At 40.7% G+C, this 72,089-nt stretch overlaps 1 protein-coding gene and 1 pseudogene across 5 annotated transcripts; one reads left to right on the top strand and one right to left on the bottom strand.

Annotated features, from left to right (window-relative positions):
* Positions 1 to 1,456: 1,456 nt before the first annotated feature.
* On the top strand, positions 1,457 to 26,446 carry CDC7 (cell division cycle 7). 5 transcript variants are annotated; one of them, XM_050776111.1, is made up of 12 exons: positions 1,457 to 1,514; positions 2,290 to 2,467; positions 8,018 to 8,101; positions 8,426 to 8,561; positions 11,743 to 11,836; positions 11,927 to 12,069; positions 13,216 to 13,465; positions 14,099 to 14,194; positions 14,956 to 15,134; positions 16,252 to 16,334; positions 20,821 to 20,970; positions 24,721 to 26,446. In XM_050776111.1, the coding sequence occupies exons 2-12, from the start codon at positions 2,353 to 2,355 to the stop codon at positions 25,113 to 25,115; spliced, it is 1,725 nt and encodes a 574-aa protein (XP_050632068.1). In that variant the 5' UTR covers positions 1,457 to 1,514; positions 2,290 to 2,352; the 3' UTR covers positions 25,116 to 26,446. The 5 variants fall into 5 exon arrangements, with proteins under 5 accessions (XP_050632068.1, XP_050632007.1, XP_050631930.1 ...); XM_050776050.1 differs by having other exon boundaries at positions 1,465 to 1,585; XM_050775973.1 differs by having other exon boundaries at positions 1,465 to 1,585; positions 2,324 to 2,467.
* Positions 26,447 to 36,448: 10,002 nt separating this feature from the next.
* Positions 36,449 to 37,580, bottom strand: LOC126949821 (WD repeat-containing protein 82-like; annotated as a pseudogene).
* Between the last annotated feature and the right edge of the window lie 34,509 nt (positions 37,581 to 72,089).

Consider the following 72,089-nt stretch of genomic DNA (forward strand, 5'->3'; position numbering starts at 1 on the left):
TGTTTTGTCTATGTTCAGGTATGATTACAGAGTGATCTTATTTTTGTCTTGATCTATCATGGTCAAACTCTGTCTTGTCTTGATGTTCTGTGAAATTGTTTATGTTCAACAGAAGAATAAAAATGCTTAGCTTTGATTGCCAGGCCAGCTCAAAGCAACGGCAAGCCAAGCTGGTAGTACCAGGCCATCTCCTGGATGTCACGGTCTGCTTTTCTCTTTCTCAGTATCCACACTAGAATTCTTGATTTACTCTCTTCCACCTCACTCAATCAAAACCCATTACCTCACAGACTTCCCTTCTATGTGGCACTACCACCCACACATATGCTAGCCCCAAAACCTAAGATTCACTCTTGATGATGCCCTTTTCTTAATTTTCCACAGCCAATCACCAAATCCCATTGTCTTCTTTCTTTTATTTCTTCCGCCATTGTTCTGGTCCAAACTACCATTATCTTTCTCCTAAACATGGAGTGCATCCTATTTCCTCTGCTTCCACATTTGCCCCTCTATAATCCATTCTCTTCATAACACATAGATCGTATCACTCCCTTGCTTTAAAACTTTCAAATAGCTTCCTATTGTACTCGAAATAAAAGCCAAACTTCTTACCCTGGCTTTCAAGGACCACGGTCTGGCTTCTGCCTAACTCTCCACCCTCATCTATCTGGGACTATCTTGCCGCTCACTCACTATGCTTCCCCCACACTGGCCTTTCCTGCCCTGCCCCTGCAACATACCAAATTCCTTTCTCTCTGCATTTGCCCTGTCCTTTCTTTGCCAGAACAATAGTCTCCCTGCCAGCTCTTTCTCATCCAGGTCTCTTTGAGAGGGCTTCCCTGACCATCTAGATGCCACCTTTCTAGGCACTATCACATCTTTTCATTTTATTTCCTTCAAGTAGTAATCAATACCGGAAAGAATACTGTTCATGTATTCATCCGTTATTGTCATCGCTTCATTGGAATTTAGCTTCCTACAGGGATGGTGTTTGTCTTGCTCACTATGATTTCAGCCCCTAGAAATCCGCCTACCTCAGAGCCAAGGTCTCAGTAAACAGTACACACTGCCTTCCTGCCACTGTGCTAATTTCTACTAACACAGTCACAAATAATCAGCATTTTCTGCTTGTTTTTAACGGAAAGTAGGGCACTCAATGAAAAGGAAATAAAAGCAGAGTCAAGAAAGTGCCTTCTATCCATGGAGTACCCAAGTGTTGTGCGGCCACGGTATATAGGGATGTGTCAGCACCTGAGGTGTTTCCTTCTCTGAGCTAGTTTCTTTCCTGGAAATCATGTTGGGCCCTTAGCCTTATGGTTCACCCTGTTTTTTAAGATCATCCCGGGGTTTCATTCCCGTAACCGCTCTTCCAGCTGGCCAAGGGGGCGGGAAGAAACCCCACCCTCTTGCGCAAGCGCCCAGTAGCGGAATCCGCTGGGTCGAGGGCTTTAGTGTGCGCATGTGCAACGGGAGCTGCGGCGGGAAGTGTTGCGCAGGCGCATCCGATCCACTCGGTAGGTGGGGAGCTCTTGGAGACGGCGACCCAGGCATCTGGGGAGCCCCAGAAGTCGTACTCCCTTAAACCGTGAGTTTCAGACGGTTTGTTCCGTGGCGCGGGATTGTGAGGGATTAGGAACGAATTCTGGATGGTGACTTCGGTTTTCTCGCCGTGCAGTTCCTTTCCCCGCCCCCCTTCGGATCCCTCCGACCTGCGGCGGGAAAGTCGCGCGCCTGCGTACTAAGCATCTGGTTCGGTCTCTGGCCCGAGGGAAGCCGGTCTTTTCCGGCTGACCTCGCGGCCAGGGCTGGTCGGAGGATTCCCATTCATTAAGCCATCTCCTCCTCCGCCCAGTACTCGTAGCCAGGGTCGTATCAGTTCTCCATCAACTTGCGTGGGGCCTTGGACGAGCTTCCTGGCGCTCCCTGTCAGTGGCGAAACGGTTTTCTCCCTCTGTCCTTTTCCTGACTTCAAACCGCCCCCGGCGCTCGGCCCCTCCCCCACGCGGTCCCGCAGGCTACGCCGGACTAGCAGCCTCGCCGTTTCCCACTGCGCCGGCTGCTGCGCGGGTACCCAAGCCGGGAAATTCTCCCTGCAGCCCCCTGCCGGCGTTTCTGATAGGTGAAAATAAAGCACATGGAATTCCTTAGAAAAGGCCACAGTATGCCCTACTGTGGAGGTTTGGACACATGGTGCATTTGAAAATGTTTGCCCCTTTGGGGGCAGTGGCATGTTTTTAGTGCGTGGTTTAGCGAGTGATCTAAACTTCTCCAGTGTTCTAATTTTTACAGCTGCTTTGCTTTCCCTGTGGATGTAACCCCTTAGCTGGCATTTTGCATCCCAATTGTCTTGTGATGGAGGCGTCTTTGGGGATTCAAATGGATGAGCCAATGGCTTTTTCTCCCCAGCGTGACCGGTCTCAGGCTGAAGGCTCTCTAAAAAAAAACGAGCAGAATTTTAAACTTGCAGGTATGTGTTTAATTCCAAAGATGTACAGTTGCAGAGATTTTTCAGGCAACAATTCTGTGTTTTCAGTTGCTCTCAAAAAATAAGTAGATTGAATCTTAAAGTGAGTTGTGTGTTTCTATAGGACAGTGTTTTAAAACAGAGCTTCATATGATCTGAATGTAGGACTGAATTGCAATTTGGAAGACTGTAATACAACCCGTTTTACGGTTGAAGTTGTTATGGTCATCAATATTGGTAACTAAGAATGCAGAAATTTGATGATGCCCAAATTAAATTTCTCTTCTCTACCTGTGTTCTTGTCTCTACTCACCACATTGCCTTAAGCTTAAATTTAGAAATTGACACTGGAGATCATCACTTAAGTATTCAAAAGCAGAACTCACAGAGAAAAAAATATGAAATGTTTGTAGCAATAATAAAGCACCATATCTCAGTGTAGAGCATGAAATGTTGTTTGGCCGTAAACCAGACCTTGGGGTGAAGAGGAGAGGGTCAAGCAGTGCGTGCTTTTGTACACTCGCATGTGTGCTTTCATTTCTGCTCTGGCACAGGACCTGGGACATAGTAGGTATTTATTAATAATAAATATTTGTTAAATAGAGGAATTCTAGTTGACTGTATTTGTTTTCCTGAAAGGGTAGCCAGATCTTTTCCATCTTTGTCTGAAGTGAATTCTGTGCTTGTCCAAAAGATACTTATTTTGACCTTTTGTCCATATATTCTTTATAACCCCACCCTAGAAAAATATGACATCACATACTTTCTGCTTTGATGGAAGTCATTTATCCCAGTTACCTAAACTTGAAACTTTAATCTTCAGCTGATGCTTTTTATTTGTTCCCCATATCGTCACCTAGCTTTATTTCTTTTTAATAGGTATGGCATTGTGTCTTCTTTCCATTCCCATTTCCACCACATTAATTCATTTCCTTACACTTTGTTCCTGATTTACAACAGTTTCTCACCTATGCTGCCTGCTTGCACTTTTCCATCCTTCAGTTCATCTGGTACGTTGGTGCTAGAATAATCTTAAAATGCCACTTTCATCCAGTTTCGTGGATACTGTTCCTCTTCCTTTCCATTTTTCCAGCAGTTAGCTGTTTTTTTAGTTCATCTTTCCCTGACTAGTCATTGGACACATAACACAGTAACACAGTCATTGTAGTATTCTTTTTCTATCGCTTAGGATTCTGCATTTTGTCTCCACTGTAAGCCCCTTGGTGGCAGTATCTCCTCTGGCTTCTGAAGTATGTTGTGACTTCAGCAGAGTATCTGAATGGATGACTCTGACTTGGTTCTGGCATCTTGTTTAGGAGAATGCCACTATTCTAATATTCTGAAAATCTGCTGGGAAGTAAAGAATGGGGTGAATTTTATTCCAGATTTCAAAAGTTTTGTAGCGTTTATGTAACAGAATATTGGACATTATAAATAATACGATAAATTGTAAAACATGCTAAAACTTTACTCTTGCAGCTCTTTTTAAAATATGATCCTTAATAACAGCTAAAATTATATAAACATAACTTCAATGGGGAGTAAAGCTGATGAGGTCCAGGCACGTAACAGTCTCGTAATCTAATTGGGAAAGTAAATCAAATTAGATCATAAGACAGGTATATCCCTGCACCTTATCAGCTTTACTCCTTATTGAAGTTATATTTTTGATTGGATGTTTTATATATCTTTGCATTCCCAGAGCTTAACAGTGTCCAGCACATAGTAGGTGCTTGAAAATATTTGAATGAATGATTTAATGTAAGGATATAAAGTAAAATAGTGTAATGGATGAATAGCATGTCTCTTTATTTTGAGATATTTGTAAGATTTTTTATAACATTTTTCTGATAAACATGATTATTGAAAGTTTTGAAGTAAAGAAAGCCAAAATAAAGTCTTTTTGCATTATTGAAATATTGCCTGAACCGGAGTATGAGATCTTATTTCTGATCTCCATTTTTTGTTTAATATATATCTTGAATATTGCTGATGTAGTAAATATTCTACAACTGGATTTAAGGTCCATTGTATATTATATTTAATCACCTTTTACTGTTGACCCTATAGATTGTTTCTATTTTTTCCTATTAAGAAAAATGCTATAATGCACAAACTATCTGGCATAATATTGGTCAAATGTTTATTCTTTCACTAATTTGGCAAGCCTTTTTTTTTTTTTTTTTTTTTTTGAGACACAGCCTCTCCGTCACCCAGGCTGGAGTACAGTGGCGCAGTTACAGCTAACTGCAGCCTTAACTCCTGCACTCAAGCCATCCTACCCCCTCAGCCTCCTGAGTAGCTTGGATTACTGGCATGTGCCACTACACCCAGCTAATTTTAAATGTTTTTTTAGAGATAGGATCTTGCTATGTTGCCCAGGCTGGTCTCAAACTCCTGACCTCAAGCAGTCCTCCCATCTTGGCCTCCCAAAGCACTGCGATTACAGGTGTGAGCCACCATGCCTGGCCAGTAAGCTTTTATTATTTTTTTTAAGTATCTTACGATATGCCAAGTTTTAATAAGTGAGAAAGAAAGAGTCTATTATATACAGACACTTTTTTAGGTGCCAGGGATAAATCAAAGCATAAAACAGAAATGAACACCCTGATAGTTAGACAGTAGACAGACAGTAAACAAAAGAAATAAATACTAATGTCCAAAAGTGATTAGTGTTACAAAGAAAATGTAAAAGGGAAGGGGAGATAGGAAGTATTGGGGAAGGAGATTGTAATTTTGGTAAGTATAGTTGGTCATAGCCTTCTATAATATTTGAGCTAAGACTTCAAGGTGGTGAAGGAGTGAGCTGTGCAGATACTTGGGGAAGAGCATTCCAAACAGAGGAAACAGCAAGTACAAAGACCCTGAGATGGGAGTGTGCCTAGCATTCAAGAATAGCAAGGAGGTCATTGTGGCTAGAATGGGGAAGGTAATTGGAGTGAAGTCAAAGAGACATGTAAAGAGACTTTCTAATGGAGTGAGATGTGGAAACCATTAAGATTTTGAGCAAAATCGTGACAAGGTGACTTAGCTTTATCAGAATACTCTGTTTAAACTGTTTGCTATGTTGCAAGCTGACTGACTGCTGCATTACGGATAGACTACAGGCTGGCAAGGAGTGTAGTTAAGGAGAGTATTGATATATTAAAACCAACTTGGATATAGTATGTAGCAGAAAACAAAGTTACTTAAAATGTCAAAATAGAAACCTAGACCTTCATGTATAAAATAGAGGCATTTAAATAATTTTTAGCATATTATAATAGACTTTTCAGGGTCCTCCTCCAATCCTCAAGTCTATTTCATTTGTCTGTCTTTGGTACTGTTTTCCAGCTTTTGACATGAATGTACTTTTCTGCTTTCTGCTCTCGTTTCCCACTTCAGAATTTGAAGATATTGCATTCACTTTGGTTGCCAGGAAGTTTTACTGTTGTTTAAAATTGTTGAAGTTGTTCTGAAGTGACAGGAAACCTTAATAAACATTTGAGTTTTGTAAAGAGGAGTAGGTACATAGTAAGTGAGTAGTGGTGTGGAAGCACCCTTAATGTTTCTCCTCCCCTTCACATCTGTTCTCCACTTGTCATTTTTCTTCTTAAAAACTTTCTGTAGCTTTCATGTGCATTCTCTCTTCTCTTCCTTAGCCACATTCTATTTCTTTTATTAGTATTATTATTATTGAGACAGGGTCTCCCTCTTCTATCACCCAGGCTGGAGTACAGTGGCATGATCATAGTTTAGTAACCTCAAGCTCCTGGGCTCAGGGTATCCTTCTGCCTCAGTCTCTGTAGCTGAGACTACAGGCCTGTGTTACAAAGGCCAGCTAATTTTTTGTTTGTTTGGTTGGTTTTTAACTTTTTTAAGAGATGGGGTCTCAAACACCTGGCCTCAAGCAATCTTCTTGCCTTGGTCTCCTAAAGTGCTAGGATTACAGGCCTGAGCCACCACCCCAGGCCACATTGTATTTCGTTGTCTCTCAGCCCTCCCCCTGCCCTAATCATCCAAGCCTTTTTTGTTTTTTGTTGTTTTTTTTTTCTTGTTACTGTCTTTACAGACATAGTTAATTTTTCCTAAAGTGTTGTATTCGACTTTCACTACTTGGTGAATGCTTCAGAACAAAACTTAGCCATCAACTGAAGGCTTCCTATCACCTTCGGAAATCCTCCGCAACCTAGTAGTATATGCATTCTTTTATTACAGGTATCACCTTGTATTAAGAATGATAACATGTTTCCTCTACTAGACCAAGCTCCTAGTGGCTGTACCACATTTATTAGTTTTTTTTTTACATGCCCATTGCTGAGCATTTTTTAAAACAGTATTTATTTAAATGAATTAGTTCTAGCCAGGTGTGGTGGCTCATGCCTGTAATCCCAGCACTTTGGGAGGCCAAGGTGGGCAGATCACTTGAGATCAGGAGTTCGAGACCAGCCTGGCCAATGTGGTGAAACCCCGTCTCTACTAAAAATACAAAAATTAGCCAGGCATGGTGGTGCGCGCCTGTAATTACAGCTGCTCACGAGGCTGAGGCACGGGAATCTCTTGAACCCGGGAGGCAGAGATTGTAGTGATTGGAGATTACATCACTGCACTCCAGCCTGGGCAACAGAGTGAGACTCCATCTCAAGAAAAGAAAGAAAATTAGAAAATATATGTATAATTAAAATAAAGGAATAAGTTCTGTAGACATCAGCAACACCTCTGTGAAACTGGGCAAATGATTTAACCTCCCTGAATTGAGTTTCCTTATCTGAAAAATCAGGATAATAATTCCTGTTCTGCCAAGATCACAGTACTGTTAGGAAGATCTGAAAAGATAAGGCATGTGCAAGTGCTTTGAAAATGTCTTAAACTTATGCTACATAGGGCTAGTAGAGCCTAGATGCTGTAATAAAATCTGAAGAGTCTTACCTAGTTATCTTCTGTATCCAGTAGTTTACTGGGTTTTGTATTATTGTGTTCCCTTGTTTTAATTATGTACATTTTTATAAAGAACTGATATTTATTTAAAAGTAGCAATTTATCTGTAGTCAAGGATAGAGAGTACTACTGGCAATTGGGACAAATTTTTAAAAATATGTTTTTACATGCTTGAGAGCTTTAGTAGGCCTTCTCTCTGAAAATATAGGGTGAATATTCAATACGTAAAATTTTACCAAGCCTTTAAGATGTTGTATCTTTACGGGAAATAGTTTTCAAGAACATTGCAATGTGTCCTTGTCATGCCATCTAGTGATCACAGCACAAATTGTTTAGTCATTTTAAAAATTTGGTGGTTTTTCATGTTGTAATCTATACAGTAACAATGTATCTATTAGTATATAATTCCAGTATAGTAGAAATTTGGTGTATTTAATTATGGGACTGTCATTTTTGCCTGTTCAAGAGGTGTGTGTGAGTTACAGCAACTTGATAGGGTTTTAATCTTACAAGTTTTATTAAAACTTTTATTTATAATTAATTATGTTTTATAATTTCATTTAGCTTTTTAAATTTTAAGAAACTATAAAATATACTGTCATTGATTAAAAGTCTAAATTTTTGTTTCCTTGAAAGGTGTTAAAAAAGATATTGAGAAGCTTTATGAAGCTGTACCACAGCTTGGGAATGTGTTTAAGATTAAGGACAAAATTGGAGAAGGTAATTTGGGGATATGCTTTACTATTTTTACAAGGTCTTTTTTCCCTCCTGTTTTCCTTTTGTAATCTTGCTTTTCATTACTACTTCTTATTGAAAAATATACCACTTTTTAGACTATTAAGACCGTAGTTTTATTACTAATTATGGTAGCAGCTTTTCTTTTTCAACCTCAAAGAAAGAATAAATAATAAATATTTACAGTAAAATGAAATCCTGTTTTAATCTATTATGCCATTGAAACAGTTTTTACAATCTATTTTAGAATTGTTTCATTAACATTTTTAAAAACCCTGATATTGAAAAATTTAATACATTGTTTTACAGGCACTTTCAGCTCTGTTTATTTGGCCACAGCACAGTTACAAGTAGGACCTGAAGAGAAAATTGCTCTAAAACACTTGATTCCAACAAGTCATCCTGTAAGAATTGCAGCTGAACTTCAGTGCCTAACAGTGGCTGGGTAGGCAATTTAAACATATTTTAATTGAACTTGTATATAATTTATAAGATTTTAAAGTAGATGCTTAGCAGGGATGAGGAGATTGTATGTGAATTAAATACATTTTTCAGTCAAGTGTTTGCAATTTGCTAGCACTTTCCTTCTAACCTTGCAATAGTTAGTTAAATTTATAGTAATTCTTTTAGATTGGATTTCCCTTGAGGCTCGGCTTGATTTCCTGTCTTTTATCACTGCTTTTTGTAACCTTCCTGCCAAATCATAAACCTTGGCTTTCATGGTTTACATTATTTTGTAAATGTAGGGAACTCACATTTCACATTTCCCCAGCTATTGACGACCTCATCTAATATTTTATTTAGAATAATGGAATCATCTGGTATGGTTTCTCTCTGCTGGGTCATTTCTGTCAACATAAGGACATGATTTAGTATCTTATCCTCCTAAACTGCCCTCCTTCTTCCACCTGCTCCATCATTTCTTTGTTCCCTCCTTAACAGCCAGACTTCTCAACAATTATCTGCATACATTGTTCTCATTTCACACCTCCCTTTCACTAAATACTCACTGCGGCTGTTCTCCTCTAAACTGGAAACTATAGAGTCAGCCATTACTCTAGGCATCATTTAGCACAATTGACTTGAACCCTTATCTTGACTTCTGTACTGCCACACCCTCGTTGTTTTCTTCTTCCCTCATTTGGCCTTTCATTTTGTGTCTTTGCCAGCTCTTCCACTTCTATCTGACCCCTAAATGTTGGAGTTCCTCATGCTTGCTCTTGGGTTTCTCTGTATTCTCCTTAGTGTCCTCCATTTCCACATGATCTAAAGTAATGATTCCCACAAGTATATAGTTAATCTCAGACCTTTTATCGTAACTACAGGTTTGTATATATCCACTTGCCTATTTAACATTTCCATTTGGTGCCTGATAAATATCTGAAACCTAATATGCCAAAACTAAACCTTAACATGCCAAAAATAACCCCACCACAACAAATGTTCTTATCTACCCATCTCTGCAAATGGCCCATCTACGCACTTGTTCGGGCCAGAAACCTAGAAATCATCCTCATTTTCTGTTTCTCTCCTAAACCACATTAATCACTAAGTCCTAGCCATTTTGCCTCTAAAATATATCTAGAAGTTCATCCATGTCTATCTTCTCTGCCACTACCTCAGCTGAAGCCTAGACTATAACTGTAGCCTGCTGCGTCTTTCTCCCCATCATTCTGTCTTCACACAGCAGCCAGAATGATCTTTAAAATATAAAATATATATGTATATAACTTAAATTGGGTCATTAGTTCCCCCACTTAAAATCTTTCAATGGTTTCCCTTTGTACTTTGAAAAAAAATTCAACCTTCTCATGCCTGTCTTCCCACCTCCTTCACTGTACTCCATTTCTTTAGTTTATCGAATTTGTCTCAAGAGCCTTCTTACCTCAGGGCCACTGCCCAGACTGTTTGCCCATTCAGGAAGGCCTCTCCCAGTCATTGCCTGCTGACCCTTTATCTTCTGATCTGAGCAAGAGTGAAACTGGACACAGGAGTTTATACTTGTAATCCCAGCACTTTGGGAGGATTGCTTGAGGCCAGGAGTTTGAGACCTGCCTGGGCAACATAGCAAGACCCCATCTTTACAAAAAACTTAAAAATTGGGCAGGCAGGGTGGCACACATCTGTAGTCCCAGCTACTTGGGAGACTGAGGTAGGAGGATCATTTGAGCCCAGGAGTTTGAGGCTGTAATGACCTGCGATCTCTCCACTGCACTCCATCCAGCGTGGTCAGCAAAACAAGACCCTGTCTCTAAGGAAAAAAAAAGAGTGACACTGCTTAAAAGATGTCTTCTCTGAATTAAATTAGATTCTCCTATTTTCTTCTAATTGTCATAGCATCTTTTGATTTCTTTCAAAGCCCTTACCATAATCTGTCATTATAAGTTACCTTGTTATTATCTGTATTGTCCACTAGGTAGTAAACTCCATGAGGACAGAAATTCTGTAAATTTTATTCACTGTTGCATTACTAATGTCTGTAATCCCTAACAGCAAATAACAGTGCCCACTAAATATTGAATGAATGAATAAGTAAGCCTGTTTGTTTCAGCCCTCTGTGTACTATAGAAGACAAGAAAATGAGATGGCCTCTGTAAAGAACGCTTGCATACGTTCTTGTACCGTAAATGTGATCATTCCTTTTTCTATACTTTAACTGTCTCCCTCTACCACTTTTTCTTTTTCTGTGCTTAAAAAGGTACATGCTAAAAATGCCTTCATCTGATCTTACAATGCAGTCAGGCAAATTGTCTTTAGGCTCAGCTTCCATTGTGTTTTATTTTCCTTCCTTCTGTTTTGTTTCTTCCTTTCCACTTAAATTGCTGTCTTAAAAATTACCAGTTAATTATTCTTTGCCAAACTAAAAGCCTCCCCTCAGTTGTTATTCTCTTTGACTTCCATGCTAATAACTCCTCCTTCAAAATTCCTTTCCTATTTGGCTCTCTAACTTGACTTCTTCCAAGCTTAGTTTTCTTTTCTCACTATTAATTTTCATGTCTCTAGGTATCACTTCTCTGCAAGTACTCTCACTGACTTCTCACTTGTCTTACTTAAGGTTTAGTCCCTTATCTAGATAGCTCTATCAAAATGATGAGGTCTGGTTTTAGCTGCTTCTTTTACTGGCTTTACTTATGTTTTGATATCTCTATTGTTTTCTTACTCAGGCTCAAAATCATAGAAATCACCTTTGTCCTATTTTACTCTTTTATGAAGCAGTGTAGCATAGTGATTAAGAGCATATGTCTGGAGCAAAATGCCTGGGTTCAAATCCTGGCTGTATGATCTATTAGTTTAGTGACCCTAATTTATTTATTACTGTTACCATCTTATCTGCTAAGTCTTATTAATCTTTTCCCTTTTTTCTCTCTCTGCCACTTCCCCAGTTACAACTATAATTACCTCGTTGGAATTATTATAGTAACGTCAAAACTGGTGCTGTTTTTGTTTTAAAAGAAAACTTTAACACAAGAACACAAGTCACTTATGTTTATATTATGTGATGATGATTTTAAGTCAGTTTTCAGCAATATGTATGCATTGCTAAAATTGCGGTTTTTAAAATTAGACATAAAGTTTCAGTCCCTCTGACCTTTCCTCTAAAAGTTCGTTGTGCATTTTTCCACTAGGGGGCAAGATAATGTCATGGGAGTTAAATACTGCTTTAGGAAGAATGATCATGTAGTTATTGCTATGCCGTATCTGGAGCATGAGTCGTTTTTGGTAGGTTTTAATATTTCTTGAATTTTTATTAGCTGAATATTTCATTGCAAACAATATTTGTAACTCATTTCATTCATAACTTTATTTTAGGACATTTTGAATTCTCTTTCCTTTCAAGAAGTACGGGAATATATGTTTAATCTGTTCAAAGCTTTGAAACGCATCCATCAGTTTGGTATTGTTCACCGTGATGTTAAGCCCAGCAATTTTTTATATAATAGGCGCTTGAAAAAGTAAGTATGAAGAGTTACTAGAAAATATTTACCCTATTTCTCTTTTAAAAAACAATTTTGTTGTCTATATTTAAGGTATTGAACATGATTTTATAACATACATAGATAGTAAAAAGGTTACTATTGTGACGCAAATATTTCGGTTAACCATTTTATTTTTGTTTTTATGCAAGAGCAGCTAAAATTTACTCATTTAGCATGAATCCCATATACAATACAGTTTTATTACCCGTAATCTTCAGAGTGTGTGTTAGGTCTAGATTTATTTATCCTACATAACTGCTACTTTGTATCCTCTGACCTATATCTCTTAGATAGAACATACTGCAACAGCCATGCACAGATTATTTCTGTTTCAGTTTCTTTGTGATTGGGAAGGGAACTGTGGTGAAGAAGAAGATAAAATTGTATTCGTGGAACAGTGTACATTATTAGATATACCATGATTCAGTGGAAATAGCCTGAACTAACAGACTTAGAGTCTAATAATTTTTGACCTTAGATATGTCTGTTACTCTGGACTTCATTTTTCTTTGGACCACATGATAGCCAATTTCCTGTTTTAACATGAAAGTTTTATTTTTATGTATACTTTTTAATGCTGATTATAATTATAAGCTGAAAATAACATAAATACCTCTATATAATGGATCGTATTGAACATAGTAAGATTGTAACTTCTTTTTTGAGCTTTTATACCCCTGACTTAAATTTTCTTTAATTGGATCAGATTTTAAAACCATGATTTTAATTTTTAAACTTGCTTAACTAGAAATTATCTGCTATGATGCCATCTCTGCCACCATCAAAGAACAAAGGATTGTGTTTATGTTATGTATTCCTCTTCTGCCTTATGAACCCAGACCACTGGAAAAAGAGAACATTTGATTGATTGTGGGACACCTCTTAATTTGCAATCCGAGTTAGCTGTTAAATTCTTACTTTGTCTGGAAAACTTAGGTTTTTTTTCTTTTCCAGAATGCTATAAATCCCCCCCCCGGCCAAAAAAAAAACAGCAGAATGTTATAAATTCCTAATTGATCCCAAAAAGAATTACAGTTTTTATGAGGATGGTTTGAGAGTATTACAATGTTACTAAGCTTTAATTGTTACAGATAAGTAAAAATGCTTAATTTTGTCTCTTAGGTATGCCTTGGTAGACTTTGGTTTGGCCCAAGGAACCCATGACACGAAAATAGAGCTTCTCAAATTTGTCCAGTCTGAAGCTCAGCAGGAAAGGTGTTCACAAAACAAATCCCACATAATCACAGGAAACAAGATTCCATTGAGTGGCCCAGTACCTAAGGAGCTGGATCAGCAGTCCACCACAAAAGCTTCTGTTAAAAGACCCTACACAAATGCACAAATTCAGATTAAACAAGGAAAAGATGGAAAGGTTCTCTCTCTTTTATTTCTTAAGTACTGACACTGTTTTAGAAATGTACTCCTTCAGCCAACAGAGGGAAATACATTACTAGGATAGTACTTGTAATTTAAAAAACTTTTTTTACATTTGTTATATGTATTCAGTTGATTAACTTTTCACTAAGATTTGTACTGAATCATTTTGGTTACTATTTTAAAACTAAAATTTACATTGTCCGTTTATAACGTTTGTCATTACCTATTATGAAATCATATTTTATGACAAAAATGGAAAATATTACATTTTCCCTGCATGTTAAAAAGTTCAGATTATCCTTTTTAAAAGAAAGCATTAGTTATAGGGGAGGAATTCTGAAGTGTCTATCTCCATTTTAGCTGCACAGCAAAATGTAACATCCATGCAGGTGGTTTTTGAATTTTTTTAGTTACATATATTTGTGGACTATGATAACATTGTATGGGTGTTGAATTCTGTCTAGACTATTTTCTCCTTTCACAGAAGTGGTTTGGTGCCTGAGAATGACTTGGATGCAGCTGTTTTTGTTTCATCTCACTTAACTCTTTCAAAACTATGGCAGAGTACAGCTGGCAGAAAGTGTTACAGATATAATCCTTATTTTCCTTGTTTTTGTTGGTATTGTAGGAGGGATCTGTAGGCCTTTCTGTCCAGCGCTCTGTTTTTGGAGAAAGAAATTTCAATATACACAGCTCCATTTCACATGAGAGCCCTGCAGTGAAAGTAAGTAATGTAGCTTAATAGCATAATGGTCAGTCAGTCATACACTGAAGAGAATTTAGGTAATAACTAGATTAACATTTATTATCAGAACTTTTTTTAAAGTAGAGTTGGCTTTGGCAGAAGGTATTACTGCTTTGAGCATTTAGTCAAAACTTGTTTTCTCCAGTTTTTTTCTGAACTTTTCTGGTGGAATTTTTTCTCATTTTTGGTTAGCTATTACTGCTCTTTCTCTAGAGGAAGAACGTTAAGGGCTTTTCTGTCATTGCTAGAGTGTGAGCTCCATACAGCTAGCTAACTGTTCTGACACATAGTTGATAGTGTAAAGATGTTTGTAAAGTTAACAAAATCATCATCAACGTAGATGATTTCAGATTGACTTAGGATATCTTGTGACAGCTAGACAGCATGAGCAACAAATTAAAACTGTGATTTTAGCCAATGTACTTGTGCAGTTTACAGTTCTGAAATGGAGTTAGACACTAGAACATAACTTTTATACTTGTATCAGGAAAAGTTCTAATAAAGTATAAGTCAAATATTGGCCAAGCTAGGACTAATGAGTAAATTTTAATATAAGGCGACTTTGCAGAAAAACCCAAGAAGACCTTAAACATTTTAATAGACAACTGTTTATTTACCGTCCAATAGCCATTCAGCAGTTCTTAAAGCTATGCTTCCGCTATTGCTTTTTGCCATACTAGCATTTTAGGACATCGTGTTAAATGTCATGAAAATAGAAAAATAAGACTTTTCTTTTACAGCTCATGAAGCAGTCAAAGACTGTGGATGTACTGTCTAGAAAGTTAGCAACAAAAAAGAAGGCTATTTCTGCAAAAGTTATGAATAGTGGTGTAATGAGGAAAACTGCCAGTTCTTGCCCAACTAGCCTGACCTGTGACTGCTATGCAACAGATAAAGTTTGTAGTATTTGCCTTTCAAGGTAATGTGTTTTGATGGTGTTATAAAATCACCAGCATGCTGCCATTAGAAATTGCATTGATTTGGGTGGATAATTTTGTGAGTGCAAGGGATCAATACAGATCAGTGAACTGCAGTGGGCCTTGATGCACAGCAGTAGTACCTTGAAGAGCAAATGATAACAGTTTTCATATATTATTTATTTAACACGGATATACTCTGGAAAACACATTTGTTCTTATATGCAAATAAGTAGGATGGGGTGGCTTTTAGAAGCTTCGAATCACACATTTTGCTTGCTGATGTAATCTTTTCTGTTTTCTCTTTTTATTCCCATTTATGTGGAGTAACCAGAACCAAACAGTAAGAGCTCCTCTCTTACTCCCACCTCCAACTCTTTGATTCATAAATTTCTCCCTTTCCTTCAAGACTTGGCTTTCATAAAGCCTTTCCTGATTAACTCAAATATATAAGTGTATCTGTGATCAATTACTCCAAACAGAAATGAATTTTTATACCTGTGAATTGCTATTGGGTTCTATTTTTCTACTGTGGCTCTTATTATCCACTACTGCTTTTTCTTCTTGGAGGTTATTTTAAAACCTTTCTGGAGTAAATCTGGGGAACTAGTAGAGGGGGTAAAAACCAGTAGAAGAAAAATGGAGGCTTTTTATCCCACTAGATTATCATTTACTTTTTTTTTTTTTTTTTTTTTTTTTTTGAGACGGAGTCTCGCTCTGCCGCCCAGGCTGGAGTGCAGTGGCCAGATCTCAGCTCACTGCAAGCTCCGCCTCCCGGGTTTACGCCATTCTCCTGCCTCAGCCTCCCGAGTAGCTAGGACTACAGGCGCCCGCCACCTCGCCCGGCTAGTTTTTTGTATTTTTTAGTAGAGACGGGGTTTCACCATGTTAGCCAGGATGGTCTCGATCTCCCGACCTCGTGATCCGCCCGTCTTGGCCTCCCAAAGTGCTGGGATTACAGGCTTGAGCCACCGCGCCCGGCCATCATTTACTTCATAGTAACACTTACTATATAGGTATCGAGGCAAAATTTACTGTGAACTAAATTGATGAATGTTATCTTTTAGACTTACATAGTTCAACTTTAACGTAACTAGAGAAATCTTATTTCATCATAAGGCGTCAGCAGGTTGCCCCTAGGGCAGGTACACCAGGATTCAGAGCACCAGAAGTCTTGACAAAGTGCCCCAATCAAACTACAGGTATGTTTTACTGGAAATACAGAACCCAATTAAAATGGATTGTCCCAGATGTATTTTATTTTATGATCTTTGTCTATTTATAACTAATATTTGAGCTCTTCTGCTTTTATTTAAGTTATGTAAGCAGTTCTAGCAGTGTGGCATTCCTATTTTTGAGCTAATGCTATTCTTTATGAAAGTTTTTAATCCTAATGTTGCCTCTCTTTTTTTTTTAAACAGTTTATTCCATAGATTACATTTTGCGTATTTATTTACAAGATGATCTTACCATCTTGTAAATAAATACGCAAAATGTAATCTATAGAATTTTGTTGACATCAGCTTTATGGGGGAAAAAAATTATGTTTAATAGTTTTTGCCAACCAAAGACTTAAAGCATTTTATTTGCTTGCTTAATACCTCAAAAGTTTCCTGTGATGTAGATATAATTGTGTTTGATTAAAATTATTTTTGTTATATAAACAATATAATAGCAGTTAGAAGGTTTTGAAAAAGAAAAACGTCTTCCATAATCTAAAAAGTTACCATGGAGCTGGAATTCAGGAAACATCTTGAATGAATAGATGGATCCTGCTGTTCACTTGGATTATGGGCTTTGAAGAAATGCGTTCATTCATTGAATGTCTGTTCTTGCTTGCTAATGATAAAGTAAATAAATAAATAAGACCATCTGTTCACACTCTAATCAGGACACACTATCAAATAATTATAAAATAACCTGTTGAGTATGGTAGTAAAACTTATACAAGGTATTTAAGGAGTATCTAACTATCCTAACCCAAAAAGATTATGAAAGGCAATTCATGAAAGAAGTGACCTCTTAGAATGTAAATTGGGCTGGGAGGTTAGCATAGAGGCATGAGCCAAGGAACTCAAGAAACAGCATACAGAAAACTAAAAAAGTTTCATTTTGGCCGGGCGCAGTGGCTCACACTGGCAATCCCAGCACTTTCGGAGGCTGAGATGGGCGGATCACCTGAGGTCAGGAGTTTGAAACCAGCCTGGCCAACATGGTGAAACCCCATCTCTACTAAAAATACAAAAATCAGCTGGGTGTGGTGGTGTGCACCTGTAATCCCAGCTACTCGGGAGGCCGAGGCAAGAGAATCACTTGAACCCAGGAGGCGGAAGTTGCAGTGAGCTGAGATCACACCATTGCACTCCAACCTGGGCGACAGGGCAAGACTTCATCTCGAAAAAAAAAAAAAAAGTCTAATGTTGCTAGAATATTAAGATGCAAGTTGAGGAATGGTGAGAAATAAACCTGGAATGAGGTAGACAAGGTCAGACCACAGTTGTTACAGTTTGGACTATATACTGTACATATAATCAAGCGAAAGAAGTGGCAATGGTATATTCTAGATGGATCATTCTGGCAGGCGTTCAAACAGTTTAGCTTTTGGAGAGTGGTGGCATGAATTTTTCCAGTTGAGAGGATGAAAATGTGAATGAGGGTATTAGTAATAGGAATAAAAAGAAAAGTGAAGGGTTGGAAAAGGCAGAGCTTGGTGGATAATTGGATGTAGAATTTGGGTGTGGTGTGGTGAGGGAAAAGGGCATTCAGGATATTTACCAGAGTCCTAGCTTGGGAGACTTGGATGTGTACCAGTAACCAAGGTGGAGAGTAAAGGAGAAGTAACTGGTTTATAGGGGAAAGTAAGGTTGGTTTTGGGTATAATTGGTTTGAGGTATTTGTGGGACATCCAAATAGAGATATCCAACAGAATCAAAGTTAAGTCTGATGCTCAGCGAAGGAGCTGGGCTAGAAATGCAGTTGAATGTCATCATTATATAAATGACAGTTGAAACCATGAAGTGGATGGACCAATCAGGGAGAGTATACAGAGGGAGAAGTTAAAACTCTGAGGAACATTAGTCAGCACTTAAGGCTTGGAGAAAACATTGAAGGAGCAGGCAGAGGTACCAAAGGAGCTAAGAAAGGCATGTAGGGCTGGGCACAGTGGCTCACCACGCCTTAATACCAGCACTTTGGGAGGCCAAGGCAGGCAGATCACTAGGTCAGGAGTTTGAGACCAGCCTGGCCAATATGGTGAAACCCCGTCTCTACTAAAAAGTACAAAAAATTAGCTGGGCATGGTGGTGCGTGCCTGTAGTTCCAGCTACTGCGGAGGCTGAGGCAGGAGAATTGAACCCAGGAGAAAGAGGTTACAGTGAGCCGAGATTGTGCCATTGGACTCCAGCCTGAGCAACAGAGACTCCCTCTCAAAAAAAAAAAAAAAAGTGATACAGTAGCCGAAGGAACAGAGCAAATAACCTGGTGATACTAGGAGGTCAACAATTAGGAGAGATATCCCTTTAAAAAAAAAAAAAAAACGGGCGGATCACGAGGTCAGGAGATCGAGACCATCCTGGCTAACACGGTGAAACCCCGTCTCTACTAAAAAAATACAAAAAAACTAGCCGGGCACGGTGGCGGGCGCCTGTAGTCCCAGCTACTCCGGAGGCTGAGGCAGGAGAATGGCGTGAACCCGGGAGGTGGAGCTTGCAGTGAGCCGAGATCCGGTCACTGCGCTCCAGCCTGGGCGACAGAGCGAGACTCCGTCTCAAAAAAAAAAAAAAAAAAAGCTTTTTAACATCAATTTGAGCTGGTTGTAATCTTTAACAGCCAGAATTAAGAAGATTAAAGTTTCTATAGTGGGAATGTAAATTAGTACAACCACTATGGAAAACAATTTGGACGTTCCTCAAAAAACTAAAAATAGAGCTACTACATGATCCAACAATCCCACTGCTAGGTATATACCCAAAAGAAAGAAAATCAATGTACCAAAGAGGTATCTGCACTCCCATGTTTGTTGAAGCACTATTCATAATAGTCAAAATTTGGAAGCGACCTAAGTGTCCATCAACAGATGAATGGATAAAGAAAATGTGGTACTTACACACAATGGAGTACTATTCAGCCATGAAAAAGAAGATCTTGTCATTTGCAACAACATGGATGGAACTGGAGATCATTATGTCAAGTGAAATAAGCCAGGCACCGAAAGACAAGCATTACATGTTCTCACTTATTTGTGGGATCTAAAAATCAAAACAATTGAACCCATAGAGAGTGGAAAGATGGTTACCAGAGGCTGAGAAGGGTAGTGGGAGGGTGTGGGGGACATGGGGACTGCTAATGGGTACAAAAAATAGTTATAAATGAATAATCCAGCATTTTGGGAGGCTAAGGCGGGTGGATTGCTTGAGCTTAGGAGCTGGAGACCAGCTTGGGCAACATGGTAGAACCCTATTTCTACCAAAAATACAAAAAAGTAGCTGGGTGTGGTAGTGTGCACCCGTGTACCCAGCTACTCAGGAGGCTGAGGTGGGAGGATCACTTGAGCCTGGGAGGCGGCGGTTGCAGTGAGCCGAGATCACACCACCACACTCTAGCCTGGGCAACAGAGCCAGACCCCATCTCGGAAAAAAAAATAATGAATAAGACCTAGTATTTGATAGCACAACGGGGAGACTATAGTCAATAATTTAACTGTACATTTTAAAATAACTAAAAGAGTACTTTGGGAGGCTGAGGCAGGGAGATCACTTGAGCCCAGGAGCTTGAAACCAACCTGACCAATGTGGCAAAATCCCATCTCTACTAAAAATACAAAAAAAAAAAAAAAAAAGCTGGGCATGGTGACACGCCTGTGATCCCAGCTACTCAGTAGGCTGAAGCATGAGAATTGCTTGAATCTGGGAGGCAGAGGTTGCTGTGAGCTGAGACTGTGCCACTGCACTCTAGCCTGGGCCACATAGCGAGACCCTGTCTCAAAAAAAAAAAAAAGAAAAGAATATAATTGGATTGTTTGTAACACAAAGGATAAATGCTTGAGGGAATGGATACCCTATTTTCCAGGATGTGATTATTACACATTGCATGCCTGTATCAAAACATCTTATATACTTCATCAATATATATACCTACTGTGTACTCAGAAAAATTAAAGTCTTTACAGCCACAAAAAAATAAAAATAAAATACTTTTTTAAAGGTTTCTATAGCAGCAGTTGGTGCTAGTGTCAGCTGAAGAAGAGCTTCTAATGTTCATTACTTTTCACTAAAATGAAAGCATTTTGACCAGTATGGTATGTAATTCTCAAGGATCATTCAGATTTTTTTCCCCTCTTAGCTGTTTTTGGATTCCTTTTGATCCTATAAAATGTTCATTTACTTATTGTTTCCTAATGATTAAGTATCCTTTTAAATTTACCAACATGTTTCTTAAGAAAGAAACATATTTTGCAGTGAGGATTCTCAGTCCTGGTTGTACATTAAAATCACCTGAGGAACTTTTTTTAAAACATTGATGCCTGAGCCCTACTTTGGAACTGTTCAATCAAAATCTCTGGGTCTGGGCATCTGAATTTTTTAAGGCTCCCAAGGTGATTCTAATGCATAGTAAATGTTGAGGACTATTGATTTAGATGATAAAATTATAGACTTGAAATTTATTTTTAAAATTTGTCTTCTATTGCAGCAATTGACATGTGGTCTGCAGGTGTCATATTTCTTTCTTTGCTTAGTGGACGATACCCATTTTATAAAGCAAGTGATGATTTAACTGCTTTGGCCCAAATTATGACAATTCGGGGATCCAGAGAAACTATCCAAGCTGCTAAAACTTTTGGTAAGCAGTTTTGTATTATAGAACAAAACAGAATGCCTTTGATTATCTCCTACAAATCACTTAATAAATTATTATGAAATTTTCTTTACAAATAAACATTGAGTCTTGATAAAGTTCTCTAATATTAAGTAGAAAATTCTTCAATTGCTTGAAAATAAACGTATCACCTCTCCTCTATACATATAATCATTTAATCTTATTAAGCACAAGTAATACCTTTTGCAGTATTTAAAGTTTACCTGTATAATTTTGTAGGAATAAGGAGTAAAATCTTAACTCCTTTTAGTTATGGTTTGACTTTTATTACATACATTTACCTTTAATAATATGTTTTACTTTTTTATTGTATTTTAAACATCAGATGTACTACGTCTTGGTACTTAGAGTGTCCTTGCCTTAAATGATCTTAGGCTATACTAACAAGTAAACAATTATTAATACAGTATAATAAGGATTAGGGAAGAGAATAGAAATTTGTGTTGTCAGGTTGTGTAGGTTTATGGGAGCAGAGAAGCAGAATGCATAGAAGGCCTTAACTGATGGGATATTATTGTAAACATATATTGGACATGGATGTCATCTCCTTAGCATGCAAGTTCTTCAAGACTGGGATGTGCAGTGTACTTCATAGGGCACGTGAGAATTATCTCAGCCTTGCTGTGGCCAACAGTCTGAACTCAAATGCCCGTTTAATGTTTATTTTCCAAGCTCAGTTATAGTTAATGCTTTCCAAGGAATAAGTGGGATTGAGTCAGCTTACTACCATACAATACAGAATACCCCAGGAGATAAAGGTTCAACCAGCCTACCTCAAGAGTAGCTGGGCTGCCTTGTGCTCAGCCCCAGGATCAGCGGGTCTTAACCGGGGTTGCATGTCAGAATTATCTGAGAATCTTTAAGAAATACATATGCCTGCCCACTCTACCTATTCTTGGAAAATATGATTCAGAAAAATAAGATACTTAGGAAGGCTCCAGCCTTGTTAGTTTGAAAAAACAAGTGATTTTGACTAAGAAACTACAGGTGTTTAAGAACCACTGCAGAAATTACTGCCCTAGCTTATGCACTAGTGCTATAGTCCAATCTATAAGAAAAACTTGGTGGTTGTGAAGAAAGCCTCATCTTAATAGAGGCTTGCCAAAATATGTTTCTACAGCAAAGTCGGTCCACAATTGTAACTATCTTGTACTTATTGTAAGAAAATTTTATTTGAAGATAATAGGATGAAATAATACATACAAGGGAAAAGTGACCATGAGTGGAAAACAAGATTGATATCTTAGAAATGGCATTCTTACATAATAATAAACATAACAAGTATGTTTATTCTCAACTGAGAAAACTTTCATCTACTATTGAATAACTTGGTGAGAGGTTTATGAACATGAAGTTTATGAGCCAACACCAAAATATTTTATTGAAGAGCTTGAATCTCCCCATTGGTAATCCAAGTTATAATCAGGGCCATCAATGGAAGTACAACATCTGACACAAAAATACTCCAGATCAAGTGCCATGATAGCAAGCAAGAGCTTTTAGAGATTTATCATTGTAATACTTGTTTTCATATTTGAAAAAAAAAATAGGACCAGGCACGGTGGCTCACACCTGTAATCCCAGCACTTCGAGAGGCTGAGGTGGGCGGATCATGAGGTCATGAGATGAGACCATCCTGGGTAATATGGTGAAATCCCATCTCTACTAAAAACACAAAAATTAGCTGGGCATGGTAGCACACACTTGTAGTCCCAGCTACTCGGGAGGCTGTGAGGCAGAAGAACTGCAGTTGAAGCCAGGAGACGGCAGTTGCAGTGAGCCAAGATTGCACCATTGCACTCCAGCCTGGCGACAGAGCAAGACTGTCTCAAAAAACAAATAATAAAAATAATGCCATAGGACTTGTCTCAGTTGTATTAGTATGACATCTGTAGTTATTTTAGTCAGATCTTACTATAACTTTGGACTGAGTATAAAAGCCTCAAAATTTCAGCAAACACAACTGTGTTCCCCTTTGTAACCTAAAGAAATGACTTAGCTGAGATTAGCAGTGAGATCACCTTTACTTCTCTTATCTGTAACCTATTCCACTGTCCTCAGCCCTTAAACCTGGCTCCATTGTGGGTTGTCATTTAGTACTCAGTGAATTGTATTGGATAAATTAAAAAGAAAAGTCTTGAGCTGAAACAAATTCCTGACACATAGTAGTCTGTAACAAAGTATGTTGACCGATTGTGTTAGTTGGAGTTATTTTTCCTGAATGTTATAAATCAATCTTCTTTTTGGTCATATAAAAAAAAGCATATTGTATAACTTGGGGACATGCGATAACATATACTATTAATTATTTTATGACTTCAGAACAAGCTAATGAATAAAAAACTATGTGAGTATTCCCCTCTGGCTCTGATTTTTCAGAGAGAATAGGAATGATAGAATCAGTTCAAAAGTAAAAAAGGATTGGCATATTGTATCCTCATAGAATTTGGTTTTTGGTAATTGTTTCTTTTGTTTCCTCCCTTTCCCTCCCCTCTTTTTCCCCTGGCTTAGTTAAACATCAGTCCAGTAGTTAGTTCAGAATAGGGAAAGGTAACTTTTTATCATCCTCAGCCAGATTAATGACTTTGTTGACAATCTACATTCCCAGAAAAGCATCTAAATGTTATGGTACTTATTGTTTAGTACATTTATGTTTAATAAGTAAATGCAAGGCAAAAATAATACATGATTGCCATTTGCGTGATTAACTTCTTTTTGCACATCTGATAATAAACCCATCAGGAAGTTGTTTCAGACATTTATATTTTTAAAAACTAAGATATAGTTTGTTTATTTGTTCATTCAGAAGCATTTATTGGGGCTTTATGTATGCCAAGTACTATTGCAAGTCTCTGCTTTGACAGAGCTTAAATTCTAGTGAGGGAGAGAACATAAGTACTATGAGAAATGAGTGGTACTGAGAAAGATAAAAGGAAAAGGGGAGGGAAGAGGCTCATTTAGGATAGGTTGGTCAAGAACAGCATCTCTAAGGATGTATGTTGTCATTTGAACAGAGTTGTTGAAATGAATAATGCCTTTTTGTCTAGTCCAACAGACATTAACTGACCACCTAACATGTACCAGGCATAAGCTGGGTTTGGGAGGTTCAAAGATAGATAAGACAGTTCCTACCTTCAAAGAGCTCACAGTCTCTACTAGGTGGGACAGACATATATAGGATAGCAAAAATAATAGTAGAACTCCTCCCAAGATACAGTAGAAGCTGAAATTGATCAATTCTCTCTGAGGGTGTCAAGCCTGAGGTGATTCTTGATCTGAGTGGTGATGCCAGTGAGAGTGTCCTGGGCACACAAGGAGTGCAGGACATCATAGGCAAAGACAGGAGTCATGTAGTCAAAGACATAGAAGGCTGGAAAGGAAGTAGAGTGGGGGCGTGGGAGCTGCAGCTAGTTAAAGATTGTAGAAGGATAAGATGAAGCTTGAGAAACTGGCAGAGTCAAGTGAGTGCCTGGCATAGCTTAGTAAGTCACTGCTTTCTACTTACTATCTCTCACTTTATCTCCCACTGTGCAATTCACATACAACTTAAATATAGCATGTGGTGCTCTATCTCACTGTATGTGTGTGTGTTTGTGTGTCGGTGTCCATAAAGCATATGTTTGAACTTTCATGTTTCTCATGAGAGAGGCTTCTGATATACTCAAATAATAAAATGGCTTTTTCTGTTGTTGTTTTTTCTTCTTTTGCTTTTAGGGAAATCAATATTATGTAGCAAAGAAGTTCCAGCACAAGACTTGAGAAAACTCTGTGAGAGACTCAGGGGTATGGATTCTAACACTCCCAAGTTAACAAGTGATATACAAGGACCTGCTTCTCATCAACCAACTGTTTCAGAGAAGACTGACCATAAAGCTTCTCGCCTCATACAAACACCTCCAGGACAATACTCAGGGAATTCATTTAAAAAGGGGGATAGTAATAGCTGTGGGTGTTGTTTTGATGAGTATACTACCAATTTAGAAGGCTGGAATGAGGTACCTGATGAAGCTTATGACCTGCTTGATAAACTTCTAGATCTAAATCCAGCTTCAAGAATAACAGCAGAAGAAGCTTTGCTGCATCCATTTTTTAAAGATATGAGCTTGTGATGATGGGTCTTCATTTAATGTTTACTGTTATGAGGTAGAATAAAAAAGAATATTTTGTAATAGCCATAAGTTCTTGTTTAGAGACCAGAGCAGGATTAATAATTTATTTTAACATTTTAGTGTTTGGTGGCACATTCTAAAATATAGATTAAGAATACTTAAAATGCCTGGGATAGTTGTTGGGACTAACAACATGATCTTCTTTGAGTTAAACCTACCTAAGTAGATTTTAGGTGGGTTCCTTATTAGGTCAGATTTTTAGTTTCCCTAATTACTTTTCACTGACATATGCAGAAAAAGGAGCAGTTTTAGTTTTAATTAATTAAAATTAACGGATGTGATGAGGATTAAATGAATCAAAAGACTTAATTTGTAGATTTTTTTAGAGTTACGAGCTATGTATACTTTGGGGAAACTCAACCTGGTGCTGGTGCTCTAACAATGTAAGAAAAGAAGATAATTTCCTTTTCTAGAGGTACATATTACGCCTTTTATGAACACTAAAACAATGAGGAAATGTTGGTCATGGGGCAAAGTATCACCTAAAATTGAATTTATCCATTTTTTAAAAACACTTTATGAAAGCATTTTAGTGTGAATTGCCATTTTTTCTTAATGGCTTCTCGATTTTCTTCCTTCTCTGCCCCTACCAAAAACATTCTCCTCGGAAATTACATGGTGCTGACCACAAAGTTTCTGGATGTTTTATTAAATATTGTATGTGTTTACAGTTGGGAATTTAAAATAATATATACACTGGTTGATAAAGGGAAGCTGCAGGACCAAGGTGAAGATTGATAGTCCAAATGCTTTTCTTTTTTGAGGTGTATATTTTTTCACACCATCTTAGATATAATTAGGTAGCTGCTGAAAGGAAAAGTGAATACAGAATTGACAGTATTATTGGAGATTTTTCCTCTGCATAGAGCCATCCAGATCTCTGTATCCTGTTTTGACTAAGTCTTAGGTGGGTTGGGAAGAGAGAAAATGAAGTAGGCAAAGAGAAAAGGACCTAAGATAGAGGTCCATATTCAGAAATGATATATATCAATGACAGCATATCAAACTTCCTATGGGAAAAAGTCTGGTGGTTGAGTCAGCTGACAGATTTCCCATTTAGTAGTCATAAAATACAGAAATAGTTGAGGGACATATATTCATTTTGTTATTTTGAGCATTGGTAGATTAGTATATCTACCTAATCTGTTTGGTAATTATAGGGTATATCTATATAAACCATTACCATTGATCTGCTCTGTCTTATGCCATAATCTTAAAAAAAATTGAATGCTCTTGAATTTGTATATTTAATAAAGTTATCCTTTTATATTTTTTATGTCAGAGTACTCATTTGAAAAATAGCTTTTTTTTTTAAATTGACCACTGGGAATATTTTTCTTTTGAGATGGGTGAATGATGATATTTCTTCAGCAAATAGGTAGCATGTTAATGAAACAGTCATGTTAACACATATTCAGAAATTAAAAAGAAAGAAAAATTTACCAAAAGGGTAGATAGGGAGACATTCTCTAAGAAAGTTTAAAATTCAGGGCTGTTGTTTTAACTTTCCATTAATGGCAAAGAACTTGATTGATCCTGAGGGGGAAGTAAAAGGGAGCTAGTGTTTTTAAAGATACCTAGTGTTACAAATTAGTTCTCAGGGAATTTCAGTCCCACTGAAGAATATTGCCTCAATTTTGGACTAATATTCCTAATGTGCTAAATCAGAATTGGCAGCGAGCTTCTATATGCATATTCTTTAGGTTTTTACGCCTTCTGAAGACCATTTTTAAATAATGGGAAATGTTTCTAAAAGATTTGAATTAGGCAAAATAGTCATTTCTAGGGATAGACTAAGAAGGTAACTAGTTAATGCCATTTCCTCTTAATCAGCTATTTTTCACTCAGTTTTTAAAAATTCCTACTGCTCAGGCTCGATAAAACTTAAGGGTATTTTCACTTAAAAAGCCTTAGACATTTAGAACTATTAATATAACAAGCTACAAGTATTGGTTTTTGAAACAGGCTGAGCTCTAGCATTTTTAATGAAACTTTTCCTTATAAGGAGATGATTATAGTTGTCTTAATGACCTAAATAAAAGTGTGGTTCAATAATGGTTATTCCAAGAATTAATCATCGTTTATTTCAAGATATGAACAAGTCATCAAGTAAAACGTTAATCTTACTGTTCCTGGCATCAGCATTTTAGGGACAAAATAGTGTTACAGATGTCGGGATATTGATTGCATAAAATCTTGAAACCCACAAAACTCATAGGCTTAAGTCTTAGTAATTTCTGTTGTTTATGTAATTTCAGCCCTGCACGTCACTGAAAAGTTATTTATCTTAACAAACTGGCCAAATTTGGCGGGTAATGCTGTCTGCCAGTATCAGCAGATGTATTGTTTCCGCCTACATTTGTGCATGTTGTCTGTGGTCTTTAAAGAACATCATCTAACACCAGACAGAAATGTCAACTGTTCAGATTTTTTCCTGTGTTCGAAGAACTGATGTTGCTGTTTCCTAACTTTGTCAAATTATGTGTCTGAACTGTCTTCCTTTCTTGAAAAGTAGATATTATCAAACATGTACCAGATAAGTAATCAGAAGTAGTTAATATTGTGTCAAGTTACAGCACAGTTTTCAACAAAGTAACTACAGAGGTCAGTGCTAAGGCAAGTATTTAGTAAACAATGATGTTTTAGCTATCTAAAGTAAAAAGGCATGATCTTAGGAAAGTGATTGCAAATTAAAAGAAAATTTAAAAACTGAAGTTCGGAAAACAAAAGTAATTGCAACAGTTCAAGAGTTTAATCTGACCTGATTTTTTCCTCTGTAGAAGACAATGAACTAAAAGGACACAATTGTTCTTGATCTCTGTTTTGAGTGCTTTAAAAAATTAATATATGGAAGAGTTCAAAATGGGCAAAATAAAAACTTATTTGGAGAGCATACACATAGCTTTTATAAAGCAAGAACGATGACTAGAAAACAGATGTAAATGGTTTAGCATTTCTATTTAAGCATAAACCATGTGCAAAATTACTCTTCCGAATTTAACACATCATGTGTTAGCCATTAGCTGATTCCATCTTAGACCCTACTGAAGCAATTCTTTGAGGAAAACAGGGTTAGCACTAGAAAACTTAACATATGAAGGAAAATAGGGAATAAGTACTTCATAGATACACCTCTAGTTCTAGATTTAGAGAATGCCAGTGTTCCTCCAGCAGGTAACCAAGAAGTTGGATCAAGGAATGGGCTTCTGACATCCTGAAGAAATTGAACACTGTCAGCTGTGGTACAAATCAGAAAATGAAAGATCCATTGATTTCCTTCTTTTTTTTTTTTTTTTTTTTTTTTTTTTTTTTTTTTTTTTTTTTTTTTTGACGCGGAGTCTTGCTCTGTGCCCCAGGCTGGAGTGCAGTGGCGCGATCTCGGCTCACTGCAAGCTCCGCTCCCCCGGGTTCACGCCATTCTCCTGCCTCAGCCTCCCGAGTAGCTGGGACTACAGGCGCCCGCCACCTCGCCCGGCTAATTTTCTTGTATTTTTAGTAGAGACGGGGTTTCACCGTGTTAGCCAGGATGGTCTCGATCTCCTGACCTCATGATCCGCCCGTCTCGGCCTCCCAAAGTGCTGGGATTACAGGCTTGAGCCACCGCGCCCGGCCTGATTTCCTTCTAATCCGACTTTTTGCCTATGTTCTCTATCCACATTCTATTGATGTGTTTTTATACATGTATTCAATTATGTATTTGCCCTTTGTGTAAATTCCTTCCATAACTTCTCTGAAGACTAGCACATGATCTAGAAATGACTTTAGCTAGGACAAGACCAAGAAAGTAAATAAGAAACAGATGATCTGTAGCCTCACATTGTTGTTATTTTAGCTCTGTCCTTAAGAAAAAGGAGCAGGGCCAGGGCAACCCAGCCACCTCCAAATCTCCCTAGACACTCATCTTCATGCTTTTTTACCTGGTAGAAATTTATTTCTTCTGGCATGTTGCCACTGTCTCTACACTCAAAGCTCTGATTTAGAAAAAAAAACAGTCACACTGTGTGTATAAGTAATCTTTAGGCAAGTATTAGCAATGTATCTTTAAAATACACTTTTCCCCACAGTTTGTGAAATGAATGCCTGGTGTTCTGTGAGTGTCTTTTCTGTCATTTTAATTTTTTATTTTGAAACTCCATAGGTAAATGATCATACCACATGTGTACTCATCATAAAAAGGAACCTCACTATCACTTTTGTGTTTAAAAAAATTAATTTGCTTTCTTGACAAAAGCCAAAACCACTTTTAACAAGGGTGCCTATTTTCCTAAGTTTAGTACAATTTATTTGATCGAGAGTGACACCAAATGGTAAGAAAAACGAAATGCCTCATTCCTCTTACATAATGTCTTAACAGTAGACCACCCCACTTCCCCATAAAATGTAATTTAAATGAAGCCAAGATTCTAATGCCATGCTTTAGATTCAGAGTGGCCCCAAAGGGGCCTATGGATTTTGTAGTTGCCATTACCTGGAATGCCTTTCCCTCCAATCTGTATATCCGAAATATATTCATTATTAGGCCAGCAGAAATCCTACTTCCCTCTACAAAGCCTTCCCTGATCAGTCCAAATGATCATTTCCTTGATTCCCTATATACAGTTTATAAGCTTCTTGAAAGTAGAGACTACTATATATCCCCCCGTATTTTCCATTGCTGCATCTAGAAACTCGGGTACTCAGTCAAAACTTGGGAGTTGACCAGGAATCTGACACCATGGGGTTTTCCAAGCTCCACCAGAATAATCCCATTCTAAGGACAGCTCCTATCGTTCTTAAAACATCTAAAGGATTATACTGTTTTTCTCTTGGTCGTCTGTCCTAAGGCTTCTCAGTCCCACAACCCCCATCCCATCCATCTTAGTTCTAATTTCTCTCCACTCCAATTTGCTGGTGCTCCATTCCCATTGCTTTGACCTCAGTGAAGACAGAACAACTGGTGGACATTTAATCTCTAACAACTTTTTACAACCTTGTATAAGAGGTGGGTAAGCAAAAATTTTACAATTCTCTATTATAGTCATGTTTTTAGCTCCTATTGTGTACCAAGCACCATAACAATTTAAAAGACCAATTTAAGGTCTTGTATGTATAAAATACGATGGGAAAGTATAATATACACATTTGATTATGCTTTGCTAATGCGATTCATCTTCATACACGTGGAACCCTATTCATCTGGATTTTTCTTTTTTTTTTTTTTTTTTTTTGAGACGGAGTCTCTGTCACCCAGGCTGGAGTGCAGTGGCGCTATCTCGGCTCACTGCAAGCTCCGTCTCCCGGGTTCACGCCATTCTCCTGCCTCAGCCTCCCAAGTAGCTGGGACTACAGGCGCCCACCACCACGCCCAGCTAATTTTTTGTATTTTTAGTAGAGACGGGGTTTCACTGTGTTAGCCAGGATGGTCTCGATGTCTGGACCTTGTGATCCGCCTGCCTCAGCCTCCCAAAGTACTGGGATTACAGGCGTAAGCCACCACGCCCGGCCCTCATCTGGATTTTTCTGAGACAGCTTCAATTCCAAAAACTCAATGTGTTCTGAGAATGCCAATGTTTCTGCATCCAAATTGCATTTTTAAGAATGTCTGTCTCAACTAGAAGTAGTATGAAATTGTTAGAAAGGCATTCCAGTTTTTTAGCTTTGAAAATATGTCCATTCTTAGGCCGGGCGTGGTGGCTCATGCCTGTAATCCCAGCACTTTGGGAGGCCGAGGCAGGCGGAATATGAGGTCAGGAGATCGAGACCATCCTGGCTAACACAGTGAAACCCCGTCTCTACTAAAAATGCAAAAAATTAGCCAGGCGTGGTGGCGGACACCTGTAGTCCCAGCTACTCGGGAGGCTGAGGCAGGAGAATGGCGTGAACCCGGGGGGCGGAGCTTGCAGTGAGCCCAGATCCACCACTGCACTCCAGCCTGGGTGACAGAGCGAGACTCTGCCTCAAAAAAAAAAAAAGAAAAAGAAAAAAAAAAATGTCCATTCTAATATATGTGGTATCGGAGGCTCTCTCTGCTTTGGGCACCAGCTGATGTGTATATTATTTAGTGAAATAGAGATTCTTCCGATGTCTTTTGAGAATGAAATGGGATCTTAAGCACTTTCATTGAAGTCTTAAATGTAAATATATGGATGTCACAACTGGGCAACATTTTAATGCCTCCTTACCATTTGTTGATTCAGAAATAAATCCTGATGGGAAGCAGCATAACATAAAGGAGTCAGCCAAGGCCAGCTTTTCCCTGTATTGTGAGTTGCAGTTTCCTCATCTGGAAATGGGGTCTATGTTGCCTACCTCATTGATTGGAGGAATGAGAGTATGCTCACTAAGTACAATGCTGACACAAGTACCTAACTGTTAACCTTCCCTCCTTCCTTTCTTTCCCTGGTTTCCTTTCATCTCCCCATACAGGGGAGCATTGTCTGAGAATATTCTTACATATTTCTTACTTAACCTGTTTTAGTACATAAGGGCTTTTAAACCACTGAGTGGAAAGTTGCTGTTATTTGAAATATTGTGAGCCTAACACTGTAGTAATGCTAATTTTCTGCAAATCATGATGTTCTCTCTGTCCATTAGATGGCAGGAGTTCCTTTGGCCATGTTCTGTGAGGAAGCTGCCCAAACATGTTTGGACTTGTGTATCAGTAAGGCTACTAAAAGAGAAAACAAGGTATACAAAATAAACTGGCTCTTATATAAGTAAAACAATTTTACCAGACAAAGGGAGAGCTAGTAATAATCTATTACCCCCCTCATCTTTTCTAGTCACAAATTTCTTGTATTTTCTATTCCTTCTCTTCTGGCCTTTTGCATATCCTGTTTCCTCTGCCTGGAGCACTTCTCCACCAAACCCCAGCCTCCTTCACCTAGCTAACTCCTCTTCATCCTTCAGGTCTCAGTTCAGCATCACTGCCATTAGGAAGACTTATTTTACCTCTCATTCTGAGTTGAGGATACCATATCTTTCCTCTACCCCATCTTGCTCATTGTATAGTACCCTGCTCATCATCTAGTAGTACCCTGCTCAAATGTTGCCTCCTCACACAGGCATCCCAGTTTACTCTTACTTTGTGTCTCTTTTTCTGGCATGTAGAATAGTGCTTGAGACAAGTAGACATTCAACCCTATGGTAAAAAATGACTTTGCTCCCTCAACACTTTGTAGCTTTCAGTCATTCCTGTTGTGGCACTTATAGCACTATGTGGTCAGTCCTCTATTCTATAACACCTACTAGATTGTGGGCACCAGAACAACAATAATCAGGTCTGTTTCATGCACCATTGCATCTCTAGTGCCTGGCACAGAATCAGGCCTCAATCAATATTTGCTGAAAAATTAGCACACATATACTATACGTATATGCACACAGTATAACTACAGTGAAGCGAAAATTTTTTGTTTGTTTTTTGAGGAGGTCAGTGAAGCAGAGGAGGAGAAATGGTAGCAGGGACCTATACCAGGCTTCCTTTGCCACAGCAGCATCCATATTCAGAGTCAAACAGGTGGGCTTTTGATAGCAGTTATACTAAGTAGGTTTTTGTTTTTGTTTCAAGACGGAGTCTTGCTCTGTTGCCCCTGCTGGAGTGCAATGGCACATGATCTCCGCTCACTGCAACCTCTGCCTCCCAGGTTCAAGCAATTCTCCTGCCTCAGCCTCCCAAGTAGATGGGATTACAGGTGCCCAACACCATGCCCAGCTAATTTTTGTATTTTTAGTAGAGACAGGGTTTCGCCACGTTGGCCAGACTGGTCTTGAACTCCTGACCTCAGGTGATCCGCCTGCCTCAGCCTTCCAAAGTGCTGGGATTACAGGCATGAGCTACTGCACCTGGCCCACTAAGTAGGTTTTATGTTGACCTGAATTTTCAATGAGTGAATTTAGAATTAATGTCAAACTTGTAGGAAGTTGAACATGGCTTGCAGAGCAAGAATTTGGGATGCCATAGAAGGTTTGAAGAGATAAAATAGATGTTTTTGAGCAGCCACCTGGTGACTAAACAGATACAGTGATATACAAATATGCAACAGAATAACCTATATGGATTTAGATAGTCAGCTATAAGAAATGGGCTGAAATATAACAGTTAGAAAAATACTCAGATTTGAACACAAGAACACTTCACAAGATGTGCTTTGGGTCTTCTTGTTTGTTTGTTTGTTTGTTTGTGACAGAGTTTCGCTCTTATCACCCAGGCTGGAGTGCAATGGCACAATCTGGGCTCACTGCAACCTCCGCCTCCCAGGTTCAAGCGATTCTTCTGCCTCAGCCTCCCAAGTAGCTGGGATTACGGCACGCACCACCACACCTGGCTAATTTTTGCTCTGGGTCTTAGGTAGCAAATGATGTTCACATATGAGGCCTCCTCTATGAAGGGCCCAGGAAAAAAAGTAGAACATGGCTCCAGCCAGTCTCTCAGAGTCAAGAAGGGCCTAGGGTTACTTCCATTTGTTGGATCCCAATATTTTTTTTCTGTTTAAGACTGTAACATGGAAAAAATGTTTGTATGCTAAGCACAAAAGGGACATAAAATTGTATAGACAGTAGAATAATGACTATGTAAACACACCAAAAATCTATGCACAGAAATGTTTAGGGGGACATTTAACACCAAAAGATTAACAGCGGTAGCATTTGGGTGGCAAACTGATTCTAAAATTTCCAAATTTTCCTTAATAAGTAGTAATTACAATTGCAACGGGAAATAATTTTTTTTTAACTACCCCTCTGGCTAAGCAGTGCAGTGTCGCTATCAAATACACATCAGTGGTTTTGGCCCTGACTCCTAAGAGGATGGCAAATGCCGCTGCCCCACTCCCCAGCCACCCCCAAGAGAGCTTGAGCACCTCTGGCTCCGCTGAGAGAACCTTTGCAGCCCCAGCTCTCAGAATCTCTTCTCTTATTCTGCCTTATCCCCCCACCACATCATCTCCACTCACTTCCAGCTATATCTTTCCCCTTTCCTTCTTAACTCAGGAGGCAGGTTTGCAACCACAGGACCCACAAATAGAGGCCACGAGGTGGCATGTTTTCAAAGAACATGGTGCCTCCGTTTGGGACACACAGGAACTCGGATACAAATCATTTTCCTGCTGCTGGGTAAGTCATGCTTGGTGGCTGCTCTGGTTGCAGTTATGTGACGTTATATAGCCTTTCCTGTTAACCCGTGATTCCAAGCACTCTCTCTTAACAATGATTCCTATCATGAATTTTCTACCCTGAAAAGCCAGGTGTGGGTACTAACAATTAAGATCATTTGGTTTCTAAAAGTCCATCCTCTCTGGGAAAGCAGAGTCATACAGTGGGTGGCATCCTGCAGATTCTAGTCTACGTTTGGGAAAGGTATACACCTCTTGCACTTTCAGTTTAAGGGACAAGTAAAAAAAAAGTAATTGCTTTTTAAAAAAAAAAAAAAAAAAAAGCGCTAGCAATTCACAGCCTATTCCTGCCGCTGAACAGAAGTTGTGATGCCTTGATTTACTCCCTAGCAGCTATGTATTCTTGAGCAAGGCATAACCTTACTGTGCCTCAGTTTCTGGATCTGCAAGGAGTGTTGCCTGCATAAATGTTTGTTTAGGAACTTAGTAAAATGACAGACCACTCTCTCTGCTGTAAGAGGGCCATCAGCCAGCTGCAGCTCATCTCACTCAGGCCAGGCCTGACTAGAGCCCCTTCTTCCTCCAAGAGAAAGCAAGGAAAAGCAGCAAGCAAGCAGACATATCAGGTCAACGGGAGTGATCTACCATTGGCAACGAGGCTTCAAACAAACTGAAAAGGCTCCGGCTCCAGCACCCTATCCCCAAATGCCACAGGCCAGACACAGAAGCCATGCAAGAGTGACTATCACACATACACACACATACAGGCACAGAGTACCACCAAGCAAAAAGGGGATAATACTGCAGAGAGGAACCCAAAGTGCAGCTTGAGGAACACAGGGAGTCATCCCGAGACCCTCACTTAGCTGCCATGGAAACAGCAAACACTATAAGCTTTGCTTCATTCGGTCTTCCAAAATGAAAACATTAATAGGGAAGACTCACTAACACTTGTGGCAAACACTGTTAGCAAGAATGCAATCTGTCTCTTGGGCTGCAGGACTCCATCTGCTTCAGCTGAACTCTCAGAAACTACAGATGAGAGCAATATAAGCATACGCACACACATGTATGCATATCTGTATGCAAACAGATGTATTTAAACGAAGGTGCATACACTGTGCTAAAACACAAACAACAGAAATCAAAGGTCATATGTAAAAAGGCTAAATATAACATAACACAGGCCTAGAACTAGCTTTTGGTCGGGAGCTGGGGAAAGGGGTGGTATCATCTAAAGACTATGTACACAATTTGTGGTGGGCAGGCAAAGCATCAGTGTAAACAACTCAGACTCACTTCACAATACTAGCCTACAGCAAAGTGTGATATAGCACATGTACGAAAATAGACTCCCACCTTGCTTCTGTACAAACCAAGCTTGGTAGGCATCCCCAAGAACCGTGAGTTTGTCTTGCTGACAGGGCACGGCACCAGGCTGCTGCTAAACCTTCCAGCCCCAGGAACTCACCCGCTACCCTCCCCTTTCCCTCCCTTTCAGGCCCCTTTCCCACCCAACACCTACAGCCTGAGGCCTGCCTGACCACCTAGCCTCACACAACTAACTGCAGTGACTAACTGCACAGCTTCCTGCGAGCAAGGTCCTTCTGTATTTGTCCCTTTCTCTGACCCCAAGATACAAGAAAACATTTCTGTAAATGTTTGGCACCTAAGAAACATGATGGTTGTGGATAATGCCACAAGTACACAGGGAGACCCAGTAACAAGACATGCAGGGTGAGGGCAAGGGGCACTGAGCTGCCCGAGCATTTCAAAACGAGGACTGTGGCTTCCCATACATTTAGCGGGGTAGGAGAAGGGATGTGCAGAACTGAAGACTTCGCCGGCTCCTCAGCAGCATGTACATTCAAACTGAAGATGCTTGAGAGCCTCACTATACCAAATCGTGAGTCTGGTCACTCCTCTAGCAAAGCTTGGTGCAGTGACAGCTAGAAAAGCCGAGTTCCAATTGAGTCTGCTGCACCAAGAGTCCTTTTGAAGATGCTCAGCAAAGTAATTATTTTCTTTTGAGCAGATGCACAGCACATCCATGGGAAGGCCATGTAAAAGGATGTTCTCCAGCATAGTCAAATAATCCAGTTCCACAATTATCTCAGTCCCCTCTGAGTTTCTTCCTGCTGGCGGCCCTCACTGTACAGAAATAGCCAAGCAGCATCAGGGTCAGTCATCAATGGTGGGCAATCAGAAGGCCATGTTGGAACACACGCTGGCAAAAGTCATGAACTTGGGGTTGAATTGCAAACAGGTAATTGGGCCTGTTTGCCATCCAACACAGCTACTTTTAAAATACCTCTCTCTCCATTCCAGACATGGATCTTGCCGTCCTCTGAACCAATCATAATAAACTGAGAGTCTGCAGTAAATGAAGCCTCCAGTGTGACAGCTTTGGTGTTGGCATAACCCCCAAACGTGTGTATCACCACTCCTTTGAATGCACCAGTGAGACCAGTGAAGCTGCGGTTGGTGGAAATGAGGATGAGCTTGCCATCGTTGTTGATTTTAAGTCCTGTCCACTCACAAGTTCGATCATACTGCATCTTAAAGGGAGCAAATGGCCCCTTATCAAAAGAACGAAGGTCATAAAGTTTGACCATTGCAGAGTTGACACCAGCAGCAAAAATTAACCCTTCTGGATCAAAACAACAAACTGGCTTCCCTTTTATACGCATGAGGCCCTGGCAGTTAGGAGACCGGAGATCCCAGGGTCAAATGCTCTTATCAAGAGACACAGAAATGAAAGTGTCATTCACAGATGACATGGACAAGAGCACTATCCTTTTGCTATGTCCGATACAAGTAAAGTCAGATACTTTCTTTGTTGTCATGCAAGGACAAGTAACGAATAGTATCGTCTATTTTGTTAGAGCTGTAAACAGCTGTGTTTGCCGCAGGAGTGTATCTGATGAGGCCACGCCGTATTTCTTACTGAAGAGGGTTTTGGTTTGCCCTCCTGGCAGTCACAGAGCACGAAGGAGTCGTCGTCGCTGCTCTAGGTGATCGCCTCGCTGTTGGGGCTGAAATCAAAGCGGTTAATCTTGTCCGAGTTTTCGCAGAACACGTTGGCAATGCTGAAGCTCCGCAGCAGCACGCGGTCGGTCAGCTTCCTGGCGGCGGCTGGGGAAGGCGAGCGGGCGGGCTGCGGAAGGGCCAACCTGGGCGAGGCGGGCGCCGCGGCAGCTAGGGGGAATTCGGCCAACAGTTGGGCCGCCTCCTCCTCTTCCTTCTGCTTGGACGACGGTCTTCCGCCTGGACTGTGGAGCCTCGCCGGCCAACCGTTCGTCCTCACAGCCATGCCACGGGCAACCCGCTCATTGTGTCTGCCATCTTGGGGCGACAGGCAGAAGTCGAGCGGGTCCCAGCGTTTTTTTGTTTGTTTGTTTGTTTTTTTAAGTATTTTTTTAGAGACAGGGTCTTGCTATATTGCCCAGGCTGGATTCAAACTCCTGGGCTCCGGTGATCCCCCTGCCTCAACCTCCCTAGTACCTGAGATTACAGGTACATGCCATCATGCCCAACTCTGTTATTTTTTTCAAAATGACAAAGCAGGTTTTTGAAAATGATAGTTTTTAAATATTTTCATCCCCCTGCCTCACCCTCCCTAGTACCTGGGATTACAGGTACATGCCACCATACCCAGCTCTGTTATTTTTTTAAAATGACAGGCCGGGTGTGGTGGCTCACACCTGTAATCCCAACACTTTGGGAGGCCGAGGCGGGCGGATCACAAGGTCAGGAGTTCGAGACAACCTGGCCAACATGGTGAAACCCCATCTCTACTAAAACTACAAAACTTAGCCGGGCTTGGTGGCAGGCGCCTGTAATCCCAGCTACTCCAGAGGCTGAGACAGGAGAATGGATTGAAATCGGAAGGCAGAGGTTGCACTGAGCCAAGATCGGGCCACTGCACTCCAGCCTGAGCAACAAGAGCAAAACTCCGTCTCAGAAAAAAAAGACAAAACAGGTTTTGGAAAATGATAGTTTTAAAATATTTTCATTTAACAAATTAATACCTCTAACACATAATTTACAATGAATTTAGGTATTAAGTTGAGCCACATGAAATTGTTGATATTCAATCATTTTTTTAACCTAGAAAATCAATAATGTCATGTAGTTCAACCTAATACAACCTCATTTTGAGATAAATGTTAGAAGTCTATATTTGAGACCCTGCCTTTAGTGACTATGAGGACCTAGCTAAGTGCACTGCTGCCCATCCCAACTCTCCCAATATTGATTATAGCCTTAAGGCTGAGGGCATCCCATCTGTGTGTGTGAATGTTCAACCTCTAAACAAAAGGGGTCTAAGCCCTCTGACCAAGCAGTGGAGAATGAATACTGGCTAAAAGAAAACTAAAATCTAGATTTCTAAATTCTAGACAAGCCTATAGTATATATTAAGGACAAGGAGATGTCTGATATATCTTTGTAAGGTTTTCCAAGTACAAATGCTGGAGGCTTCTCTGTTCCTAAGTTCCCAAGAAGAAAATGCAGCAGTGCCTGATGCCTAGTGGGCCTAGAGAAATATTAACTAACTGGCTCATTTTCTGCTTCACTCAACTGATTTTCTCCTCACTCTCTACTGCTAAAGATGAGACAGGTTCTGTTTTACTCATTCTCCCCAGCTTCAACAGTGAAAACAATGTTAAACAACTCCAGGGTCTTTCCTTTCCCTTTCGCTCTGCTCTCAAACATACACCATCCTCCCTCCTTAATTTCCTTTTCCACTTGCTTCTCCAGCCTTCCCTTTCGTTACATCCTTTTTGCCTCTGCCTCCTCCTGTGCCTCTGGTAACCACTGGGTAGTCAATGAAGAAGCCAGTGTGTTCCCCTACTGCCACATCATATCCTAAGCTCATCTTCCCTGACCTTGAGAGGGCATGAGGTGCATCTTGGTGCTCTCAATAAACCAAAGTTGTTTTAATAAGCCCAGTGAGACTAAGATGTTTAAATTCTTCTTCTCACTCTCATCACTGCAATGTGAGATGGATCCAGATATGTTGCAACAGCATAGCCTTGGGCCAGCAGCTCTTGAGTTATAAAATGTTGCAGCAAACTCTCCTTGCATAGCAATGTTATCACCCAAGAACTTCCTTTTTTCCTTCCCAGATACCATGTTTATACAATCCATCCAAGCAGGAGCTTAGCAGTGGCACATGAGTCCACTGAACCTAATGCTTCCCTAATTGCACAATTAAGAGGTGGCAGACATTTGAATTGGCAGCTGGACTGCAGTAGGTGGAAATAAGAACATTGTGTTCCTTTGCATGTGAAATAATGTATGGTTTTCCCAGCATATGATGAAGTTGCAATAAGAAGGAAAATCTGGACTTTAGCTTTTTGGTTTTCCTCTGGATATAAATTTTAGAGAATCTCTCCATGCTGTAAAACCTTGTAGCACTTCGTATCTGTTGTGGAGCATCATTCCCTTTATCCTGCCTCTCAATGTCATGATTTGTATGCCTGTCTTATCTTTGAGCAGCTGTCAGGTCTTACCAGTTTTCACATTCCACCCTCATCCCTTTATCCACCCAATGTCTAGCATAAGTCCTTTGAATGCACAGAGTTAGCATTCAGTGACTATTTATTGAACTATTAAAGTTGCTTTGCTTTGGAGCTGTTTTTGTCTAACCCTTCCACTGCTCCATTTTATTTAGAAGGACTTAGGATTTAATATATTAGAAAGATGGCTGTAAGGGATTCAAATTGTCAGGTCTCAATGGTTGCATTTTCTTTGGGAAACTCTTAATACAAAGGAGTGGTCCCCAGTGATCACATCGGTGTTCTGAGACTCTACCTTGTCTCCCAAACACATCCTACCATAGCTGATTGATTCAGGGGATATACATAACAGGATGGGTCCATTGTCACTTCCAGATATTTAAAACCTTAAGGGAATGCGCTTGAGCTGAGTTCTAGTAAAGACTTGGATCCTGAGGGAAGATTCAAAGGCTTATCACTAGAGCTGCCCTTGTTCCCACTTCACCTGAGATCTGGTCTTTCTGCTCCTCCTTAAATCCTTTGAACTGCCCCAGCATCCTTCTGGAAAATCCCTTTTGTTCTCAAGTTGACTAAGATCCGTTTCTGTTGCACACCCTCAGTTGACCTAAGCCAACAGAATGATTGGAAAGGGCACAAAGAAAGCCTGCTGGGCTTCGAGCCTGATGCCGCCTTCGACTTGCTGTGTGATATAGTATAAGTCATAAACCAATCTGAACCTCACACACTCATCTTTAAGTCTATATTATCACCAGAGATTCAAGACAATGCCAGCAAGAATATATTGAAAGATGGATGGAATTGTAAGATGCAGACGTGGCAGAGAAAGTTTATTGTGGGAACAAGGAACGGCACAGGAAAAGACATGGGCATAGGAAAGCAGGGGCCTGTTTGGGAAGCAGAAGGAACCCCTCTGGAGCATAGGGTTTCTTGTTTTAAAACGTAGTTAATTGTTTTATTATTATTATTTAGGTATAGCAAGGCCAGCAGACTAGATGACTGTTATCAAAAAGATAGTTATACTCACAGATGCCAAGAGAAGCAGACATGCCACACCACAGGGGCCCACTCAGGGAAGCACCAGAGTCCATCAGGAGGCAGAAGGAAAGGAGAAAACATGAGCAAGAGCCTTTATGGTGGTTTCCAAGGGAAAGAATGGGCAAGGCAGATTAAGCAGATTAAGGATTGACTAATTTGAATAATTTCAGCTATTTCAGGGGCATAGGGACTACTCCTAGTTGTCTGCTAACTGGCCCTGGAGTGATTAGGGCAGGGGATTATAGTCCTAAGTATGACAGCCCAATAGAGAAGGTATTTGCAGGTGTGGGCTCTGGATTGGGTGGTTTGCCTTTGAAAGGTATGCTCAAGGGCAAGTTGTTTATGGTCTCTAGGAATGGGCTAGCTCTGGAAGGGGCAGCGACTCCAGGGTCTGCAAGGCGCCAGATGTCAAAGCATTAAAATACAAAAAATAAATAACATGGTTAATACATCCCTGTAGCAAGACTAGAAGGAGGAAATGGAAGCTGAGTCTAGATCATAAGGGACCACAGATGTTAAACTAAGGAGTTTGGTTTTCATTCTGCAAATAATGTTCTGCACACCCTGAAGAATTCTGAGCAGAGGAATAATATAAGAGCTGTATATTAGGAATACTACTCTGGTGTCTTTGGACAGGATGGGGTAGCTTTAAGGGCCAGATCAACAGATTCCAGTAAATACTGGATGTGGGGTTGAGGGAAAGATAGGAATAAAAACCAACTTCAATATTTCAAGCCTTTGTAACTGTAGGATAGTGCTACTACTAACAGATGCAGGTGTCTGAGAAGAAGACATCTCTAACAGGAAACTTAAGAGGTAAGTGGGCAGAAATGATGAGTTGTGCTTCAGAGATGTTGATGCGACCACGTCCAACAGGAGTTCTCGTATAGTGTTGCTTGTGTGATTATCTGGCATTGTATGTGTCTCGACTCCCCAAACCGTCAGAAGAACCTCAAAGGACTTGTATCTTATTGTCTTTGTCCCTCCCTCATATCTAGTGCAGTGCCTCATTCCTCTGGTCCTTGTCAAGTTCCTTCACAAGGCTAGCACAGGCTATTTCGCAGGGGGCGCATCTACCAGAATTTGTCCATATGAAAGAGGAACCACTCTGGGCATTCTGACTGCCAGGCTGGGGTCTAAAGATATCATGAGTTTACACACTCAGGACATGGATGAGACTTAACTCTAGTAAGCCATGGTTTCCTCATACTAAATAAAACCCTTTCTGAATGTTCTTTAAGATCTTTTCCAGTGCTAAAATTCTGTAAATAATTTCTGAGATTTTGTAATGCTAGAAAGGTGCCTAGAGCTACCTAACAGATCAAGGAAATTGACTACCCTTGTTTTGTCAATATCAAGTTTAGGCAACCTCTTTCATCTTGACTCTTACTAAACCTTGTTGACCTAAGAAACAATTAATTCTAAAGGTATTAAAGTCTCTCTATTCTTTCCCCATCCTCTTAACCTTGTTCTTTCCTTATGTCCAACACAAGGAACCCCCACCAAGTTGGCTTATCTATTGGGGTGAGTAGGTCCCAATTTATGCTTCAAACACAACAGGCAGATGTCAATCACTGAACCAATTCAGGACTTCTTTGGAGTATCCTAATTATACTACAAGAACGTGGATATGAGTGGGCCATAAATGGCAAAGAAACATGCATGCAAAATGTAAAGTGGTATGAAGAAGAAAACAGTCAGAAGAAGGAAGGGGGAAAGGAAGTCACAGCTACTAAGGGTCTTCCATACATGGCCCTCTACTAGATTTCCTGGGTCCTCTTGTTAACCACTCCCATAGTGCTTTGAACTTCAATTTTAACATCATCAGTGTTGTAAACATATTCAATATCTCTCTTCCTGTTAGAATGTATGCTCCAAGGAGACAGAGACTATACAATGTCTGTCTTATTTACGTCTCTATTCTGGTTCCTCCCAGAGTTCCAGGCAAATGGTGGTGGCTGGGTATTACATGAATAATTGAATAAACACATTTAATCCTACAGTGCTGCAAAGTAACAATATAACAATATCACAATTTACAGAAGTTCAGGCTCAGAGGGATATAGTGACTTGCCTGTGGTCACATGACTAGAAAGTTGAAAAATCTGAAGACTGAAAGTGGGTACCTGGAGCCAGACTCCTTCGATTCCCCTGCAAGACCCTCATGAAAACTCTCCCATGCAGTGTCATAGTCACGTTCTGTGTTTGTTCTTTGTAACAGAAATGGGCCACAGCTAACTTAAGCAAAACAGTTTAATGGATGATATCAGGGGTTCACAGAATGGAAGAACAGTTAAGAAACTGGGGCAGAGCTGAGATTTCAGGAGCAGGAGTAAGTAAAGGTTGAATGAGGTCCATGGAATGAGGTCTTCTCCAACAGGTTTTTTCCATTCTTTCTCTTCACTCGGCTCAATTCAGAGTCCAGGAGAGAGAAATTAATTGGCTAAAGGAGGGCAGAATGCCTTATTGACAACCCCACCAAGACTGTATGTAATGGGGAAGAAGAAATTCCCCCCAAATAATCCAAGTGATCTTACCAGAAAAAAGTGGGAGTGTGTGCTAGGCATCCAAAAAAATAGCAGTGTCCACTACAAACTGCTACATGGAGACTTCCAGCATCCTGAACCAGAAATAAGTCCCCTTGTCAAGCTGCTGCTTTCCCTGTCCACCTCTAGGAGGTGTTCATGGATGATGGAGGGATAAATGGGGATCTCTCACAGTGCCATCCTTGAATGCCAGCAGGGCTTCTCCTTAGAAGTTTCTAAAGTGTTGAAGAAAGTGAGAACTCACTTGTCTCCCATCCAACACCCACCCTCCCCCCAGCTGACCTGATGAGGCTGTTTTTTCGTTGTTGCTTCTGTTTTTGTTCACACCTTCCTGTGGGATCATTTCAAACCCCTATTTCCTGATGACCCAACATCCTTCTGCAATCAACTAGCAGGGGGTGAAGCTGCCAAAACCTCAGGTAGCAGCCCTGTTGGGCACTGTTTTCAGCAACATCCTGTGCTCACAACTTTCCAGCTCAGCTCTAAATGCCAATTTTGGTTTGTGAAAATTTCCATGGCCCCCTGCTAAGCTACTCTTCTCATATCCCAGTTCACAGGTACAGAGATGTTGGCCTCTCATGCTGGGTCCCAGCCACCACCCTGTCCTCTGTGCCATCATTACCTTATACCCGGCATTTTTTATGTTGGTAATATGCTCTGACTTCTGAAGCATCCCAACAACATCTTTCGGGAGGGGGACATATCTAGGAACCCCTAGATATGGAACCCTTTTATAGTCACACGGTGTAATGGTGGCAGAACCAGTACTGGAAACCAAGGTTTTTGGCCATGGTTCCAGCCTTCTTCACTAATAAGGCCGCTTATTCAGTTCAGTGAGAGGCTTATAATTCTTCTATAGTACACCCAGAGAACCACAATTCTTCAGTTACAACAAAGCTCTGAATTTTCTGTCGAAGTAATTGGTTTCAGAACTTTCCCTCACATCCCATACATCACTTCAATATACATTATTTTTATATTTTTAATTAATTTTTTTTCTTTTTTTCTTAGAGACAAGGTCTTGCTCTGTCACCCAGGCTGGAGTGCAGTGGCCCAATCATAGTTCACTGCAGCCTCAAACTCCTGTCTTCAACTGACCCTCCCACCTCAGCATCCCAAATAGCTGGAACTATAGGTGCCACCATGCCTGGCTAATTTTTTATTTTTTCTAGAATCAGGGTCTTGCTATGTGGCCCAAGCTGGTCTTCAATTCCTGGCCTCAAGCAATCCTCCTACCTAGGTCTCCCAAAGTGCTGGGATTACAGGCATGAGCTACTGCACCCAGCCAATATACATATTATTTTTAGTGGTACAACTACCTTGAGATTTACCATTAGCCTCATTTCAGAGGGAAAAACTGAGGCTTAAAGAGGGTAATTTGTCTCAAATACATATAGTTAGTAAGTAGTAGAACCAAGATTCAAATCTAGCATGCTGGCTCCAGAGCCCCTGTGTTTTTTCATTGCACTTAAAATCATTACTATCTCACATAGGTGTTTTCTGTCCTCCTATAACCACACACACACACACACACACACACACACACACACACACACACACACACCTCCTCTCCCCAAGGACCTATCTAGCAGTCTCTCTGTCATTTGTTTTAACAGCTTTCTTGAAGTATAGTTTACATACCATAAAATTTACCTATTATAAGGGTACAGTTTGATTTTAAGTAAATTTATACACTGTACAATAATCACAATTACAATAATAATTCAACTTTAGAATACTTCTATATTTTGCCTTTTCTAGAAATTTCACATAAATGAAATTATACAAAACATTTTTTATCTCTGACTTTTTCTAATTAACATGTTTTTGAAATTCATCCATATTGTTGCATGTATCAGCAGTTCATTCCTTTTTATTGCCAAGTAGTAGTCCATTGTGTGAATATACCACATGTCCACAGCTAATGGACATTTGGATTATTTCCAGCTTGGGCTAGTATGTATAACATGGCTATGAACATTTGCATATAAGTCTTTGTGTGAATCTGTGCCTTCATTTCTCTTGGGTAGATACTTAGGAGTTTAATTGCTGGGTCATATAAAAAATATATGTTTAACATTTTGAGAAACTTCCAAACAATTGTCTAAATCAGCTATACCATTCTATGGTTTCAATTTCGCCACATCCTTGCTGACACTTGATATTGTCAGTGGATATTAATAGTTCATTATAGTTTTCATTTGAATTTCTCTAATGAGTAATGATGTCGAACATCTTTTTATATGCTTATTGACCATTCATATGTCTGCTTTGGTGCAATATCTATTCAAATCTTGCTCATTAAAAAAAATCAGTTTGTCTTACTGAATTCTTTATATTTTCTGAATATAAATACCTTATCAGGTATATGATTTGCAAATATTTTATTCAAGTCTGTGACTTGTCTTTCCATTTTCTCAATGGTATCTTCTGAAAAAACAAAAGTTTTAAATTTTGATAAAGTTGAATTTATTACTTTTTTTAAGGATCATGTTTTTGATATCACGTCTAAGAAACCTTTGCCCTAATCCATGTTTCTCCTATGATTTCTTCTGGGAATTTTATAGTTTAACTCTTACATTTAAGCTGTGATTCATTTTTAGTTAATTTTTGCATATGGTTGTTGTGAGGTCAGAATGTAAGTTAATTTTTTTTTTTTTTTTTTTTTTTTTGCACAGGAATATCCATTGCTCCAGCATCATTTATTGATGACTATTGAATTTGACACCCTTGTCAAAAATCAATAGACCATAAATGTAAGAGTTTATTTCTGGAATCTACTCTGTTCTATTGATGTATATGCCTATCTTTAAGTCAATACCACACTATTTTGATCACTGTAGCTTTATTTTTTAAATCCTCCAACTTTGTTCTTTTTCAAAGTTGTTTTGATTTCTCTAGGTCCTTTGCATTTTCATATAAATTTTAGTATCAGCTTGTCAAGTCCTATTTTGATATGGGTTGAGCTGAAACTATAGTTTAACTTGGGGACAACTGCTATCTTAACAATATTGAATCTTCCGATCCATGAACATTGTGTGTCTCTCCATTTGTTTAGATCTTTTTATATTTTTCTCAGCAATGCTTTGAGGTTTTCAGTATATAGATCTTCTACTTCTTTTGTTAAAATTAGTCCTAAGTATTTTATTCTTTTTATGCTATTATGAGTGGAATTGTTTTCTTAACTTCATTTTGGACTGTTTGTTGTAGTGTATCCTGCAACTTAGTTTGCTTATTCATTCTAGTAGATTTTTATAGATTTCTTAAGCTTTTCTACATACAAAATCATGCCACCTGTAATAAGGACAATTTTACTTCTTCCTGCTTCAGTCTGCATGTCTTTAATGTCTTTTCTTGCCCTTTTGCACTGGCTAGGATCTCCTGTATAAAGCTAAATAGAAATAGTGAGAGCAAACATTCTTGACTTTTTCTGCTCTGTCCTTTGCTCTGTTTTCAAAGGGAAGCCTGATGCTTCTTGCAGAGAAGGAGAAGGTAAAGCTTTTCTGCTTCCTTAGGGGGTCTCTTCAGTATCTCCTCCTGCTTTCTTGCCTAAAAGACTTATGAAACTCATAAGATACCATCTCTCTCTCTCTCTCAGAGGTCCCTCTGGAGCAGCCTCATCCTCAGCACCAGAGTTTTAGTACCTCGGAGGAGTAGCACTTGCTTTTTGGCCCCTTCCATGGGGATTCAGTGAGAAGGAATTAAACATTAACTAAAATGTTTGGAACTCTGATGAAAGATCTTCCCAAACCCCAAAAGGAGCTGAGAATGAGTCTCAGGAGAAAACCCTGACAGCTGAGACCTTCCTAGGCACTGTGGGGTTCTGCAGTTAGCCCCTATCTCTACACTCCAGCTGCCTGTGCTCTCTTTTCTCCCGTGCTCTTCAGAGCACCTGCTACACTCCAAACAGTCTAATCCCTCTAAAACCTCATAAACCCACCGTGCTCATCTCCCGGGCTTTGGCTATGCTGCCCCTTCCCTCCTGGAATGCCTTCCCACTTTCCTGTGCTTGTCCATATCCTGCCCATCATTCAGCACCTTACTCCAGTTCTTCCTCTTCCACAGAGCTCTTCCTGATCATTCTGGCCCTAAGAGATATCTCTACAGCTGTACTCTGACTGCCACCCAATTTAGCACATGATCACAGCGGGTTTGTACCATGTAATTAGTATAGGTTTTCCCTGGCCACTTGGATGTAAGAAACTTAGCATTTATTTGTTCTACATTATGATCTCTGGCTTGGCGCTAGCCACGAACACAATGAGAAATCTAGTATCAGCCACTAACAGGGACGCCCCCTCCTTTCTGAGGTTCCTGCAGTGGCTGTTGGGGCTGGCCTTTCTTTCAGCACACTATTATCACTGACAGGTCATTCACTCTTTATGCCCCAAAGCCGATTAGGTAGCCAGTGCCGCTATGCTGAACCCAGTGCGACTTCTCAGCAAATCCTTGTTGTGCTGAGTCCCCCTCCTACTACCCTCCCAGGACCTGTTCTTTGTACCTCTCCGCACCGCGCAGTTTTCCAGTGCTCCTCGACTCCTCGCAGGGCCGGGCAGTAGCCACTCCGGATTGCCTAGCCTTGCCCCTTCGTGATCATGGAAGTGGGCGGGGAGCGTGGTGAGCTGGTGTGGCTGGAGCGAGAGAACCCCGAGGCCCGGAGCGGAAGTCGGCACCCACCCCCATGCCACGTCCCTGGCAGTCCCGGCCTTCCCCTTCCGGGGGCCGCCCTGAGGCCTCGGGCAACCTCATCCACGGCCCTGGAGCCCATCATGTCCCAGGGTTCGCGTTTTTCCTCCTGGAGACTGCATGCCTGTCTTTCCGCTTTGCCAGTGTCCTTCGCACGCGGAGGGCCCTGAATTACAGAAGTCGCTTTTCTCCAGTCAGTTCAAGCCAGCCTGGCCGAGTCCTTCATTCTCCTTTGTCAACGAGGCCAAGACTCAGTTGTTCACCCAACTGTGTCTTGCTGGGGGGCAGCCCTTTTCCTGCCCTTCCCTTCTTTCTCAGAAGCCCCAAGTGTGCCTTTCCCCGACCCTGCTCTGAGCGCGTGGAAAATCTGCTTCGGTCGCAGATCTCGAGTCGTTGGCCTCCCCTCATTTCTGTCTTTCGCTTCTGCCCGCGTGGGGCCACTTCGGTATAGGTGGGAATGAAGCCGGGGAGGGAGGAGTAGATGGGAACAGTTTGCAGCTGGCAGCTCGCTGATTGAGTGTTATTTTACTGCTGGGCCGAAATGACCGCGGTAGTGCTCCCGGGGAGGCCTCTATAGCTCCAGGCACGATGTGTCGTGGACCCATCCAGTGCTGGCCCCGTGCAGGAGCACAGGTTGTGGTCTGGTCGCTGCCCTGGGAGCTCAACATCGGAGCTGTCAGAGGAGAGTGCCCTGTGAGTGCGTGAGAAATGGAGGTATTTCTTTCCAGGATTTACCACCCGATGTATTTTCAGGGAGAATCTTCCTAGGTACCTCCACTTCTCAGTCCCTCAACTCAACAGCCTCCACCCATTTCCACGAATCCGCTGGATTTGCTCTTGCAAAACACGGTGTGGAACTGACTTCTAAAGGAAGCCTTTCTTTTCCAACCCCATCCACTGCAATTCTTCTGTTTTCAGCACTCTAGGGTTCTGTTTGATTTGTGTGTGTGTGTGTGTGTGTGTGTGTGTGTGTGTGTGTGTGTGTGTGTGTTTAGCTCGGGCTTTGAAAGAATCTGAAATCTTATCCTTTAATTTCAAATCCCCTAAAGCCAGAGAGTGCATCTTTCCCTGTCCCACACAGTGCCTAGTTCAGTTCTTGTCCCACAGTATATTAACCAACTGCCACAAAGCCTCATGTATGCCACACAACTAAACACCAGGACGTCTGAAGGAAAAACTCTAGAGTGGCCCTTTGGAGCAGGAAGAGCTGCTACACTCCCAATGCCCTCTGAGAACTGCCAGGTCCCATGATGCCTTCTCTTGTGTGTAGACTGAGATGTTTTCATTAAGGGTAACACGGTGATTTTCTGTTTGTGCTCCCTTAATCAAAAAACAAAAAAAGATTTGGTGGGAAAGGCAGATGGAAGTTCTTGAAGGGGGTTACTTCAGAGCAGGCCTTTCTGAGCCCCCTTGAGGCACACCGTGTGTGTGTGTGTGTGTGTGTGTGTGTGTGTGTGTGTCTGGGACCCCAGAGTCAATCCAGATGATGCTTATATAGTTACATTTGAGAACCAGTGGTAGGTAGATCTTTGCTACTCTAGTCCTCAGGCAAACAGCATCAGTCTCACCTGGGAGATTTTAAGAAATGCAGAATCTCAGGACCCAGCCAGACCTACTGAATAGGAGTCTGCATTTTAACAAGGTCTCTAGATGATTGGTATATACATGAAAGTGCAAGAATCACTGCTTTATTAATGACTGCTCTGGGACACAAGCTTAAACTTAGGCAACATAGACCTCTGGTCACCCATCCTATCAGGGAGATCGATGGTAGGTGGTGGGCTAGGGAGAGGGTGAGAGGAAATCTGAGCAGCCACAGATCTCAGGTCCTCTCCCTCCCAAACTGGGCCCTGATTTAGAAATATGATCTCAAGAGCCTATCTTTCTGTCCCCAGTTTTCACTGTAGACAACTTTCTAATAATTGAACTGTCTGTTCTGCCTGTTAGTTGCCTTTGTTATTATCGTAATCATTAGTGGTTGCTGGAAGTGGGGCAGGGTGTGTTTAGGCGAGCAGGGGGGAGTGTTAATGAGCCCATGGGTCTGATGTGATGAGGAGATCCCTGGTGCCTATCACAACCCTGTGCTTTTATCGCATGCTCACCTACACACCCTCCACCCCTGAAGAGGTTTCCCCCGGCCCCCTGCCCAGTAACTTACTTACTATGAATATTCCGTTTCTATATCCTGTTTCTGCTTTTACTAGTTCTTGATATTTTGACTTTGCATCCTGTTCCAGACCCTTAGCCTGCTCCCTAGCCTCTAATCTGACTCTTCCATTAACTGTCAAACCTTCAACAGATAAATCCTTTAGCATCAGCTCTGCACACTAGTAAGTGCTGAATATTCAAGGTGAACCCAAGACACAATCCCTGCCTCATGGGGTTTACAGCGTTGTGTGGACATCCATCATTCACTTAGTCCTCACTGCACCAGGGACTGCACTAAATGCTTCACTTATATAATCTCACTTTCCTCAGTCGTAACTGTCAGGTTGTCCCCACTTCATAGATGAAGAAGCCATGGCTCAAAGACATAAATAATTTTCCCAGGGTCATAGCTAATTGGTGGCACAGGCAGGAGGATTTAAGCCTAAGCCTGATTGCCTCAAAAATGTCTGAAACCACTCTATAAAAGACTGTTCTTCATCACTGTATCTCTGATGCCCAAGACAGTGCCTGGTATGTATCACACAATCAACATTTGTGGAAGGAAGGAAGGATATTGTTTTGAACCATCTCTTGGGCTCCACCCTTCAACCACAGAACCACCTCAAACCCAGCCCTGAGGTTTCTCAACACCTCTGGGCACCACATCTTCCTGCCTCACAGACCTGTCAGCCCCCACCCTACATCTGAGACCCTCCCTAATTTATCCCTGCCTCTTAGGGGCAGTCAGCCAGACCAAGAAACCCTTCTTCATCTTGTCTGAGTATAATACATATAAAGTTTATCCAAGCTTTCTACCTAGAAAACACACACACACATCCTGAAGCTTTATAATTTACACAGCAGTAATAAGAATGTTGAAGGAATTTAAGTAGATGGATGTGGCACAACCTTAGCTCTCCTGATGTTTTACAGACTGCCACACTATATACCAGCCGCCTCCCACAATGGCTGTGAGGTGAGAACACACCCTTCTTCCAAACTACTTCACACTGCCTCCTCAGCATAAATATAAGATTTTCCCTTTTCTATTCCTCTTAAGAGAAGAAGTATAATATAGGCCAGAGAAAAAATATAATATAGGCCACAGAGACTGACTTAAGTTTCTTGTGGTGCAGATGAGAATTTGATTATATTGTGACATTTCTCTTTTCTGTAACAGGGTGGACCACAGTGAAATAAAGTCCTAAAATGTATGAAAACTGTTTAGACCACCTAAATTAGAATCCTTCATTTGCTAGGCCTTTCAGAAAGCTTTCTCAGGACTTCAAAATATATGGTAGGGATTAATTCCATTTTACAGACCAGCAAACTGAGACAGAAGGTGAGGGAGGGAATTGGAATCATGCGAATGGTTATGGCAGGCTGCAGGGCACAGAGACTTTGGCACGCTTTACTCTTTCCACTATACCACATACTGTCTCCCGAATTGAACATTTTGATCTTCTTTATTATAAAATGACTCAAATAAAATACATCTATATGTTTTCTTATTTCTCGCTTTTTTTTTTTTTTTTTTTTTTTTTTTGCCACTCTAGAACTGTAAGCATTTCTCAGACGTTCACAATGAGAAGTTTGAATGTTAAAGTTGGAGAGATTGTGGTTAATAGCTTGAATTTTAGAGTCAGGAAAACCTGTTTGTACTCAGGCAAGGTAACTGATATGGTTTGGATCTGTCCCCACCAAATCTCATGTCGCGATGTAATCCCCAGTGTTGGAAGTGGGGCCTGGTGGGAGGTGATTGGATCATGGGGGTGGTCCTTCATGAATGATTTAGCACCATCTCCTGGTGCTGTTCTCATGATAGTGAGTGAGTTCTCACAAGTTCTGGTTGTTTACAAGTGTACAGCATCTCCCCGCTTCTTTCTCGCTCCTGCTCCCACCATGTAAGACAGGTCTGCTTCCCTTTTGCCTTCAACCATGATTGTAAGTTACCTGAGGCCTCCCCAGGAGCCGAGCAGATGCCAGCATCATGCTTCCTGTACAGCCTGCAGAACCGTGAGCCAATTAAACATTTTTTCTTTATAAATTACCCAGTCTCAGATATTTCTTTACAGCAGTATTAGAATGGACTAACACAGTAATTAACCTCAGTTTTCTGACAGGTAGCTAGAAATTACTAATACGTCCCCCAGTGGCACATGTTCCAAGGAATTAAATGAGATGATCTATGATAAGCACTTGGCAGAGTACCTGGCACATAGTAAGCACTAAATAAATGTTAGTTCTTGTAATTGTTACTAGAACTATTATGTGAATCCCTCAGTTTCTCTGAAGAATCCTCCTTGTTTTGTGTCCAGCAATACTTGACCTTTACAGCCTTTATCCAGGCAATTTTTGTCTTTTTTTTTTTTTTCTTGACCTATTTTCTGGCTATAGCTTCTAGTTTCAAGATTGTAACCACATCCGTTTAGTCTTTACACTTATTTCAGACATGATACTTAAACAGATTTTAGTTGATTTTCTGAAGATAATATTAAGTCACGGAACAGACCCCCTACATGCTCTTAAAATCTGATAACTCAGTTCTAAAACGCACATGCCTCAGGGTCCAGAGAAGTTAGATCAGGTAGTGGAGGCCCAAGCGCAAGAATTCATATTTCTTTTGAAAAGAGAGTTTGCTTGCTTTAGCTTCTAAAGCAATAATTGCATTTAGGGCATCAAACGCTTTGAGACATATTGCAATAAAGGGGTTTAGTGTATACAAATTCCATTATATCAAAACTGTGTTCACCCCTGGGATTTCGTTGAGTCTAAAAAAGGTATTCTCCAGAAACAGACCTGCTCCCATGTGACCACTCGAGAAAATTTAATTATAAAAGAGTCAAGATATTGATGCCAATTGACATTGGTTTTTCTCTGATGCAGAATGACAAATACGGCCATCTTCTAGTTCTCATTTGAGACACATCCCAACTTGGTCATTCAGTATATTTGCAAATCTATCTCAAAACAAAACGTTTGCTTTTTAATTCTCTTTTGGCCTCCTGGGATTATTTATTTATTCAACAAACATTTATGGAGCTCCTACTATGTGCTAGCTACTTGGCAACATGCTAGAGAGAGAGGTGAACAAAGTACTCCTTCGAAGCCCTATTCTAGTGAAGGGAGATGGCCAATAATCAAACAAACAAAATTCATAAACAAGAAAAGTATCAGAGAGTGGGAAGCACTACACAGAGAATTAGAATAGGGAGATTCAACAGAGAGTAACTGGATGACTTCTTTATATCAAGCTGTCAGAAAGGTTCTCTGAGGAAGCAACATTTAAGCAGAGACACGTTTAACATTTGAGCAGAAGAGGCTTCCTGGAAGAGGAAAAATTCTGGATCCAAGGTTCTAGGACTTGAATAAACTTGACATTCTGTCTCTGATCTCCTCTATGTTACCTCATTAAATTGTGAACTTCAGAGGGTCAAGAACTGGATGATCCATTTTTGTGATTAGGAAGTGATTCCTTCAATGAACCGACTACCTACATTCTTGTTAGAACTTTCTCAGCTGTGAATCAGACTTTTTCAGGAAACTTCTACAGTCTTTACTTTGGTGACTACAACCACAATACTCAGTTGTTCTCAAGCAGAAAACTGGGGTTCATTCAAGACTTTAGTGTTTGATCAAGATATTTTGCTTGGTAAACTATTTTTTGATACGGTTTTATTTTCCCCATCTAGCTGGAATAAGATCGTCAAAGTTGGTCATCTTACCTGACATAGCCTAGATATTTTCTTCTTCAGTACTACACTTAGATGTCCTCACCTTTACAGAGTACATATTAGGGTAACCAAGGCTAGGTTGTAACAAATAAGCCCTATAGTCCTTCTGTGGCTCTCCTCTAAGCAGTGACTTAGAGATCCATATTGTTTTCATCTTATATTGCTGCCATCTGGATTCAGAGGTTACAACAGAAGGGAAAGAAAGTGAGAACATGAACAGTTGCACAGTGAATTTTATGGCCAGGCCTGAGAGTAGCATACATCATTTCTGCTCTATCCTATTGGATATCCAGTCATGCGGCCCCAAGCTAAGAACTCCCAAGGGTATCTAGGAAGTGTAGTTTTCACATGTGCTTGGGAAGAGATAAATGGCATGAGATTTGGTGACCCCCAAAGCTTTATCTCTGCTATAGGAAGCCACCCTTCTCTGTTATTCTCCTCTTCAGTCTGGGTTAGGTGCCCCTCTTCGATTGTAGCACAGTCTGATATATAATAGGCACTAAATATGTTTGTTGGTTAGATGAAAGGAAAGATGTATTAATTGCAACCTATGATCTTACATCTATTAAAAGAGTAAACTAGAATTAATCTGTATTGAATTGATTAACTAATTAATAGAAAATTCTCTATTCATTCAAGGTATGCCTAAGACTTATAGGAAGAAATTGAAACTACACTGTTAAAAAATAGACTAGATTGGGGATCCCTAGGAAATTCCTTTTATTATTTCAACACACAACCTTAGTAGCCAAAGTCACTCCAAATCTCCTCCCCTCTGAGTCACTCTGGCAATCACTCTGTAGTTATTTCAAAGATTGGGAAATTTTCTGAAGGCAACATGGCCTGTTGATGGCATTGACTTTGGCTCCCCTCACCATCACTCTCAGTGTTGCCATAAGTCGGTTTTTAAGGCCCTGAAGTTGGCTGCCCTTGAAATAAAGTGGGAAAACCTGCATTTGTGGGCCAGCTTGGTCCCCAGCCCAGTTCCCCAGCCAAAGACAGTGAACAATCCTGTATTTGTGGCATCCTGAGCCTGCAGTGACCTTCCGGGCCAGCCAGGATGCCAGAGGGAATGCACATTCTCTGAAATGACAGTAGAGGAAGAACCAACCCATTGCCTCAGGACTGATGAATGGGTCCTCTTTTCCCCCTGGGACAGCCTTAACAGGGCCACAAGTAGGGCTTAACTCTTTTCTATCTTGAGCTTTATACATAAAGGCTGATCTATTTTGTTTCTTAGCTGGAAATTAATTGGGCTGAAAATAGATATTAGTCCTCAATGCTAGCTGAGGTTATTTATTTATTTGAGTGATTATTTGATTAATGTATTTCTTTACCTTAATACTAGAGAGCAAGGAGTATGTCTGCTTTGTTTTTCATTTTATTCCCTAGTGCTTAGAACAATGCATGGCAGAGAGTAAGTTCTAGGGAAATACTTGTTTACATGACGAATGACTGTGGCAAACCTTGTCTCAAAGCTCAAGCTCTTATTTTGTTTTGTTTTAGCATCATTTCCCCTGAGAGTGATCATTTCTACTTCTTATTATAAATATAAAATGTATATCAAGTGGCTTCTGTTTCGTGTTTTTGACTCAGTGAATCCCAGAACCATCAAGACAGAGGCTGGGGATCAGCCCCTTCACCAGCTTTCAACTGCTTCTTATTATAAATATAAAATGTATATCAAGTGGCTTCTGTTGCGTGTTTTTGACTCAGTGAATCCCAGAACCATCAAGACAGAGGCTGGGGATCAGCCCCTTCACCAGCTTTCAACTTTGGGCTGGTGGTGAAGCCTCTTGTTTTCAAATTGCTTATGTATACATGTATCCTGAGTGTAATCAACAGGACTGCTCCACAAACCCAGGGGGCAAATACTGTCACATTTAGTTTCTTTACATAAAACAAGTAGCCTAAGTTCCCATGGTTTATCTGATTGTGGGATTAGCAGAAAGTCTAGCCTCTCTGTCTTGGGGCCCTCTGTCTTCCCATAAATTTTCCAAAATCCCAGTGGTTTACATGATTCAAAAAGAAGGGTCAGCCTGACCTTCACACTCTAGGGGTGAGATGTTGCTGATCACTGCCACATGGCTGTGGAAAGTGCCCACTTGAGCCTTCAGATGATGTTAGTCCAAGGCTTTGCATAGGCTATTGAAGGTCTATCTGAGTCTGTTTGTGCTACAATAACAAAATGCCTGAGCCTGGGTAGTTTATTATCAACAGAAATTCTTTCTCACAATTCTGGAGGCTGGGAGTCCAAGATCAAGGCACTGGCAGGTTCAGTGTCTGGTTCCAAGATGGCACCTTCTTGCTTTATCCTCTGAAGTGGAGGAACAGTGTGTCTTGCCATGGGAGAAGAGAGGAGCAACATGGACCGAAGCTAGTTCCTCACACTTTTACAAGGCACTAATCCATTCATGAGGGCAGAGCTCTCCTGACTTAATCACTTCCCAAAAGGCCCCACCACTCAATACCATCACATGAGGATTAAGCTTAACACATGAACTTTGTAGGGAACATATTCAAACCATAGCAAGGCCTCCGCAGGAAAATCATCAACCTTGTGTTCAGCTTAGCCAAGATGGCCCCTTGCTTAAGTTCCCAGAACTGCAGAAAGTTAGCTCTTAGTGCTAACTTTCAGTCCCTTATGTGACCTTTCTGCAAAGATCCAGTCATCCAAAGGGGTTGCATCAGATTGTATGAGGCTGTCCAGCCCTACAGACCCCAAACTTCGGTATACTCTTCATCCCCTGGGACTATTACATTGCAGGTCTGGCAACTTTTCCTATTCCATCTTTGAAACATAAAAAGTCCTCATTATTTCTCACTTCCAACAAATAGGGCTACCCACCCACTTCTTCACACTGGTCACCCGGATGGTCTCTAGGAGGCTCTATTGCCTTCAGGAGGAGGGAGCTACCTGCAGTGCTTTAGGACAGTCTGTATTCCCAGACTTTCTGACACCTTTTTTAGTAGAGAAGAGAAGCTGCAGGGGAGATGGAGAAGGAAGAATGAGGAGAACACTATAATAGAAGCTAAATATCGGCAGATCATTCTACTACACAGCTCTTCACACTGACTGTGTAGGCAAATTTCCTGTTTATCCTGAGCAGAAGGCATGCTTCCTTCTCTAAATTGTACCTACTCAAAAATTTAGGCTACAAACTTACAATCAGGAAGAAAATTGAAAGCTCTTCCTGTTGAGTCATCTGACTTCAAAGTGCTGGATCTTTGCTGGACATTGTAGTAAATTAATTGAAAGTTTTGTGCAAAATATTATTTCAGGGGATGGGGTAGGCTCCTAGGATGAAAAAGCAGCGTGTTTGTGAGGTCAAATTTTTGCTTCTTAGAATAAAAGTCACTTTGATTTTAGTAGGGCAGGATCAGCGGTGGGAGGATAACTCATCCACACATACCAGACATTAATCCTTCAGTGAAAGATGGGAGTGGGAGCAGAGTGATCAGGGTATCCCTGTGAGGCAAGGAAGGGATCCTGACCTCTGGTGCACCTGACCTCTGGTGGACTGGCTCTTGGGTCCAGCTCAAGGTTCCTTTTCAGGGCCTGTGGCATGTCCTCCAGGCCATACTGCCGGCACCTATTTGTTACTGTCAGCACCTGGCTGTGGTAGGGGAAGGCAGACACCAATGATTCACGAGGCGTGATCCAGAGCATTGTAACCATTAGTAGTAGGTGTGAAAGGAAATCATCAAACCATGTGAAGGTGGGAAAAGTTGTCACAAGTTGCAAATCTATAAGACAAAACTGTAAGACCAATGAAAATATTGAAACAATTCACTGCACTCTATGAGGCTGCTGTGAGAAGCAAATGAATCAAGTGTAAAGCCTTCAGGTGTCACAGAAATAGGCCCCTGATCGCGCCTCAAACCATAAGACGTCAGAGCATGAAACACCAGTGAGGGAGAGTGATTGAGTTTCACAGATAAAGAGCCTATGAGCAAAACCAATCTTCCTTTCCTCTGAAGTGTGCCCCATTGCTGAGTCATGCTGGTGAGTTATCACGGTTTTCCTCTTGCATGATTTTCTTCTGTAATACTCATTTCAGAAGTTAAAAAACAACAACAACAACAAAACAAAACACAACAAAAATCTGGCTACCTGTTTCTCTTTTTAATCCTGCATTTTAACAGACAGGCCAAGAGCAGGAGCAATCAGTCTCCCTGAGGATTTGCAAAGGGGGATTCCGATTGTGAGCGAGCTGTCATCATTCTCCTTCAGTTGTTTAAATGTGATTCCATCTAATTCAGTTCCATAGCAGGTGCGGAGCATTTTATGTGTGCAGACACTTACTAGGCACTGCTAGGATGGACAAGGACAGGCAGGATGCTGCCACTGCCCAGGTGGAGCACATCATCAAGCGGGGGCCACAGAGACATAAACAAATAGTTACCTGGAACTACAATGTGGAAGAGAGGAGGGAGTGATAGACTTTATCTTAGAGGAGTTAGGGAAGGCTATAGAGAGGGCGATGTGTGAGCTGGGTCTTCAAGGACAAGTTGGCCTTGTGGGCAAGACAAGAAATATCAAATAAGCTGAGTGGGAGCATAGAGTAAAGGCCTGGGTGCATAAAAGTGCATGGGGTAGAATGAGAGCCAGAATGTGTGTGGCTGGATGGAGGGTGGGGCAGATGTTAGAGCAGTGGTGTTCTAACAGGCAGGCAGGTTTGGGGTACGAAGGGGCTTGGATCCTTGCTCAGGATTTAGGCTTGAGGCAGAATTTCACTAGTACAGGCCAAAAGCTGGTGGCCCTGGAACACAATGTGCAAGTGGCTCAGATCTCACAGGAGGCTGCTTTAGGATGGAAGGTATTTCCTGGAGACTTTGCCACTGATGCCAGAAATTCCCAGCATTTCACTCACTCCTCAGAGGCCTCTGGAAATGTGCCCATGCATGCTTCCTGAAAGGGGTAATACATTCACAAGCTGACCCCACTCTCCTCGTGCTGAATGTCACTACCTAAAATCACTCACATTTCTGGAACTCAAAGGCAGGCTCTGGAGCTAGGCTACCTGCGTTCAAAGCCCAGCTCTGCTACTTGCAGCCGTGGAACCTGGGGCAACCGACTTAACCTCAGAGGCCAGGTGACAGCGAGGCACCCACATGAGAGGTGAGGCACATAGAGATGCCAGCTGCAGAGTGCAGAGAATGTGGGTGCAAATACATTCCTTTGCCCTCACACACCTTTTACCCTCACCATGCCAATTCCCAGCAGAATGCTCTAGAACAGTGTTGACCAACAGAAATATAACATAAACCATGTATGTAATTTAACATCTTTCTGGTAACTCAATTACAAAAACAAAAAAAATGGAAAGAAACAGTTGGAATTAACTCTTTCCCCAGAAAACGTTGTAAAGAGTATCATGAAATTAACTTTAATAATATACATGTTAACCAAATATATCCAAAATATTTTCATTTTAACATGTACTTAACATTTTTAAAAATTAGTGAGATATTTTACATCTTCTTTTTGGGTACTAAGTCTTTAAAATCTGATGTGTATTTTTTTTCTTACTACATACCTCAGTTTGTACTAGCCACATTTTAAGCTGCCATATTGAATAGCACAGCTCTAGTACAATGGCCCAAATGACTGTACTGAAATCATAACAATAGCTACTATTTATTGACTACCAGCCGAGAGACCTTGGGCAAATGACTAACCCTGTGCCTGTTTCCTTCTCTACAAAACAGAAGTAATAATACAACTTAACTTATATTGTTGTGAGCATTAAACTGAGAGATACAGCTGAAGTCCTGAATAAGATTATTGTTTCTCTTTGCCTTTGCACATGTAATTTCCTCAGCCTGGAATGCCCTGTCTTCTCCACCTGCAAATCTTTATTCATTCTTTTTATTTAATTTTAACTTTGCAAAGAACATTTTTATTGAGATATAAATCACATACCATAAAAATCACCCATTAAAGTGTCCAATTCAATGACTTTGGTATACTCACAGCTTTATACAATCATCACTGTAGAGTAAGTTCAAAACATTTTTGTCACTCTCCATCCCGCTTCCCCCTCCCCAATCCTAGGCATCACTAATCTACTTTTCTATTTTTGCTTTTATTATTGTTGATACATGATAGTTGTATGTATTTATGGGGTGCAGTGTGAAATTTAGATACATGTATGCAATGTGCAATGATCAAATCGGGATAATTATCATATCCATCACCTCAAACATTTATCACTTCTTTGTGTTGAGAACATTCAAAATCTGCTCTTCTAGCTACTTAAACATATACAATAAATAGTTGTTATTTATACTCACCCCATATTGCTATAGAACACTGGAACTTATTCCTCCTATCTAGCTGTATTTTTGTATCCGTTAACCAATCTTTGGCTGTCTTCCCTCCCACCCTTCCCTTCCCCTTATTCATTCTTTAAGACCTTGTCCAAATGTTGCCTCCTCTGTGAAGCCTACCACCTTCTTTCTTAGGAAGCATCAGGTGTTCCTGGCTCTGGACCAACTCCTAACTTTGTTCAGACCTCTGTAACGGTGCTTCTTACCTTGCTTTGTGATTGTTTCCCTACCTGTCTTCCACAATGAATCTGGAAGGGATTGCTGTATCTCATTCAAAGATACAGAATTTCCACTTTTTAGTGTCTCTGAAATCAGGGTGCATTTATGCTACAATTGGCTCTGTGTGTGTGTGTGTGTGTTTTTTTTTTTTTTCCTTGCTTGGTGAGACCAAACTAAAAAAGTAATGGCACGATGAGAGCATATGGCATAGATTGGATACACGTTGGTATTTGTCCTTGTGTTCCCAGTCACTGAGCTCAATAAATGTAATAAATGTGTTGAATGTACTGACAACACTAGTAAAAATTTACTGCAATTACCACACATGTAAATTATTTGGCTGGCTGCCTCTCCTCTGCTCTGGATGGTAACCTCCCCAAGGGCAGAGACTGGGGGCCCTTTCATAGCAATGGGCTGGGCATCTTGTGAGAAGCCAAAATGTAATACGTGGTTTTTGAGGAAAATGTGCCCTTAAGTTGCAGGCAATGAAAGAAATCCCACCTTCCTCACTACAGCATGATTAGGCTTTAAAACTTCCTCCACCAAAATATCTGATTACTGCATTAGGAAGCAGAGCAGTCCAGCTAGAGTGCAGCTGAGAAATGTGCCCTCGTGGGACCAGGAGAGAGAGAGCATTTCCCCTCAAAGCTGCACGTTTCTTCGGAAACCCCAGGCTCCAAACAGATTATCTTTCAAAGGACTCATTACAAGGCAAAAAGGGCTTTTAAATTTCAAGTGTTTTAACAAAAATTTTTTTATCCAGAAGTTCCAGTATCTAATTGTGCTGTTTGTCTCCAATTCATAAAACGATAAGCAAATAAACAGAATCATGCCAAGAAACTCTTTCATCAAGAGAGCTCCAACTATAGCCTGATACCAATCATTAGCGGGTTAAATACAATAATGCTGAGTCCAGAAAACGGGATGGAGGATGGGAACATGGAGACCTGGTTAGTGGTGATCTCCAAGCTAGACCCTATTGGAAAGAAGGTATTTTAAAAAACCCAAGTATGAAGTGTCTGGAATGTACATAGAGCTCCTATAAGCAAATATTGACTTTTAAATCTTTGAGATTATCTCAAAGCTGTTGTTTGAAGGTGCACCTTTATTTTTTCTTGATGAGTGGATTGGAGTTCCTGCCAAATAACAAAAGGACTCAGTCTATTTGAGGGCTGTGGCCCAATTCAGACACACACAGACAGCATCCCCCAAACTACCACCATTCTTCCCTAGGGGAAATCATGTCTGCTCTATCTCTAGTAGTACAAACACCTTGATTAAACTAAGGATGTGTGGTTTTACTCCTCCTCACCACCCCTTATCAGCCCCCACCGCTCCCCGCCAGTCCCCCAGAAAAGAAAACCAATGCAGCTAAAGTAAATTGCTCTCTGCCTCACCAAACTGTCAACCTGTCAGGTAGGCTCAGGTTATAGTCCCAGGGTTAAGCCTGGCTAGATTTTGGCTGCAGGGACTCCTGGGAGTACCGGCTAACTAGGCCCCTCTGAAGGCTCCTGCATCCTGTACTTGAAAAAGAAATCAATCACAAACTTTTAACTTCCTGCTTTCCCTTCTCTTCCTTCTGTCTTCAAGTTCAGTTTAAATGAAATTACTCTGGCTGAGAGATCTTTAAAAACGAACACACAAAAAAAGACAAAAAAAGCATCAGGCTGGATGCAGTGGCTCATGCCTGTAATCTCAGCACTTTGGGAGGCCAGCACAGGAGGCTCACTTGAGGCCAGGAGTTTGAGACCAGCCTGGACAACATACAAAAAGTTTACAAATTAGCTGGGTGTGGTGGCACATGCCTGTAGTCTCAGCTACATGAGAGTCTGAGGTGGAAGGATCACTTGAGCCTGATAAGTCAAGGCTTCAGTGAGCCAGGATCACAGCACTGCACTCCAGCCTGGGTGACAGAGCGAGATCCTATATCAAAAAAAAAAAAAAAAGGCCAGGCGCGGTGGCTAACACCTGTAATCCCAGCACTTTGGGAGGCCGAGGCGGGCAGATCATGAGGTCAGGAGATTGAGACCATCCTGGCTAACACGATGAAACCCTGTCTCTACTAAAAAAAATACAAAACATTAGCCAGGCGTGGTGGCGGGCACCTGTAGTCCTCTTGCTTGACTCTGATAATTGTTTGTAGCTCCCATTCAAGAGGCACCCACAGTTCCTTGGAGAAGAGAAACAGTAACAGTTTCAATAGGGTAGGTCCTATAGCAGAGGGACGAGCATATGAAGGGAGAAAGAGGAGCTCTCAACTCTGTCTACTTAGTAGCTCCCCATCCAGTGCTTGCTATGGACTCACCTTATTTGGCCTTGGGCAGCCCTCTCTTAACCAGCTCTCTTGACCAATTCCTTTCCCTTTATTTCAGCTGAAACAAAGCTTGGATTTTTCTCCCCCTCAAATAATTATACTGAAATTAAGGAAGAAGCTAAGAAGGAACAATACAAAAACACAGAAGTAGATGGATTTACAGAGTCACAGATTTTTTATCTGTCAGAGCTTCCTGGGGAATCAGCTTCCTTCCCCACATTCGCACTCTCCATGAAAAAGACCCGATCCTTTGTGTACAGTAAGATAAACACATTTCCAAAGGGGATGGACCCCTGTCTTGTGGAGATAGTTCTCTCCCTTTATCCTGGTCCACCTCTTCAGCCAAGGTCCTGAGACTAATTTAAGTAGAACATGATCAACATTAATCCTATACAACTTTTAAAAAACCCACTATGAACCCAAACTGAAGAACATGCAATAAATAACTGACTTGTAATCATCAAACATATAAACGTCATGAAAATCAAGGAGAGAGCTATTTCAAAATGACAGAGACTAGAGATGCCTCTGTCAAACAAACATGCAATGCATGAATCTAAAAATGAATATTTTTGCTTTCAAGGACATAATCAGTAAAGGTTGAATGGGGTCCAAAGATTAAAAGGTAGAATTGTACCAACATTAATTTCCTGATTTTGATAGTTGTATTGTGGTTACATGGGCACATGTCATTGTTTATGGGAAATACATACTAACGTATCCACTGGTGATGGGACCATTGAGAGCAATTTGCTCTCAAATGGTGTAGAAAAAATATGTTCTTTGTACTGTAGTTTAAAATTGAGATTGTTTTAAAATAGCAACAAGCTACTCTGAATCCAACAATCTAATTTTCAGGAATCTAATCCAAACATATATTGCTGAAAAAAAGGTACACAACTAATATTATTTTTTGCCAACAAAGTGAAATAATTCTAATGCTCACCATTAAGGGACTGGCTGAGTCCCATCATATACACACATTAGAAAAGGGAATAAGAAATATCTCTATATACCACTATGGAATGATTTCCAAGATATAATAAACTAAATAAATAGAGAAAATTGTCTATATATATCTCTCTCTCTGAGAAAAGGAAACGTATGTATGCAGTGCATTTAAAAAAACAAATAAAAGAATAAATAATAAAATTTTAAAGTAAATGATTACTTTTAAGAGATAGAAGGAAATAATGGAAGAGATTTGTATAGAAGCCACGCTACTTTAAACATACTTTGATAGATTTGACTTTGGTACCATGTAAATATTTTTTGTAATTACCAAAAAATTATATTTTAAAAAAGGAAATCCAGAAAATAAAATGAAATAAATTATCCTAAACGTGAATATAGTTTGCATAGCCACACAGAGGGAAATTATTCCATGAGACTTAAAACTTCAACTTGACTGCAAGTCCCTATGTACCATAGGGACAATAACTACATAAACAAAAACCACTTACACTCTTTTCAGAAATTATATTGTTGGGGAAAATGTTGGTAATTTTTCTGAGACGCACATGTGTGTGTGTTTTATGATAGAACAAATGCATAATTATGTAATAATCTATAATTCCCAGTGTCTTTAAAAATCAAGATTCTCAACTTTGAGAGAAAGGAGATATAGGATTGAAGACATTAAGCAAAATCCCTGCAATTCTGAATTTGAATTGGAAATATCAATATGAACCGATGTTGGATGTTATCTTAAGAAATAAACATATTTCCTAGCTCTGTCTACCAAAAAGGCCTAGCACCAATGGCCACCTAGTTAGCATACAGCACCCCCAGGGCCTAGAGTGAGCTCCGGAAATGCCATTTCTCACTAAAAGGAACAAGGGTTCTTTGGATAAATGGTTGGTTACACTTTTAGAACAGGAAATGTACAAGATGTGCCTGGGATACCTTGTCATAGTAGATAGCAAGGAAGTTATCAAAAACTACCAGAATTATATCAAAGGACTAAAGAGCCAGCTTAGATTCCCACTGGCCAAAGATGAGGTAATTTGAAAATCAATGACTGTAATTGCAGTAGATTAAAATGCATCAAATACGTTTAAATCATGAGTTCATGATGATTCTAAAAGATAATAATTGGACACCCTTGAAGGTGGCTAGTGAATCCTTTTATAAGAATACCGGTAAATAAGAAGAAAAAATTGAGCATTTGCCTGCCTTTCCTATATGAACAATTGTACTGGGTAACCAAGTAACAGAAGAGAAGTTCCTCTTCTCTTTATGGAAGTATTATAGCTAAAAATGAAAAAGGAAAGGTTGAATTAGAATATCCCCATTACCATTTTGCAATTTCTAATGAATTAATGGATCTAGGAATTGATCATTAACAGCTGCTAGTATCACAAAAAGAGAGAAACCAAATATTATATACATTCTGATGGAAGAATATGCTACCATCTATGAAGCAATCTTAGCAAAAAATTTTTAAAAGACCAAACCTGAAGCATATCAAGCCCAAGATCCAACTACCAATTTCAATTTACAGGAAGAACAGAGAACAGAGCAACAAGTAAAATGACACCACAGGGTTGCAGTCAGAAAACTCCAGACTGTGAGAAAGGCTACATGACCAACAGTCTGCTTTCTTCAAAGGTACTAAGAGAGAGAACGAGAGAGTGGGAGAGAGAAGCATAAGGAGACATAGCAACCAATCACAATGTGTGGGCCTTATTTGGATCCTGAATCAAATAAGGACACTTTTTAAAGGAATTATGACATTTATAAGAAATTAATATTTGAACACGGCAGGATATTTGATGATATTAAGGATCTGTTGTTATTTTTAAAATGTGATTATAGTATTGTGCCTTTAAAAAATTAGTTCTCTTTTAGATGTTCATACAGAACTGCTTACAGAGAAAATTATATGATGTCTGGAATTTGCTTCCAAATAATGCAAATGAGGTGACAGAAGTGAGTGGGGTATGTGTAAAACAATGTTGACCATGAGTTCATAACTGTTGAAGTTGAGTGATAAGCACTGTTTTAGATGTTTGAAATCTTGCGTATTCATCTACCTGAGTACATACTTAGAATTTTCCATAATAAAAAGTTTTAAAATAATACCAACCCTGTACCAGGACACACCTAAGCCATGAATTGGCATCACAGAAAAACACTGTCAGAACTTTTCCTTCATGACTTACACACGTGGGAAGGGAGAAGAACTTGAGGGCAACGCCCTTAACTCTCCTCTGACTTGATGAATATGCAGTTTCCTTTGCCAAATTGGAAATTGAGAGGGGAATGCAACCCTGTCTAAACTAGCTTCTCTGCAGAGCTTGTTGAAGGCCGGAACCATTACTCAGGGTCCAGCTGTACAGCATTCTCATCCACCCAGCAACACATGCAGAGAGCTGTGAGATCAACATAGGGCCACATGTGGGTTTGAACAAAGAACAGTCAGACAAAAGCCCTACAGACGCTCCTGACCTTTCTCTTGGCCCCTGGGCCTTCCATGGAAATGTGAACTTTCCTTTGACACTCACATGACACCCTTTGGCCCTTAACAACAGTCCTATAGAGAGTGGGCAGTGCCCTTTGACTGCATCAAGGGCAGGGGGCTCAATGCTCTAAATTGCTGGCATTCACACCACAATATCCTCTTATTTCTAGGCCCCACCCTATTTATACTTCAGCTTTGTGGCATTTGAGAGGAGAAACATAAATTCAGCTAGACACTCCACTGCCCAGAGGGGTGACCTTTATTGTACATGCCTGGGATGTTTTCCCAAGGAATCCAAGAGAAAATGGCTTCATCAGAGATGTGTGGTACTATGGAAATGCCTAACCAGGGACTGTGCCTGGGCACAGGTCTCCCTGGCTTGCACTTGATTTGAATTTGGCAATGAGGGAGTATTTCTGTGGGGACCCATTCATTCGCTCATTTACTCAAGCACATGCTGAGCCTCAACATTAGAAGCTCTGGAAGATACAAAGAGGAAAAAGACAAAGTCTTTGCATGGAAAAGCTCTCAGGCAGGTCGTGGAGAAAGACATGTTCACAAATAACTTCAATTTAAGGCAAGGTGTGATCAGACCATGACTGAGGAGTTGAGAAAAGGAGAGAAAATTCCCAACTGCAGTAAAGTTGGAAGCGGTGAAGTGGGAAGCAGATGTTAAAAGATGAATAAAAATGTCAATTTTAGGTCAGGTTCAGTGACTCACACCTGTAATCCCAACACTTTGGGATGCCAAGGTGGGTGGATCTCCTGAGGTCAAGAGTTCGAGACTAGCCTGGCTAATATGGTGAAACCCTGTCTCTACTAAAAACACAAAAAATGAGCCAGGCATGGTGGTGGGTGCCTGTAATCCCAGCTACTCAGGAGACTGAGGCAGGAGAATCACTTGAACTCAGGAGTCAGAGGTTGCAGTGAGCCGAGATCATGCCACTGTACCCCAGCTTGGGCAACACAGTCAGACTCTGTCTCAAAAAAAAAAAGGAAAAAAAAGTCAATTTCAGTAGTCAAGAGATGGGGTGGGGGTGTGGGGAGTTAGGGTTGGGTGGGGGTGCAAGGAGAACAGAAAATTTCAGGTAGAGAAAATATCTTGGACAAAGACATGCAAATAGAATTTTATTAAGTTTTCTGCAAGGAAAATGAGTAAACCCATCAGTGGTGAAGATGTTCATATATGCAAGGAGCAAAGCTGAATCTTAGGAACTAATATGGTTTATTTTATTTCCTTGTTGCTATTCATTAATTTTCCAGAATGCTAGTGATCTCCAAGTTGTCGCCTTTTGCTTTATAATACATGGAACAAATTAACCAATCCTGAAAGTGGAATTTGAGAATTGGGTCAAAATGATGTGGGGTACAGCCCCACTTATTTATACCAAAGATGCTTTTTACTAGCCTCTTGAATCTCTTCCCAGTCTCATGGTTGGATCAAATATCTCACCAACTTCTTGGTGAACAATGGAAAATCCACATGGTTTGGATTTTATGAACCTTAGCACTACTGACATTTTAAACCAGGTAATTCCTTTCGATGGGAGGCTGTCCTGTGCATTGAGGATGTTTAGCAACATTTCTGGCCTCTACCCATTAGAAACCAGTAGCACTCACCTCCCCCAGCTGTAACAACCAAATGTGGGGGTGACAGCGGTGTGAGGGGCAAAATTGTCCCCAGTTGAAAACCACTATACTGTAATATGTAAAGAAACCAAAAATATATTAAAAGCTTACATTTATTGGGTGTTTATTACATACAGGCTCTGTATTAAGCGTTCCCATATATTAACCCTTTTAATCTTCCCACACTCCAATAAAGTATAGGTACAATTATGATTCACATTTGACAGATGAAGAAATTATTTGCACTTACAGAAGGGTTTATCAATGTATCCAGACTCACACTCCTTGTGAGTAGCAGATTCAGGATCTGGCTCAAGCGCTCTGACACAGGCAACCACTCTCCTAGCCACCAAGCTATATCGTACAAATCCCCAGGCTCCTCAGGCCTCTCTCCTGGAGGGGCCAACCAAATGGTGTGGGCACCAATAACAGAAGCCCTGGCCGGCCAGTAGTCTCAACTGAACTGCTGGAAACCTCACTTAGCAGGCCACAGGGATGGAACGCACATTGCTTGGGATCGCTGTGGGAGCCTCCTCACTGCCATGTGGTCTTTTGTTTGTTTTGTTTCAGCTGGAGTGCAGTGGCATGATCTTGGCTCATGCAACCTCCACCTCTTGGGTTCAAGCAATCCTTGTGCCTCAGCCTCCCAAGCAGCTAGGACTACAGGCATGCACCACTATGCCTGGATAATTTTTTATTTTTAGTGGAGACAGGATTTTGCCCTGTTGGCCAGGCTGGTCTCAAACTCCTGACCTCAGGTGAGCCACCCACCTTGGCCTCCCAAAGTGCTGGGATTACAGGAGTGAGTCACCACACCTGGCCTGCCATGCGGTCTTTACTGTCCTCCCTGGCACTCCTTTGAGGACCAAGTGGCTCACCTGTATTCCACATCAGTGACATCCTTTCAGGAACAGCTTAGAACCTTTTCATGCCCCATGACCATATCTCCCGGTTCTCATGTTGACCTCTTTTCCATGGAGTACTACTCATCCTGGCATTCAACACGGAGGTGGGGAAATTCCCCCAGAAGGGATACGATTGTCCTTTAGGCCGCAAGACATGAAAGTTGGTCACAAAGTTAACAGTGGCAGTTATGCTTGCCTCTCCAGCATCGGTTCTCCCTTCCCTCAGTGCCTGCACTGGTTGTCATTCAGGTATACACACCGCCCCAGGGCAGCCTTGACTTTGGGCAACATGTAGGTGAATATTCTGAGAACATTCACAGACAAATTTGAGTTCAGATCCTGTTTCCACCTGTAGTAAACATGCCACCTGCACAAATTAATTCCCTGTTTCAGCCTCAGTTTCCTCATCTGTATGAAAGTATAAAGAAAAGAAAACTACCATGTTGAATTATGATATGGATTAGGAATAATATATTCTGTAAAGTGCTTTCTGGTATTATTATTAACAGTTATTAATCCCTTCAGAGGGGTTTGTATGCCAGGTTGCTTCTTGGCGTTATTCACAGTCAGCTGAGAGCAAATGGAATGTGGAAATGAATGTTATGATGGCAGACAAGGCTGGGAAAAAATGCAGAGCACAAGTGCTGGACAGCAGTCTGGAGTCTGGTGGTGCCAAAAATTGGCCGGGCACAGTGGCTCATGCCTGGGATTCCAGCACTTTGGGAGGCCGAGGTGGGAGGACTGCTTGAGCCCAGGAGTTTGAGACCAGCCTGGACAACATGGCAAAACCCCATCTCTACAAAAAATTTAAAAATGAGCTGGATATGGTGGTGCATGCCTGTGGTCCCAGTTACTCAGAAGGCTGAGGCGGGAGGATTGATTGAGCCTGGGGAGGTCGAGGCTGCAGTGAGCCATGTTCACGCCACTGCACTCGAGCCTGGGCAACAGTGCAAGACTCTGTCTCAAAAAAAAACTGGAGACTGAGGCGCATGGATCATGAGGTCAGGAGTTTGAGACCAGCCTGGTCAACATGGTAAAACCCCGTCTCTACTAAAAATACAAAATTAGCCAGGTGTGGTGACACACACCTATAGTCCCAGCTACTCGGGAGGCTGAGGTAGGAGAATCGCTTCTACCTGGGAGGCGGAGGTTGTCGGTGAGCCAAGATTGTGCCACTGTACTCCAGCCTGGGTGACGGAGTGAGACTCCATCTCAAAAAAAAAAAAAAAAAAAAAAAAAAAAAATAGAGGTACTCAAAATAGGCCCAACCATTGCCTATTTCAATCCTAGTTTATTAATTAACTATAATAAACCTCCCAATAAATGAACCTCAGTGAGTTGGTTTTCAGTGGGTTATAAGCCAAGACCAGCCCAAAGTGGTCTCTGAGCTGGACCTCCCATGGTCTTATGCCAATTTCTGGAATATTGTCTCACTTATTTCCTACCAATACGCATCCATCACAAACTCAGATGATACAACTCATTTCTGGGTGCTTTCTTCTTAAAGCCTACAGGAACGATTATGGACAGTTTCAAATCATACAAATATCTACTATTTAGTGAGCACCTGCTACATAGATTTGAATCCTTATTCTGCTCTTGCAAGCTTCTTATCCCCATTCTACACCCAAGGAAGGAAACAGAAGCTCAGAGAGGGTAAGTGACTCGCCCAAGGTCTCCCACCTAGTAAGTGGCTGGGCCAGGATTCAAAGCTAGGACTGTCTGACTTCTTTTTTTCTTCATCTTCTAAAGCTCCAGGCTAGAAGGGCTGACTTCTTTTTGATGATGCAAAGCTATCTCTCGATCCTATTACCCCATCAATGAGTGTGTGAGTGTGTGTGTGTGTGACAGTGTGTGTGTGAGAGAGAGAGAGAGTGTGTGTGTGTGAGAGAGAGAGAAAGAGAGAGAGAGATGTCCTCTGGGCCTAGAATGGCTGGCAGGATCCTCTTTCACCTTATATACCGCTGGTGGAGCCAAGCAATGATTGAATGTGCAAAGTCAGAGTAGGAAGTGGAGGTAGGTCACTCACAAAGGAATGCCTCCTGTTTCCACCTGTAGTAAACATGCCACCTGCACAAATTAATTCCCTGTTTCAGCCTCAGTTTCCTCATCTGCATGAAAGTATAAAGAAAAGAAAACTACCATGTAGAATTATGATATGGATTAGGAATAATATATTCTGTAAAGTGCTTTCTGGTATTATTATTAACAGTTATTAATCCCTTCAGAGGGGTTTGTATGCCATGTTGCTTCTTGGTGTTATTTACAGTCAGCTGAGAGCAAAGGAAGGAAGGAAAGAAGGGAGGAAGGGAGAGAGGAAGGTCAAGAGGGAGGGAAGGAAGAGGAACGGAAGAAGGAAGGAAGAGAGAAAAGAAAAAAGGGAAGGCATGAAAGCAGGAAACTGCTTTCTCCTGCCTTGGTAAGAGTGACTCAGAGGGACATTTCCAGCGGGCTGGCCAGTGAAGAGCAGCCTTTCCCGTGAGGAGGGTGGAGAGCATGGCTGCTGGCAGAGCTCCATCACTCTCACTCACAAGGCATGTGCCCTCTGAGGAGGGTGTTGACAGCACCATTTTCACCTCAGAGGGAGAGGCGTTTCTGTTCACATGGAAGGGCACATGTGAGGGGTATTTGGTCAGGAATGCATTACAAACTCAAAGAAGAAGCTGGCATGCCCAAGAAGAGTCACTCCAACGTGGAGAAAATGCAACCAAGATGTTGGCTTAGATGCTCACAAGAGGCTGCCAGAGATGGTCTCGGAGTCCCCAGCTCTGAAGCACCCTCCAAGTACTCAAAACTCTGCATCACAAAGGCTGTATTAAAAAAGCACAGAAGTTTAACAGAACATTTCTGTAAACACATTGGTTTAATCCCAATTTTACAGCTCAGCTACTCTCTGTAACACACAATCCATAAAGCATTTACAATGTTGTTCAAAATCTACATACCATTTACATTCCCTGCCCTCTATGCAGGTACAATGAATTGAGGAACTTGGCCAGAGTCCTGGAGAAACAGCTAAGACTCAAGAAACCACAAAAACTAGCAACAAGAACCCTGAATGAGATGTGAAAAGAACAGGGAATCCCAAAGACAAGTCCTCCAAATCAGGAGGATCCGGTCACATGTGGGCAAACTCAGGGAGACAGGAGTCCTTGGGAGGCTCCTCCAACTGACCAGATGGATGATCAGCCCTACCTCACAGCCCATGGTTTATGTGAAATCTGTTTTTCTAATACTCCATCAAAAAGCACCTCCCTTTGGTTACTCAGTGAGGGACATAAAGTTCCA

This window comes from Macaca thibetana, chromosome 1 (assembly GCF_024542745.1).
Source record: "Macaca thibetana thibetana isolate TM-01 chromosome 1, ASM2454274v1, whole genome shotgun sequence".
NCBI lineage: Eukaryota > Metazoa > Chordata > Mammalia > Primates > Cercopithecidae > Macaca > Macaca thibetana.

Coding starts and splice junctions, on each gene's coding strand:
- CDC7 (XM_050776111.1), top strand. CDS start 2,353: ATGGAGGCGTCTTTGGGGATTCAAATGGATGAGCCAATGGCTTTTTCT. Junction 12,070..13,215: donor TATAATAGGCGCTTGAAAAA/GTAAGTATGAAG, acceptor TTTGTCTCTTAG/GTATGCCTTGGTAGACTTTG. Junction 20,971..24,720: donor CCAAGCTGCTAAAACTTTTG/GTAAGCAGTTTT, acceptor TTTTGCTTTTAG/GGAAATCAATATTATGTAGC.